Raw genomic sequence first — 72,089 nt, forward strand, 5'->3', positions numbered from 1 at the left:
CATTCAACAGTTCGAAAAAGATTGGACAAAAGTGTCAAAACTTGTCGCCAAGAAGTCGGTACGGAATTTAATTAGGAACGTTCGCAAGAAGGTGCGCCAGCTAGTCTACAATGGCTGAGTAGCAAATGTTGATAATGTTATTCTGTTGTTGTAGTCTAATATTATCAGTATATCGAATAAATTTGAATATCTAACACTAGTGAATTATTTACAGCGAAATCAAAGTGTGTCCATACTTTCTGTCAATGAACGAATCACAAGTTGATCTTAAAATTGTGTAGGTATTCAGCAATGAATTTTAACAATATTAATAGTTGAAACAACATAATAGTTTTAACATTCAAATAAAAAACTTCGATTTAACCAGATTTTCTATGAAAATATCTGCCATTTATGATTTTAATCAAAAGTTATGATATTTCGATAAATGGTTGAGGCCTAAGTTTAATTCTGTGTTGCACATATTTTTTTTATTTGATACTTTTGTTCAGCAAGAGATTTACAACTTCAGATAAAAAACTATCCGAACTTTGTAGATAAAACATACTTTCAAATCTTATTCCAAATTTATTTACACATGTGCCAACGGCTAACCCAATCTTACACATACTTTTCGTAGGTCCGTGCAGGTATGGTTTATAACTCCTTCAGAGAATTCTCTTTAACCGATTCAGTCCACTCAAAACGCTTACTACGAAGGAGCAATTTGAGTTTCGGGAACAGGATAAAGTCGCAAGGCGCCAGATCTGGCGAATATGGTGACTAACAACTAGCGTCGTGGGCGATGAAGCATTGTCGTGCTGAAGAATACAATTGTTGTCTTTTCATAAATCTGGTCTTTGCTTATGGATGGAATAACGCAAACGATATTTAAGTCACGAGAAATCTATCTTTCAGTCATACGACGATCTTCCAGCGAAAATTTTTTGATTTTTGTCACATTTCCCTCGGTGTTTGATGTTGATGGACGTCCAGAACGAGGTAAATCTTAGATCATTTCACGATTCTTTTTGAATGATTGCTATCACTTGTTTGATTCATAGAAGAGTCCCCTAAAACTTTTTCCAAAGATTTCAATGCCTCATCATATGAAAATTCAACTCAAAACACAAAATTTGAAACAAAATCGTTGCTCAACTGTAGTAGATAATTTCACTTTAATAACTGCCGTAAAAAACTGCGCTACCAATTTTTTCTACCATATGTCGAGGAAGGATATACCAACATAACAAAAACAAATTTTTTGAAAAAGGTCTATTACTACTCCTTAAGTTGAAAAAACCGGGTAAGTAGAAGGTACAAGACTATGAATTGGATTACATATTGAAAAACCTTTCCCTATCTCATATTATACTATGTTCACACCTGCAGAAAATAACATGTTTTAACGATAGTAATATAAAGTTAAAACCGCACTGTTCACACTAAGATTATGTTATACGCATGACATATTACTTGGTATTGAGTTTGTTTATAAACAAACTGCAAAAATTTCTACGTCGCAGGTAGGAAAGAAAGAAGTATTTTGACAACATCCGAAAAATAAGAAATAAGCCAGGGGTGGAATCATGTAAGGTGATAAGTGACTATCACCTCCTGGTGATAAAGAGGTGATCACCAGAATGTTTGGAATCACCGAAGGTGATCACTTTTACTATCACCATCACCGGTGATTGAGCTAACTTCACCCATATATCACCTGTCAAGAAACGTCAACCGTTCAGGAGTTAAATATGAAAATGGCGTATACCGTTGATATTAGAAAGAGTAATATATGAAAGTGGCGTATACCCACATAATTTTCAAAAATCTGAAAGTTTATTTTCAATTCTTTTCATTAATTTGTTTGGTAAACATTAAAAATCTTATTATACATATGTAATGTTTTTTTGTTAATTAAGTACAAATAAATAACAAAAAACATAAAATGTGTATTAGTAAATACACTCACAATGCATTCAAGAAAGGTATACAACATTAATTTCGAATACAATTATGTGTAATGCAAAAACTAAAATCGTTTTCGTATTCAACGGTGGCACTACACCGGTGTAGGGCAAAAAAGGATGAGTTGTAACGAGTATAGTCGGTACTACACTGCACCAGTGCAGCGCTAAAAATGAACGGTCTAAGAAGTTCGTTATCGTTCGAAGTAACATTACAATAAACAAGCAATTTCCTTTTTAAACCATAGTTGTAGCTTGAACTCATTTTCCTTGTGCGACAGTAAATAAATGAAATCATTGAGGATAATTTTTATTTACGGGAAATGCTTTTCATTCACGGATTCATCGAAACATCAATATTATAATATGAGCTGCACTTTGCTATACGATATTCAATTAAAGTTGTTATTGATCACAATTTCGTATACATCGCAGGAATTTCATTTATCGAACAATTTTAAAAGAATATGTGGATGCAATGCACGACAATGCAATCAAATTTACATGTCTGCACTTCATCTGGAGCGGTTAGATTCCGACTGTTTTCCTTTAGCAACACAAAATATCAAATCTCACTGTTATTAAACATAAACATCCTATCTATGTTAAGTAATAACGAATTTATATCACCTTTTAGCAGCATTCATTTTCTATATCTGTAAGAACGCAAAAATACAAAATGAATTATTCTGATAAGTGACAACAAAAAAGCTATCACCGGTGTTTTGACATAAAGGTGATGATTAAGTGGTGACAATAACCTTACGTGATTCCAAAAAATAAGCGCTAAGTGAGCCCTCTCGCAGTGTTGACAGAAGTGGGTGATTATCACCTTACATGATTCCAAATTTTAAAAAGTGATAGTCACCTGGTGATAATCACCTTACATGATTCCACCCCGGGTGGAATCATGTAAGGTGATAAGTGACTATCACCTCCTGGTGATAACGAGGTGATCACCAGAATGAAAGGAATCACCGAAGGTGATCACTTTTCCTATCACCATCACCGGTGATTGAGCCAACTTCACTCCATTTATCACCTGTCAAGAAACGTCAATTTTTCAGGAGTAAAATATGAATGTGGCGTATACCGTTGATATTAGGAGGAGTAACATATGAAAGTGGCGTATACCCATATAATATTTTAAAATCTAAAGTTTTATTCCTTTAGTTTTCAATTTTTTTCATCAATTCGAGTCATGTTTATCAATGATGATTTGTATGGATCGAAGAGTAACGTTGAAAAAAATTACCTGCGCACAAACAAATAAAAAAAATCACTTGTTGGTTTAATTTAGCGCCGATTTTTATTTTTCAATGGAAATCAATGTCACAGTCAATTCTTTGGGATAAATTTGCTAGCTTTGAAATGACACGATTTGTTAGATCTTCTTGATGTTTCACAACGGATGGCATTCCTCTCGAATGAGAAAGATCCGTTAAATAATTTCTTGTATAGTTTTCATTCACTTTACGATTATGGCATTTCACAGAGCTTTCAAATGCTACCTCCATTTTGGAAATTTTACCCACCGGTACTACGAATATCCACTATGATTAGCAGCAACTAATTGTCCAAAAATATTGCCTTATTTAGTTCAACTCACAAGAAGAAAATTAAGAACGCAGTTTAATCTTATTTACTCGTTCAGTTGAACGAGACTGATATGTCGCTTACTAAGTCACGGCCATCTAATTCTACTGAAAATGTTAGCATAGATTTTTTTTATGTTACGTTATGTGCAACAGGAGATGTCTACATTCATAAACTTATCACTTTTCCAGAAAGCAATTTATCTTTGACTTTACGAATACCCCAATGATATTCCTTCAAATAATAATTAGAACATAAATGAATTGATTTAATTGATAAATACTACCGTTCATTCTATGAATTCTTTAAACTATATAAACTAAGTTACTTTTCATTTTGGTATTTAATTTTGACACAATATGAGTACGAATTTCATTAAAAAAATTATCCTCTCCGACCAATATTGGTAAGTTATTTTTATATCAGTGGCTTAAAATTCACCTAACGGACAATAATTTATAAAGCCACTTCTCAAAAAATCAAATCACTACTGAAAGTGATAACTAAATTGCTATCACCTCTATTTTGACATGAAGGTGATTAAATCGTGGTGACTATCACCTTACGTAATGCCAACGTTTGATAGTGATGTTAGCCTCTCAGCAGTGGTGACAGAACTTGGTGATTATCACCTTACGTGATTCCAAATTTTCAAAAGTGATAATCACTTGGTGATAATCACCTTACATGATTCCACCCCAGGTACTTCTCCTAACTATGAAGGATATTATCGTTTCACGCTTATTGCCAACGTTTCGAATATTTTTGAGCAGCAAATAATCAAAAAGTCATCTTTTAGTTCAAAAACAAAAGTGGTTGTACCAGTCAGCGTTACCAGGTCGTTTTTCCAAAAATCTGTATTCAGCGCAAAACTCTATCTGTACCATATCGGTATCAGAGTCTCTTCTACATAAGTAGTAGAAAATGTCACCAAGAGGTGAGCAATAAAAAGGTCCCACGACAACCTTTTCTCATGTCTATTGAAGCTGAAAACCAAAATCGGTACTTATCTGTATGATTTGTGAGTTATCGGTATTTCGGGAGTACATATCTGTATTGCGGTATAGACGGCAAAAATCTGTATAAATACCGAGAAATCGGTATACCTGGCAACGTTGGTACCAGTTTCCAGTTTTGTTTTATTATTACATGGCTACTTTGGTGGAAGACTGCTGTTGTTGAACAGCTTGTCAATTGACATAGTCGTAAAGTGACGGAAAATGCTAGCAGGGTTGTGCTTTATACTATGTTCGCACTGGCCGAAAATAACATGTTTTAACGATAGTAATATAAAGTTAAAACCGCACTGATCACACTAAGAAAAATGGTTGTACCTATCTGCGTTGCCAGGTCATTTTTCCAAAAATATGTAGTCGGCGCAAAAATCTATCTGTATCATATCGGTATCAATATCTCTTCTACATAAGTAGTAGAAAAGGTGAGCGAAAGAAAAGGTCCCACGACAACCTTTTCTCATGTATATTCAAGCTAGAAACCAAAATCGGTTCTTATCTGTGTGATCCGTGAATTATCGGTATTTTGGAAGAACATATTTGTATTGTGATATAGAGGTCAAAAATTTGTATAAATACCGAGAAATCGGTATACCTGGCAACGTTGGTACCAGTTTTCAGTTTAGTTTTATTATGATTACATGGCTACTTTGATGGAAAACTGCTCTTGTTGAACAGCTTGTCAATTGAAATAGTCGAAAAGTGAAGGAAAATGCTAGCAGGGTTGTGCTTTACTGACATTATATCATGTTATTTCGGGAAAACATGTTTTAATGTGACGTTTATGAATATGAAATAACGCAAAAGTAAAACATGTTATTTCGCTTAAAACATGAAATCAGAGTTAAAACTTGTTTTAACTCATAGTGTGAACATAGTATTACCTTTTCCTTTCTCGTATTACCTATATTTTCAAAAATATCACTAGATAGTTCTGCCAAGACTTCAAATTTGAATTTATTTATTTTGTATTAAATTTCAACAGTTAATTTTTCAAGTGATTGCAAAAACTTTCCTAATGAAACAGATAAGACTTTTATAGAATAGAATCGTTATCATGACTTTGTGATAACGACTAACGAATAGGCACAAATTGAATATTGAACATATTTTTCACCTGAAAAATATAGATTCAAATGTGGCAACCAAGCATGCTATTCGAAATTGAAAAAGCACGCTGCCAACGGTGATGTTTTCTTTTTCTTGTACCGATTTTAAATCGTCATTTTGTATGACGGTTTTAATGTTTTGACACTTACCGCCCTTTAACTACGGAACCGGTAGTTGGATCTAGATAAAATTGCACACTATCTTTTAAGATAAACGGTTTAACCGATTCTGAGAAATCGAAGTGAACTCCGTTTTTGCAGTATTTCTCCACTATTATCGGTGCTTTCGGAACCGGAAACTGGAGACTAGTAATCCCAAAGTAGGTTTATATATCCTCCAACTAACAAGATCTGCACATTAGATGAATTTTCCAGTAAGTTTTATAAATACTTGCACCTCGTTTCACCATCACTTATAAAAAAATACTCATGAAATTAAACATTTTTCCCTTATCGCGGTGTTAAAGTGGAACCGGAAGTCGGATCCGGATCGACTTCCAAGGACTTTTTAAAGAATTTTAAGAACTTTTATTTGCTTCTTAGTTTGTGAACATCGGTTAGAAAAATTTCGAGAAAATTGAGTGCGCATTTTCATAAATTTAATTCCTTGTAATTACAGAATCAGAAGTCGCATCCAAATGAAATTCAAGAACTTCGTATGGGACCGTAAGACCTTTTATTTGAATTTAAGTCGAGTGCTTCATCTCTGAGAAAATTGAGTGACATTATTTGTTACATACACACATATGTACAAACACAGATATTTTGTGGTCTCGACGAGCCATGTCGAATGGTATGCGACACTCGCCCCTTCGGGCCTCGGTTATGCAGTCGGCTTTCACAGAGATTACATAGCCTTTCTATATGAGAACGGCAAAACTATTTTTATACACCTGGTGGAGTAACGATTCCTTTCTCTAATTATGTTACTGTGGGATTTAGTCCAACTTTGAATTTATTTTTTGCATAATGCCTCTGAATAAATACGAAATTCTTCTTATGTTCTCTGTATTGCAATTATTATATCACTTGGTATCATTTTATTTTCAGTGTTGAATAAAACCCAATAAATTTCCATCCGTCAAACTTTGAAATGGGCTAATGTTATAATTAAATTTAACTACTCGAGAAAAAATAACTACTTTACTGTCAAGTTTTACCCAAAAGTTAGAATAATTTGTGGTTCACGGCTTGAGTATCAGGAAATCGGGATTCAAGAAAAGAGCATATTTTTATTATATACACACAGAAATTTTCTGCACTCGCGAACTGAGTCGAATTCCGAGCCTCGATTCAAAAATGAACTTGAAATGAAGAATTTATCAACACCCATTTGCGTAAACTCAACGTGGCGGATAGTGCCATATTCTGCAAAATCGAAATACATGTTTTCTGTGCTAATGAGTCTAGTTAACACTTTGTTTTTTGGGGGAGAAGAATTGCAATTGTCAGTCATTTCAAACTATGTTATTAAAATTACAATTTTAAATAAGCTCAATAGAATCGGAAAATGTCTACTTGTGTATATGTGTTCGTTTAAAAGATTTTTCTCCTCGCTAAATTTTCTCGGAGATGGCTGAACCGATTTCTAAAAACTAAGGCCCGTTCGAACGCTACTTTTGGGTTATTAATCTAGGTCGAAGATCAATTGACAGGCACTTTCGGTTCCGGAAGTAGAATGAAGTGACCTATTCGACAAAACTCAATTTATTTCTCTCCGCTCATTTTTTTTCGCAGACAGCTTAACCGGTTTCCACAAGCTTAGGTTCATTTGAAAGTCACATTTAGGTTGTGAATCGATTTTGAAGATAAATTGGCTGTCACTTCTGGTTCCGATCATATAATGGTATAAGTGACGTAACCACCAAAAACGTTTTTTTTTTCTTCGCTCAATTTACTCACAGACGGCTTGAACGATTTCACAAGCTTAGGCTACTTTTAGGTTGTAAATCAAGTTCGAAAATGAAATGACTGCCATTTCAAGTTTCAGTGATATAATAGTATAAATGACGTAACCGACAATCCTATTCCCTCCTCTCAGTTTCTCAGAGATGGCTGATCTAAATTCAACCATCCTAGGTTCTAAGATCAAATTACAATCTTCAATATTCAGAATCTTGCGTGACATAACCGAAAAGTCGCGTTTTTTTAAATCCGCACATATTTTTCAGAAAAAGACCTATGATCATGTTCAAATGTATTATCATTGATACTTTTTCTTTGGTCCATATTTGGATTGCAATCGAAAGCCTAACTTCCTTAATTGAATTAAACCGCAAAGTTGTGGGAAATACACTTTTCTAGTTTCGTTTGGACGAGTTACATCACTTTTCGGAGTAAAAGGATAGGATATCTCATTTAAAATCACTTCTTAGAAGCTTCTGAAGCTAACAGCTGACCTCTTATGAGCAAATTCAGCAACTGCACGATTCATATGGGTGGTCTATAATATAACTGAAACTGAAACAAACGTACCCCTAGCAAGCCGTTTTAGTTTTATTTATTCGAACAGTTCTACTGTCAAATTGAAAACTGGTATACGCTGTCGTTCTATTTTTTTTTTTCTATATTTGACAACACAGATAAAACGCTGCTGGGGCTGCCAGTTTATTTTGTTATAATTTCTAGATTTAAATTTTTAAACTGGCATAAATTCTGCATCTTGAACTAGAACACTTCTGAACATGCCCTAAAAAACATATTCGATTTTCATAATCCTATTGGATTTTCTAGTACTTTTATTTCGACTCTCCTGAGAATCTTTACAGAGCATGTAGTTAGGTAGAATCAGGTGTTTAATTACGTGATTAACAATTTATGAGCAGTTGGTTCCAGTGATGCAGTTGAGTAAGAAAGCACAATGTCACAGGCGTCGCGGTACAATTCGGAAAAAAATTTTATGCTTCACTAATTTGCACCTAATTGTATGATTGGTTATCAATCTAATGAAAATTTCCATCGATAGTAATGTCATGACATACTAGTTCGGAACAACGGTATTACACTGTATCTTGAACTCATAATTGTTCCAACTCAATCGCACCGATCTTTTTGGTAATAAATTTGTTCAGATTGTTTAGTAAAGAATCTATTTTTGGATGTTTTTCTTAAACGCATCTGTATTCGACAAAATGATGTAACTTGTAAGGTTCATTTAAAACCATCATTTTACTGAGATGGTATGTTAATATGTAATAGCGTTTAACAATAATTTGATATTTTTGATTTTAGGACATTTTTAATATTAATTAAAATGAGTTACAAAAATAATACCCACTCAGGTTACTTCTCTGATGAGTATACCTATAAAATATTAATACATGGTCGATATATTAGTCAACCTACAGTGTTGCCAATTGTAGAAACAAAAGAATATGATTAAGCGAAATGAAAAAAGATTATACTTACTTACTTCCTTCTGGATAATCGTTGAGTACAGTCGTGTTTTTGATCGTCCGAAACCCTTGCGGAAAAGAATAAAAAGAAAATATTAATGAAGGATGGTATATTCTCAAACTTCTATCTAACTATTTTTATCGATCTGGCATCTATTGAATATTGATTTTTGAAGATTGACAAATTATTGATGAGAAAATCCATATATTTTCATTTGTTAGTTATATTATAAAGCTTCGTTTACATAATTATACATAGCAATTAATTTAACTTTTTCGTAAACAAAATTCTCGTAGAACAGCTCGCAAAAAAAAACTAAGAACAAAAAAGTACGAGTGTGTAATGTCAGATACATAACTGGATGTCGTGAATACGAATAAAACTGACATGATTTCTTTACACTTTCGAATTCGAATTGATAGTTGATCGATTGTGTGAATTGCGAAACTTTCCCCCTTTCCACTACTAAAATTTTCAACGATTTTTGACGTCGATTATCTTATTTCGGATCATTGAAAGAAACTATCAAGATGCTGCACAGGATTCATTTCTGCCTTTTAGAAGGACCAAATTGTGGAATTCTCTACGATATTTAGCACAGTTCGGAACATTTTTCTCGAACGATTTTCGCACAACGAAAAGTGCACGAAGCAAATCAAATTATTTTGGATTTTCACTAAACTGATGATTTTTACCTTCGATTTGCAAAGAAGTAATCATAATAGTTCTTTAGATAACATTTAGAGCCATTAGAACGGGTGATTTTATATAATGTTGTCCACTTTTCGTTTCTTGTTTTCTTTCTTTCCAATGCAAAGCACCAGCAGCTAATGCAATCGTACTTGCTTGAATTAAAACTAGCTTTGCGTACGAACCGCAAGACATCCGCTCGCATTGCCAAATGATGCGAAACTAGTTTAATGCGTCTTCTCGCCTTGACGACCGGAAGGCAAATGAGAACTACGACCTGAGTGTTTGAGGTTTTTAACCACGCAGAAGGTGCGCCCTCCGATGCCGCTGTTTGAATGCGTCTTCTCGCCCCGCCATCTGCTTCCATCCAACGCATTTTCGATTTTCGACCACGGTTCCTGATCATATTTTTGATGAAATAGTAAAAGAATTATGTTGCTGCCATTAATACAAGTCTAGATATTCACGATTAAGTACTGCCCATTCTTCCATATGGTTAATTTTGAAAAGGCGCCCCATAGTAAAGTAAGTCGTATTCACGACAAAATAGATTTTTAATGAGACACCCTACTTTAACTATGAAAAATTGACTCAACCAAGTGAGAAGCTAGGAAAGTTGCTATTTCAGAAAAGTTGCGGAAAATAAAAATTCCTAGAACTTTGCAGTAGAGTGCAATCAATTTTAAAATCAATTAAGAAAGTTAGACTCCAGATTTCAATTCAAACATGGTTACTAACAACTTATTTGATGACACCAATCCCCAACAATAATATTCAATAGAGTAAATATTTTTAGAATATTTACTCGCTTATTTACCATTTTAGCCACTGTGCAATCTTCAATTTTAAATACAGGGTCCGGCACTCGAAGTGTAACCAATTAAAAAGACCATAAATTCAGTTTGGAAAATTACTTTTACTTAATTCAAAGTACAAAATGTGTAAAAATTCAGAATCAATTCACTTTTGCCCGATATGACCACCTTTTGCCTTGACTATGGCCTTGAGATGGTCAAAAAACGAATCGCAAGTTGCCGAATGTGACTTGCAGGTATTTTGACCCACTCGCGAACAATAACTTTTTTCAGCACCTCGAGACTGGTGTATCTTTCAGTTCGGACTTTGCTCTTCAAAATGGCCCAAAGAAAATAATCCATTGGATTCGCATCTGGTGAATTCGAGAGCCATTGTGTGGACGTGATGAAGTTCGGAACGTTGTTTTTCAGCCATTCTTGGTTCACTCGAGCTTTGTGAGACGGTGCCGAGTCCTGCTGAAACGTCCATGGTCTGCCACCGAAATGTTTGTCTGCCCACGGCTTCAAAGCAACCTACAGAATACTTTCCCGATAATATGTCGCATTTACCTTGACGCCAGGCTCGATGAAAACGATTGGAGAGCGCCCATCTGCGGTTACAGCGGCCCAAACCATTATCTGTTGCGGGTGCTGCCTCCTGGTGGCCAATCGATGACTCAAATTCTCGTATTAACGGTCGGTCAAGTAAACCCTATCGTTTTGAAAGTTTACGAATTGCTCAATTGGAAAAATTTTCTTGTCAGAAAATACAATGATCGGAAATTGACCGCTTTCGGCCAAACGAAGCAACTCCTTTGCTCTCTCAAGTCAAGATTTTTTTTTCGCGTTCACTTTTGGCAAAATGCTTTCTTGCGCTTGTAAACAATACAACTCCGAACTGTCATTTAGCAAATTTCCAGAGAGCTGGTGCCCGTGCGTCAGCTGCGCGAGCGGTCTGAAGTTGGTTACACTTCGAGTGCCGGACCCTGTATTAATAAATACTGGTGGCTGTCTTCAATGCTATATAGAAAATCTTGTATTAAATCTTCAAACTCCACGAAAGCCTAATGAAAACCTCGGTAAGAGTATATTCCTGCCAAATGGACCATTCTTCAAAAGGTTCATAAAGCATAGTGAAGAATCAGCAGAAACCTGCGTTACATCTTTTCCGAAATGATTCCAAATTCAAGAAAGTTGCGAAACAAGCCTTACGATCAACATTAAATTTATTCGGATGGAATTAATTCCACTATGAATAAACTGGCATTGCGATCATATTTTTCTTGAACATGTGTGAGTCATGTAGGTTTTGAATGCAATCAGTAAGAATATCCTAAATACCAGTTTTAGATTTTTTATGAATATAAAAACTTCATTCGCTTTGATTTTTATCGTGAATGTATTGTCTAGAAAAAGGAAAAGTTTGACTTTCTAAATAATCGATTAAAAGTTAAAATGATGTGATAAACTTTTTATATAAGTATAATTTAAAGATAATCCTACAGATATTCGTACGTTCTACTAGAAAAGAGGATTGTGAAAGTAGACTTATTTCAATTACATACCTTAAACGTATGTTCAAACACGGGTTAATAGTAAGGTCAATTATCTTGGTTTCTCGGAAATCGTTGATTTTATGGAATAAGCTATACAGTAAATATTTTTTTTTTCGTTTAGTTTTGGTAAATTGAGATTGTGGATGTAGATTTTTGCATGGCGTATTTCCAGGTACTTGATGCAGGTATTTACTAGAGAAAAAAGTAAAACCTATTCAATTACTTTTCCAAATCATCTGGACGACTAGCTCTCTGCTTCTAAATAACGGCTCAGTCAATTTGCAATTGAAAATAACACCCGTAAAGTACAGACACATACTTCTCATTCCTTATTTTTTTCTTCTTTTCCGAAAAAAGCAACATTACAATCGAAACCATCCAAACGAATAAAGTTCATCCGATTTCCCAAATTGATTTTTTCGCTCGCATATGGAACTGAGCAGAATGGAGTAGTGCAAAAACAGTTAATCGTCGTTTTTTGCGAACCGAAGAAAAGTGCTGGTTCCTATGTTGCAACATTCGTACGCAAAGAAAAAATAAAAACGTTGCGATTTGCAATTTTCCGCTTGAAACTGCTTCTCCCGTCGGCTTTTCATTGGCTATTTCCGCTGCCGCCGATACACGGAACCGGGTGCTACCGAGTTTAATCATCATCCCACGGGAATCAGCAAACTTTTTCGGAGCTATCCCGTCATCCGACGACCGATTTGCCCCGGTTGTTGCTCGGATCTGATGACGCGTAAGCTGAAGCTAGGATGGTGCGAATCCTTCAGCCCTTCAGTGTTACAATGGCGAATATGCCAACCCTACTGGGCAGATTGAATGATGCTTTTGTTGGTCGTTTTGGGATTATTTGGTGGTTATTCGATGTACGATATTGGCATATCAATGTAATCCGCTCAACGATGGCACACTCCACCATTCGATCGGTCATCCCACAATGTGCTTGTGGAGGATTTTCAACCTCTTCACTGTTACGTGGGTTGGTCAGCTGATTGGATGTGGGTATTTATGAGGAACAACATATTTTTTTTCAATGAGGGGAGTTACTTCTAATTGTGACTCACAATTCTATAAAATCAGATTAACACTTCTGTCACATCTCAGTTAATTTGAAAACATTGCAGATCTTGTTTTGATTATTAGTGAATATTAAGAAAAAAGGGCAGAGGTGTTCATATGTTAAGTTTCATGATAGTGATATTATTATAAGATATTTTCAGGTTAGTTAAAAGCCAAATCTTCTCTCATCTTTTTTTCTTCCGAAATGGAACAAGCATAAGTAATTTTTTTATTTTTCTGAGTCGGATTCTATTAAAACTGACATGGAATACGATATATCATTACGATTCTGTTTCAATTTCTTATCTTTATAGAGACAATGGTCTATAACCAAATGCTCGCAGCTCATCTAAGATACTTTATTCGTTTTATTTTAAGTACAAATTAATAAATAATATAATTCAGGGGTTTTTGCTGAATAAACCATTTTTGTGTCATACCGTTTTAGATTAGTCAGCGCATTTCCCGTTTTCAACACTCGTCACCCTATAATTCCGGAACAGGAAGTTGGATTCGAATGAAAGTTCATGGAAACGTAAAGCCAAAACCATTTCGTTTGGCCATCAACTAACAAGATATACATGTTTTCAATACAATTTTACACTTTTTACATAGTCATTCAAATGACGGTTGAAATTATACGGATCGTAGATCTTTCATTTTAGCATTAGCATTAGCATTAGAGACCGCCCGTGTGTTGCTACTCCGTTATTGATCTGGACCAATTGAGATTGCAAAATTATTTTTTGAAGTAACATGTTTGGGAATAACACATTGTTTCACACTGTGCAAACTGTATTGAACCATGCATGCTGATCAATACCGACGCCGGCCACGTCCGAATGCAGATCTACTTGGGAGGGAAAGGATTGTTAGTTCGATGCATGTTGCTACTAGGAACCGAGGAATCCTCTGCATTCCCACATGCATCACAGGAGAGGATACTTTGTTAGTAAATGTTTTAATAATGTTATCATGTGTTTATTGCTCTGGGTAGCCGGCTACCAAGAATGTTTTAAAGTATTATCGTTTTATGTGTTACTTTGTGCTGGCAATATAATGCACGAAAGTCAATCTCCGAAATTGACAAAACTCCGGACAGCCGGCTGTCGAGTATGCAGTCACTCGTTTATGCATCTACCTTTCGCGTTTTTTTTAGTCATGCAAAAAAAAACACATTCGGATTGATAAAAAAAAGGTATCATCTCACTGCTAGGTGGATTAAGCACGTTTTTATAAATGAAACTACGTGATACAAAATAAACGAGCGAATAGGATTTAGACAAAAAAGTTGATTCATTGCATTGAAATATTCTAAACAGTTATTATAAAATCATTTTGAATCACCAAACAAAGGTCAACAGATTTCACACGCGTCTTGATTCTTTATTATTTTCGCTTTATTATTTTAATTATTTATTAAAATTATTAATTGGTTATATTAGTTGATCTGGGCAGTCGGCTACCGAGAAAAATATTAATTTACTGTTTGAAATATTAATATCAAGTGTTTTTACCTTTTTTTATATATATAAAAAATAGGTATAGAATTCGTTCAAACTTTCGAAAAATTTTCCGAGGCCCGGAGGGCCGAACGTCATATACCAATCGATTCAGCTCGACGAACTGAGCAAATGTCTGTGTGTATGTGTGTGTGTCTGTATGTGTGTTGTCAACTAAGAGGTCGAGATCTCAGAGATGGCTGAACCGATTTTGATCAAACTAGTCGCAAGTGAAAGTTCTCCCCGTCACCCAGAACGCTATTGAATGGTTTTGAGATCGGATGTTTACTTTTTGAGTTATACGAAGTTTTATGTCAAAATTTTCAGTTTTTTGACAGTATCTGTCACAATTGACCTTGAAAACAGAATATGTTTTCAGACTTAGATTCCGCACGGTAAAAGCTATCCAACAAGCCATAGATTGTTAAAATCCGTCCATTTTTAACGGAGATATCGAATTTTTTGTGTAAGCGACTTTTCTCCCATATTCCAGCAGTAGAAGTTCTGAGCGCTGTATGGCAAAGAAAGGCTTGGGAGCAACGTAAAACACGATTTTTTATACTGTTACATACAATAGTTTCTAAGTACCAAAAAGACTGTGAACAGCATTATTTTTCATGACATTTTGCCTCGGACCAATTTTAGCACGGTTCGTTTTTGGCAACATAATCGTTCGAATATGACATATTGGAAAGATGGCAGTACTTCCGAATTCAGAACAATTTCATAATTATATTGATTTAAACTGCTTACAGCAATAAATGCTGGAAGAACAAAACACCCATATACCATTTGAATCAGTTCGTCGAGATCAGCAAATGCGTATGTGACAAATAATTTCACTCAATTTTTTACCTTATTGTCGAAGATGACTCAACCGTTTTCTACAAACTCAGATTCATATGAAAATTCGTATGCTCCTAAACAAGGTTCCTGAATTATGTTTGGATCCGACTTCTGGTTCCGGAACTACAGGATGATATGTGAAACGAAATTAAAATTGTGTAACTTATTTTCCTCGTAGATGGCTGAACCGATCTAAGATTCAAATGATATCTAAGAATCATCTAAGATTTGCTGATTTGAATAGTCGACAACCAAATAAACTTATTTCAGTTTTAGTGGTATTCAGTTTTCGATTCGGAAGGCACCCAACAATTTAACTCGTACTACGATTTCTCAAAGATGTCTATACTGATTTTTAAACATATTGAAACAAGTGTAAACTAATCAGGTGAATTTGTCTGACTTCGGCTACACCGATTTTCGAATTCCGGCTCCAGTATCGAATCGTTTCTCAAAGCTCAATCGTTTTCTCAAATAAAGCCAAATCGAATTTCAGAAAAAAATTCAAATTAAAATAAACTTATAGTCCCACACAAAATTAATTAATTTTATTCAATGCTGACTTTCGATTCTGGAATCACAGGAGGATGAATTTTTAAAATTCAAAGCGATATAGAAGATGATAATCCCGAAAAGCTTGAAAGTTGGACTCAAAACTATTGCAATTTATTCGTCATATGGCCATACGAATCGGTTTGGTTTATGCTGGTTCCTGAATACCGGCTCTGGAAGTACCTTAAATTACCGTAAATTCTAAAGTGGAACTCACTTCGACATATCATGAAAAGTTTAATCGATTGTAACCTTTTTAGATAGAGTAATGAGTGATTAAAATGTCAAATTGCAGCTTAAAACGACGGTCATTAAAATAATGTCATGAAAACCGAAGAATATTCATGAAAAAATCACATGCGGATTGATAAAAAAAGGTATCATCTCACTGATAGGTGGATTAAGCACGTTTTTACTATGTATTCAATATACCGATATATGTTAACTCTGTTATTAACTTTGTAATATAAACGGATTTGCGCAATGGTTGATTTTTATCATTCATTTTATAATCCTGAAAGACAATCAATAACATGGAAGAAGAAATCATTCCTAATAAAACTTTTCTCCGAAGCTAGACGGAAATTGATAGGTTGAATAAAGAGATGATTTAGTAAAGTAGAGTAATCAGAAGTAAAACATTGAAAATATCTGATAACTGAAAGGAAAAAGAAACTCCTGCAATTGTCGCCTTTTACGACATGGAAGCAGGAACCCAGTGGATCTATTCTTGATTCATTTTTTTCCGCCGGATTCCACACGGCATCTAGGCTGGTACAGTCCGGAGAGAGCTAATAGGTACTATCAATCTCCTAGTGGACCCCAGCCCCTATACGGATCGTAGATCTTTCATTTGAAGCTAAACTTGTTAAAAATGTGTCGAAACCGGGAACCTATAGTGTCGAAATGAACCAACAGGATCTGCAAATTGGAAGTCGCTAATAAAAAAAGATTTTAATATTTTTCACTTATCACCCTGTAACCCGGGAATCGGTAGTCGGATCATAATGAATTTCAAAATTTTTCTGCAGGATCTTAATTCCAGTTCCATTTGATACTTAGTTTTGGAAAATTGGTCTAGCATTATTCGTGGAAAGTTAGAGCATATATTCTCTTTTTTTCGCAATATATCTTGTAGTTCCGAAACCGGAAGCCAGATCCGGATAAAATTCAATAGATGTGTCCAGTTTGATATGGTAATATTCATGGAAAATTCTCTAAACGAAAAATTGCTACGTTTTGTTGAAACTGAAAATGAAAATTTTAAAATTATTATACTCAAGGAAAAGCAAAGAGTCGAACGGTTCACATTGATGAGTTGCTTATGTTCTACTCCACTGTCATAAGATAAAAGTTTAGTTACATATAGTTTTTCGCTAGTATAATTGCCTCTTGTCACGTCTCACTTTTCCGTTTTATATTTTCACATCTTTGCTCTTCATTAAATACTGCCATTATATAAGATTTTTTTTTAAATAGTCTCTTATTAGGTTAATGTCGCAAACAGAAAATTTGAAATATATACTACTATATCTAGTCGTTAAAAAAAGTAGTATACAATAATTAATATATTAATCTTAACACTAGAGCTACACAAAAATTGAATGAAAATCGACGATATTGGATATTGAAAACCAAAGTGACCAATCGCACGTCATCAACGAAACGAGAGCTACGCATATTTTCATATTTTTCTCTTTTTGTGTTGTGTGAAGGAAATTTTCTAAGCAATAGTACTTTAGAATCTTGAATTTTGGAATCAAATCCAAATAAAGTAAGTTGATAGATTAAGGAGTGTATCGAAAAGTAGTTAGCAACATTGATTATTGAATAAAAAAGCGAAATATGTTTATATTTTGACATCAGTTTTCGATATATTGTAGAAAAATTACATTTTTATGCATTTCACTGATTATATTGAACGAAATCCTAGTTTCTGTGAAACGCTCGCACTTTGGACTTGACATTCTTCATTAAATTCTGCACAGTAACTTTTGTGACTTTCCTGGTGGCAGCTGTCCAGATTTTTTGAACTGCTGCATGTTTTGGGACACTGTAACTTCCTTCCGAAAGTGCCGCTTGACAATTGCCCAATACCTTTCAATTGGCCGAAGATCCGGGCAGTTCGGTGGGTTGATGTCCTTTTCCACGAATTGTACATTATTTTTTGACAACCACTGTAGAACGGAGTTGGTGTAGTGGGCTGATGCCAAATCCGGCCAGAAGAGAAGAGGAGCCTTATGCTTTCTGTACAATGGCAGCATTCTCTTCTTCAGAAATTCAGAAATTCAGAAATTCACACCTTGGCGTTGTGCCCTTCGTGAAGATAATCGACGACCGCAAACTACAGGTACAAATTGCTTGCCAGACTAACACCTTCTGCCCAAACTTTTCCATCGCCACCGTGGTGCCAGCGTCGTCCATGTCCTGGTACACCGATTTCGTATAATATTGCGGTCCGGGCAGCGAGAGTCTTCCTTGGCGTAGGTTTCGTCGTCGATCAGGATGCATCCGTCTTTATTCTGTAGAACCCGGTTATACAGTTTTCGCGCTCTTGTTTTGGCATGAACTTGCTGTACCAGGGGCTTTTTCGGCACTTTCTGTTTCTTATACGTTTTCAGAGAGTTCCGAACTTTGATCCGATGGATCATCCCGATGCTGGTGTTGAACTGCTTGGCCAAATCCAGCGTCGACGCCGATGGGTTTTTCCTGATGTACTCAACCACTTTTAAGTCCTGGGACCCGTTTTCCTACCGGATCGGGGCAAACCCTTTATGGAATGGGTCTTAACGAGCTTCTCGATAATATTTTTGACACTGGTGTGGTGCACTTTCACCCGTTTTGCAATTTCGTTGTACGTGACACCACTTTCTGAGCACCAAGTGTGCAGAATTTTCTTTCGCGTTTCCGGATCAGTTCGACTCATCATTGAAACGATATACCGTACCGAAACCGATAGATTGCGCAGCTGTTATTGACATATAAACAAACATGTCACCGCAAAACACGCTGCAAAAAATTAAACCATTTCAGAGTAATAACTGTTTGAATGTTATCGATACACTTCTTAGAAGAGTTTGTGTGTCATGTTAGTTGGTGGCCGTACGAACCGACTTTGATTATACCGGTTCTCGGATTCCGGTGCCGGAAGTGCATATAATAGTGAACCCATTTCTTTTTGTTAAGGATGACTTAGGCAATCAAAGCACTATTTTATTCTGTATGTTATGCATAAACAATCTCATGGTTTCTTTCAAGAATCGAAGAATCGAATTTTGAATAGAATACCACAATATTATACGTACATGAGAAAGGCATAATTACACCACTAGGTGGATTAAAACATTTTTTTATATTTCCATGAATTGTTTATTTGCTTGCTCTATCTACAATTATTACATGTACATGTATAATTCTTAATTACATTTAAGGTTTTTAGTTTTTAAAAATTGTATGAGTACTACGTGCATCGTAATTCGAATACAGGCTTGTGGCGATTGTGGTTTCTGAAATCGGAATGAAAGAATGGTATTTTTGTGTGCCTGGAATCATTTTGGTATCTTTATAAACACTACTCCACACGGTCACACCCCGTTCATATTTTTCTTGTGACACGTAACAAAAAGACATGGTCGTGAATGCATCTCGACTTCTCTGCTCTGCCCATTCATATAATTGTTTTGCAGTTGTAATTGGGTGTTCATGTAGTTTAGCCAAGCTTTCACGTCGTGCCATTCGCTTTAAATTACCCCCGAGTGCATCACATGGTTCTTTACCATGAGAAGTTGCAAAAAAATGCCACTCAGCATCAATGTTATACATTGATTTCAATTTACAGAGACTTGCAATTTTTTTTCTGTTTTTGTATTGCGAGGCAGCTCCGTCAGACATAAATAAAACCTTAAATATAATTAAGAATTATTCATGTACATGTAATAATTGTAGATATAGCAAGCAAATAAACAATTCATAGAAATATAATAAATGGAGTTATAATTAAATATTCATGTATCTTAAGAACAGCTACTTTTCGAAGAAAGGATATCATGAACAAATTTATTGCCTTCAACCTGTAGAATAATATTCTACTGTTTAAATGATTATCTTTCAACGAGAACTTGAAATTTCGAATATATCTGTAAATTGTTTTAGCTGTAACTTCTTCATTTTTCAAAAAGCACGGATGGGATAGCCATCAATCTGTAGGTTTTAATAAGAGCTGTAAAATAAAAACTATCAAAAAAAATCGAAACCCTGATTTTTTTTAATTTAATTTTTTTGGTTCATTTTGAAGTTATTGAGAAAAAAAACAAAATTTTTTTTCAGTGTATATTTTTTTAAAGTGCCCTATTGATTCCCTACAACTTCTTCCTGGACTCCTTTTTTGTACAATTAACGGATTCCGAGTTACAACGATTTGAAAAAGGCAATTTTGGTGAAATGCAAAAATACATACGCCCTTTTTAAAAATCAGTCGTGAATCGTATTGACCTCTCCATCGGTTCAAAACTTATGGTTTGCCATACTGAAGCCGTGTGCAAAGTTTCATCCAAATCGGAGAAGGTCGAGTCTGATGATCTAGTAAGCATTTCTGTAATTGCTCATATGTCACTACGATGAATCAACTATTTTTCTAAATCCTATTCACTCGTTTATTTCGCAGCAGGTAATTCAATAATAGGCAAGTTTTTACAATAGTATTTCAAATTTTCCTTCAGTATTTCACGAATAATAATCAAGACCTCCCGGGACTTCAGTTCGGATATTGTTGAAACGTGAACTTGGTAAGTCCGTGAGTTTAGTGATGCATCCGAGCATCTTAAAACCGGAACATACATGCTCGCGCGCGAATACTGACATTTATACTAACAAATATCCAGTGACACTTATGGAGTGCACAGTAGTATATACGGACTCTAGTAACAATAAGTGTTGGACTAACGTCCCTTTCCATTTCTTAGACCATCTACGTTCGGGCCTGGCCGGCGCCGGCACTGATCAATGAATTCTGGAATTACCAGAAGATGTACATTGAAGGATGATTTACCCAGGTCGGATCATCTTGGAATTCCCTGTACAATTTCAGCTAATCCCGATCAGTAACGGAGTAGCAACCAGGGGTGGTCGCTTAAGCTCAAAATATGCAGTCTTTGACAAAAATGCGTATTTTGATAATTAAAATATAATTGTAGAACATCCGAAAATTCTAAAAAATCATTGAAAAAAGTTAAGATGGAAATACTTGATTTTGGGGGTCCTCAATAAACAGTGCGCCATATCCCGACACCAATGCATTTTAAATTGTTTATGTCTTTGGCATGTTTTCTTGTTTGAACATGATCTACAATTTTTCTAAAGACGTAAATGCTCTATCTCGTATTGTAAGCAAAATATTTTTTTTAACTCACTTGTAGGTGGATTAATGTCAACTTTGATTATATTAAAAGAAGCGGACTATTTCAAACAGAAATTCTTCTGAAGACATAAAAGCTTCAGGGTTAAAAAGCACAAATAAAAAATCGCGTGTTTTGACATGATTGGGACCACTGTGCAACGGTTTTCTGCCGCAACAAAAGTTTTTATCCAGTCATTCGAAGTTTTGCTGCCGTCTGTCTTTGTGGAACGCAGCATGGATCTGACCACCCGTAACTAAAAAGCAAACCACGCTTCGTCCGCAGCGGCTGTATCGAATGCACCCTGGATGAACAAGTTAGTTGAAAATTGGTATTGCCCAAATTAAAATACGTTTTCGTCTGTATTTGAAGACGTCTATTTTACGCATATTTGATTAACTCTTACATAGGACGGAAGCATAACCTGTATCCCAGACGGTTACCTGTACTGTTTCTGTGGCGGCTGCCATAGCTAGAATGACATTCAATATTCATTTCGCAGCCCATGCTGATAATTATAGCATATCTTACCGTCGGTGAGAAGCAGGTAAGTTGGTTGTTACACAAATTTATACTTAATCGTAAAATAAATTTATGATTCTGAATTTCCGATCTGTGCAAAAAAAAGGTTCATGGCAAAATTAAAAGATGCACTTTCTTTTCAAATGCTGGCCACCTTAGAATGACTGGCAGCCATGCTTCTCCAGGGCGAAGTCCTGGTGGACACGCATGTCTCAAACGATACGAATGTCGGCACTCAAAAACTAAATCACGATACTCCGATCAGATGGTAATAACAGAATTCTAACAACTGGGGTAATTTATTTCAGAAACAGTTTGTAACTAAATTTGAAATATTTTTGGCTGGTAAGCTGTTAAAATAACCAAAATAATAACAAAAAAAGACTCTAGCGGGAACAGATTTTGAAACGTTTGTATCATAATTAATATTGAATTTGATATAACTACAGAAGTCCGAAAGAATAAATTTATAACAGTACTTGAAATAAATTAGATAACAAAAAAAAAATCTTTATCACAGTCAACTTTTAGCATCATTCTAATCCAAAATTGTTGAAGAATTTTTTTTATTAAATGAATAATTTATTTAGTGATCTGGTTTCTTCTTTTAGTTCTTTGATGTTCTGATCATTATATTTCGATATAAAGCAAACGGAAGAACTCATTTTTTCAATTAATGAACATTATCACGAGTCTTGCAAATGAAAATAAAACATCATAACTTATTTTATTATTATATTGTTATCATAAGCTTTAACTTTCAACTGTTTTCATTTGTTAAATATCCCAAAATAACACAAATTGTTATAACAGATCGGCTGAAAAGTTCGTATCGTTTCTATGAGAGGGCGCCACTAGAATTAAATCCATACCGTTTTCAGTTAGTAACAATCTTCAAAAGATACGTGTACAAATTTGACAGCTGTCTGATTATTAGTTTGTGAGATATTGCATTTTGAGTGAAGCTACTTTTGTTATTGTGAAAAAAATGGAAAAAAAAGAATTTCGTGTGTTGATGAAACACTACTTTTTAATGAAAAAAAGTGTCGCCGATACCAAAAACTGGCTTGATGAGTGTTATCCAGACTCTGCACCATGCGAAGCAACAATTCGTAAGTGGTTTGCAAAATTTCGTACTGGTCATATGAGCACCGAAGACGATGAACGCAGTGGACGTCCAAAAGAGGCTGTTACCGATGAAAACGTGAAAAAAATCCACAAAATGATTTTCAATGACCGTAAAGTGAAGTTGATCGAGATAGCTGACACCCTAAAGATATCAAAGGAACGTGTTGGACATATTGTTCACGAATATTTAGATATGAGAAAGCTTTGTGCAAAATGGGTGCCGCGTGAGCTCACAATTATTAGAGCGTTTGAAGGACGAAATTTCCAAAAAACGGCCTCATTTGAAGAAGAAAAAAGTTTTGTTTCATCAAGACAATGCACCGTGTCACAAGTCGATGAAAACCATGCTGAAATTGAACGAATTGGGCTTCGAATTGCTCCCTCATCCACCGTATTCTCCAGATTTGGCCCCCAGTGACTTTTTCCTGTTCTCAGATCTCAAGAGAATGCTCGCTGGTAAAAAAAAATTAGAAGCAATGAAGAGGTAATCGCTGAAACTGAGGCCTATTTTGAGGCAAAGGACAAATCGTACTACAAAAATGGTATCGAAAAGCTGGAAGATCGCTATAATCGCTGTATCGCCTCTGATGGCAATTATGTTGAATAATAAAAACGAATTTTGGCAAAAAAATGTGTGTTTCTATTAAACGATACGAACTTTTCAGCCGAACTGTTGATATACTTGTGTTATGATTTTGTTATGTGCATCTGATCGGGATTCTACCTGAAAACATATGTGAATCTCATCCACCCAACTACCCATGGGTTGTTCATACACCATGCGTCCTATTAAATAGGTAAACAATGTATTGTTTTTTAGACAGAATCAACGTGAATTTTATATATTTTGTTTACCTGAAGTTTACGTAATGGCTACATGACGTGAACGTCCATTTTTTGCATAGGTAAATCTCATAACAGTTACATAGATAATGCATGAGTTCATGTTATATGGAATTCACTAAAACCAACACGGACTGAAATAGACATTGTTAATTTATTATTAATATTATTTTAATTAATTATGACCTTTTTCGATGGTCGAGTCGGAATTTGTGTTCTCTGAACCAAAATCTTGTTTTTTTGGAGTGTGCTTCATTAACTGTTGTTCCAAGACTGGTTGTAGCAGTAAATTCCAGGACTGTTGGCCGTAGTATCTCAGATTTATGATTGGTTTTGAGTCCGGTCGATAACGAATCATTTAATCAAAAACTTTACTATAACTCCTTGAATGTATTACGTTTTCTCTAGAAAGCTAGAAGATCGGAAATAATATCATCGATCTTTGGTGGTCTCCAATCGCAAAAAGCTGAAACCAGTCAATTTCGAGTCCTGGTGCTTAAAATGAAGATATGCATGTTTTATACTACACGAATTTTGGAATTGTAGTAAGTACAGCTTAGTAAGCTTCCTACAAAGAATGCGGAATGTTTCAATCTGTCACTAACATTTAAATCAGTTTTGTTGTTTAAATTTTTCATACAAGAAGTGCACTTATGCTTCGGACATGGGACATTTTAAAATTCAATATGAATCAGATAACGTGTATTTAGTTCCCTGATGATAATAATAGACATCCCGTAGAATACAAAAAAGTACATTTACGTGAAAAATCCCATAAAACTAATGTGATTTATTTTTTGAGTGTGACAAAGGTGAGGCAACTGGACACCAGAATGGCTGACAACCACTTTTTTACCAAATAGCAGCCCACATACACTCAGAAAAATAATCGCATGAAAGTTATATAAAAAGTTATGAGAATATTTTCCACCTTACTTTTCACGTAGATTTTAATGGACTGAGCTATTCAATGCCTAATTCCTAGAAACTTAAAATCAACACATGAAAGTTAATGTTTTTTTAGTAATCAACTAGCAAGATCCAAATAAAATTTGATTCCTGATAAAATTTAATTGCTATCGAAAAGACCGAAAGTTGTATGGCTATCAACTGACAAAATCTGCAAAATTGAAAAATTTAGTTGAAAGAAAATCATAATTCTTTTTGCTTTGTAACCTTTGAATAGAATTCTTTGATAATTTCCAAACTACGGACAATTGAAAGTTTCACTGCTTGCCATTTTTAGGATCGTATTTTTCACACTGTAAATCCACGTGGATTGGCTAATTCATGCAAGTTTTAGGGGATGTTCGCCTAGCATTCATTTTCGTCATGGAAAATATTCAGTTTGGCGTTGTAAACCATTTCACATACCATTTTTACCACCAGCCGCTCTAACCAGAACCGGACGGTACTTCCAAGGTAATCGAAAATCCGAGCGTGCGGCTCCCAATAGGTAATGTTTTCAAATTAAGAAGTCAATAATAGTATATTTTAACGAAGTGAATACAAGAAAATTCAACAACACAATTATGTTTTAAGCTAATCATTGTTTTGTCAATGGTAAAATAATTAATTTTTTTTCTTTTCTTGCTGCTAAGTTTGGAATGGATGAAAAAAATTTTGCCAAAAAACTTAATTTCGACTTCGTGACATAAGCTAACTGTGTAGAAACAGTGCTTTCAGCTGTTTCATGGGGCACAGAGTGGCACACTTAGGCTCACAGTATATCACGTGTTTTTTTTTTAAGGAACAATATAGTTTGTGTTAAGCGACTCTCCCCTTGAATTCTATGCATTCATTTGCGTTAATTCTTCATAATCTTTACATCTTTACGTCATTCTCGAAAGTAGTGGTTTTACATTTCAATATAGGATTTCATTTTAACTTAGTCTGATTTGAATGTTCATCCAATGTAAAAACTAATGAATTGTAGTGAACATTCATACAAGTAACTTAATGCAATAAATTATTTTCTGACTCCAAAAGTAAATCTAAGTAAAAACAATCCATTAAATTGTATTCGTATAAAATTGGTCGAAGTGCAGTAAAACCTGTTCCAATGGCAACTCTGCAAGTGAGCTACACGCAGGCTGTCAAAAATGTCAAATAGCAAGCCGCGCTTCGTTCCACTTCTTCGTCGAGTCTTCTGTTGCAAACAGTCATCATCATCATTCCGTCTGTTCGAGTTCCAAGTAGCAGGTCGTGATTTTGTTTAGTGCTATTTCCACTAAAATAAACAGAAACATTTCGATAGCTGCTGGGAAACATTAGTAAATATGCAGGATAATAACGGAGGAAAAAAGGAAATCTCGGAAGTGCCACCGATGAGCCGATTGTTTGTAATCTGTGGCCGGCAGATTAACAAGGAGCAACTGATACGCCACTTTGAAGAGGATGGTGAAATTGAGGAGTGCATTGTCATCGTGGATAAGAAAACCGGCCAGGGCAAGGGTGTTGCCTATGTCAAGTTTACTAAAACGTCCTCGGCAGCGCGTGGTCTTCGAAAGAACGGCTCCTATATAGAGGGAGAAGCTCGGCCGATAAAAGTAATGATATCCGCTAGGTAAGCAGATAAAATGAAAAACAAAATGGCGTCATCAGAGAGATTTTTTCCTCTGCCGGTCCGTATTCGTGTTTTGTTTGTTTATGTTTTGTTGTTTTCAGCTATCAGAAAAAGAGAGAAGAAGGTGGACCAGAGGAGGTAAACGAGTACAAGTTTCGTCGTTTGTTTGCAGTCGTTCCTCATTCGAAGACTGAAGAGTCGATCAAGGATGAGTTTACAAAGTTTGGCAATGTCACGCAGGTTCGGCTGGTACCGGATAAAAAAAATCCAACCCAGTGTGCTGCGTACATTACGTTCACATCTTTTCTGGAAACAGCCCTGGCCATTGAAGGATGCTGTCCCAGCTACAGAGCCAAGTTTTGTCTTCCACGTGAAATGGTAAAAAAACCCGACGGTGGAGATGGCGGTAGCAAGTTTTCGTCCAGCAACGGATCCACTCGGAAAAGGACTCATTCTCCGGATTCCGGTCGGTCTGGAACAGATATTAAACTAGTGGTCATATGCAGCAGTTGCTTGAATCAAGATCGGCTGTGGAGAATTTTTGACATCGCTCCCGGTATGAAGTACTGCAACATTGTGACGCAAAGTAAGTCAAATAAGCAAAAGCTTATCGGTTGTGGTATTTTATTATTCTTGGTGCATATTTCAGATGATATTAATACAACTGCTTGTGTGGTTTACTCGAGCCACGATGAGGCAAAGCGGGCAATCGATAAGATCCACGGTCTAGAATATCCTTTTGGAGAGCGAATAATTGTCCGATTCGAGAATGAATTCCGTGAAGAAGTCTGTTCGAATGACATGCTTTCTCAACTTGGTCCACCAAAAACAATATTGAACTCTCAGACCTACTGCGCCAAGAAAGCTTTTTTCATATGCATGCCAGAGGCCGTTTCGGTGAAACTATTGCAGGATGCTTTCTGTCGGTTTGGTGATTTAATCAACGTCTATGTAGTTCCGGGAAAACGACATGGGTATGCTGCGTTTGCTAGTGAAGTCGCTGCCGATCGGGCTATTCAACAATTGCATGGAATGCAACTCGGAGATTGTCGACTTAAGGTGCTGGAGTGTATGGAACAGAATGATAACAAAAGGCAGCGACCAATGGAGCACTAGTTTAGGATGTACGATTTGGTGAGTTTCGGGTAATCGATGAATCTATTTTCTCTCGGTGGAAGTTTTCTTGTTTCATTACAGACTCACTGCCCGGATGATTGTTACGCTGAGGGATATTTGTTTGCTTTTGTTTCCATTTAATTTCAGAGACACCGAATATTTGTACCCTAACTTGTTTTTAATTTCTATCATTCGCAGATATTTAAACTGAAAAAAAGTAAATGATGGAACAACAGAAGAGAAAGATGGAAACATTTCTTGAATAACATTTTCCCCGAACTACAGGACAAATTGAAAAAAAAAACATTTTCATCAACACAGTAAATGTTGAAATAATGGATTGGACGATAATTCTAATTATCATAGTCAGAAAGAAGAACTACAACATTAATAGGAATACAGACAACATGAAATATATTATAAGCACTCGTAGTCACGTTACGAAACGAAACTGAAACGTAATAACTGTAAAGATTAAGTAAGTATTGAAAAACAAGTACTCCGCATGAAAAATCTACTGAATATTTGAAGGCATTTGAACCATTGCCAATTGAGATCAATAGGTAAACTTATCCGTAATTGTTTCGTCGTTTGAGTAAAAAAAAATAACCTGAATTATGGTAACTGAAATATAAGGAGGAAAATAAAATGGGAATACAACCGCGAGCATTGTTTGATTTTACGACTGAACTCCCTGAATATGCACAAATGGATGGTGATTAACCTTATTAACTTTCAGGTAGATTTGAAAAGAAAAATCAGAAAATTACGATTGATAAAATTCGGATTCCATATCATTTTGCTGATGTTATGCGGAGGTGGAGGAAATTCAATTCAAAACACAGTCCACCAACACAAATTACAGCTATTCTACGTACAGTTATGCTACGCTATGCGCATTTAATTTAAAATCATTCCATCCATCTTTTGGAAACTGTGAAACCAAGAATATTATTTAATTTAGTTTAAATATCCTTGAGCTTATCTTGAATGAATTCTTCTAAAAGGAATTATGAAATAAAATTCGAATACTGTACAAATAAAAAAATTAATTCCTCCCCGACGGGGAATTGAACCCCGGTCTCCCGCGTGACAGGCGGGGATACTTACCACTATACTATCGAGGACATGCTCCAACAGTCTACAATACGAGTATACTCTGAAGATAGCAATAGAAGATTTGAATCGTAAATTTATTGCCTCGTTGCAGTGCATTGATATACATGGTCTGTTGGGATGTGTGCTGCCGAATTATATCTGTAGCTCGCCTGCCACTCGGGTGGCCCGGGTTCGATTCCCGACCGATGCAATTCCTTTTCTTCGTAGGATAGCACATTTTCAACAGACTACTCTATATAATGTCACTTCCAGTCTTTTTCTCAGCTTCAGGAGTAATTCTCTATAAGAATTAAATCCATTTTTATGCCTTTTTATTTTTTTTGAAGAATAAAACGAACTTCAATCAGAGCCACCCTAAATAATGTCCGATGACATCCCTCTTTATTCCTTTTCCATTCCAGCAAACTGTCCGTGTTCGTTGGGAAAGGATGCGCATGTGCATACTGGAAAGCAAAACCATCACTGCCGTAACAAGGTTTCAGGTTTTTTAGAACGTAGAAACAATTTCACTCGGCATTAGCTCCTAAGTGAGTTTTAACAAAAATCAAATTTTTGTCTAACCATTATCTTCATAGCAGCTCTTTTTGCTCGCTTCTCCGATATGGTTTAATGCTTAAGTACCCATATTTGATTTTATAAATGCAGGTGATCATTATCGAAGTTTCATTTTTCACTCTACCTTTTAGAGAGGTAAAATAGTTTTAAACAAATGCTATTTTCGCTACGCGGAAGTGAATCTCAACGCAGACTGTCTTAGTTCTTCATGGAACAGAATAAAATGGTTCATTTTCCAAATTGTTTTAATATTATTTTTACGTTTCGTCTTCGACACATCAGCGTATAAGCAGTTTATATATGTAAATTACTAGGTTAATAATCTATTTTGAGTACTGTAGTATATATATATATATATATATATATATATATATATATATATATATATATATATATATATATATATATATATATATATATATATATATATATATATATATATATATATATATATATAATATAGAACGCAGTGTAGATTCGAATTTTTTTCTAATACGTTGATGAAGATATTGCGTCAGGGTGCAATTATAGTGTTGCTGAGGAGAAATTGAATTTCAACTCTTTATAGGGTACCAGGTTTTGTCAGTCTTAATTTTCGAAATATACAGATTTTTATTTTTAACACTTTACATCCCTGTCCCGGCTCCATAGGAAGATAGTTTCAAAGATTTTATAGTTGATTCGAAACTACATTCATACTAACGTAAAGATGTTAGTATGAATGTAGTTTCGAACAATACTTTCATTTTCGCATTGTGTGTGAGCGTTACTCGTCGTAAATTAATGTGTTAGTGACGGTGCAAACATTTTGAAATTTTCATTTTTAAGAATCCGATGCTTTTGGTTAGAAATGAAGAGAATTCAAATAATTTTTCATGATGATCTATGGGACTGAAAAGTGCCTTGAAATGCATGACCTTTGGGATCTGCATTTATTTTCAACTCTGCAATGATTTCCAATTGAAATCCAAATAAGGTGAAACAATCGATTCCAGGTGGAATCAGTAGGTGCATTATGAACTCACAATGAAATCCGATTAAAATTTCGGGCAACTGTGTTTTCAAACACATCGCTTTTATGACGACTGACGACTTTCGCTGCATACTGGAAACGCAAATCGCTGTTAAAAAGCATTCTGCCTATGAAGTTCCTTTATACCATTCTGCTGCTCGCTTCATTCCAACAGGATTAGCAGGCCTTCCGTGTGGTTTTACTGTATGTCTGGCTGCGACAGTTGCTTCTACAACCTTTGCGAAATAATGGAAAACTTAAATGTTCATCTTTTATACCGATACAGTTGTACAACATCAGATGTTTTGTTCTCTTCCTCAGAACGCGTTCTGATTGGCTTGTGCTGATATGGGTCAAACCAGACAGGTTTTCCAATAGTGAACTTTTGAAACACTTCAATGCTGTTGCAATACTTGTTACAGTTAAACAATTTCGAATCTAAATCTAGCGCGTCATGAGTTTTTCTCTTTCATATTCGTTGATACCAAACATTTCATAGAACTTTGATTTTGAATTATTTGTCATGCAACTGAAAATGTTATCATAAATTGATTGATTTTCGTCCAAGACGTCAGTTTTGATATTACACTTTGGTGTAACTTTACTTCTTCCTAGCGGTTTATGTAGCATTTACTTTCACAGAGGGTAATTTTTGAAAAGGCGTCCCATAGTAAAGTAAGTCGTATTCACGAAAAAATCAACAGATGTGTTAGTTAAATCAATAATATTTTAGTTGGAAAAATCAGAGCGTGAAACAACAAGTGTAATATTGTGATTCTGTGATCTGAGGATTCTCTGTGTGAGTTAGAATATGTTTGATGTTTATAAGCTACTAGCTGAATTACCCGGCGTTGCTCGGAAATCTTTCGTGAAGGCAAGGCCGCGAAAAGATTCTAGAAATTGTCCTGCCAAACGAAATACTCTGAATGGAGTAAATCACAGCAACCCAATTGAACAATACTCCGTACATGTCCAGATTGCGCACGGCCAGTGAGCCATCTCAGATCTCACAATAATTATAATTTTTCCCAGCATCCTCGTCAAATCGTTTCAGTTATCAGTAAAATATCTGTGCTCGTCAAAAAGTATCGATTCACACCTTTGGTACACACCTTAGAATATCGTATGAATCATAAGACCGAATTATATAGTCACGAAAATTGGAAATCCAATAAAAAGCCGTAATAAACTCATACGAAACTTTTAGGAATATTATGTGAAATATTATGACAAACATAACTTCTCTCATATACTGCGGAATTCATAAGTTGTTCGTATGAGAACAATTATAGTGATAGATGAGATGTATATTGCAGAGTAATAAACATTATAATTGAGGTATATTTTCATATTAATCTTTTGAAATTGTGATTTTTGTGAGTTTTGATTTACCATAAGATTTGCCTTATATCGTTTATCGTTAAGAATACTTACTACACACTCTCTTCCTTGAAAATATCCCAATGATCATCACCAATTATAGATGCATATTGCATCGCACTGTACGACAAGATCCAAAATCTCGCAACTTTTCGCTTTTAATTATCAGACCTAGGTACCGGGGACTCAATGTAACAAAAAGATTCATATCATATTCTGTGATTTAGCGATATCAAGATTAATGATGACTTCTTCAGTATTCAAAAATCTTTCGTCTTGATTCGAATTATTATTATTCGGTACAAAAAGTTTGAAAATGCTCAGAAAAATTCCTAAGTAGATGACTGTATTTCCTAACATAAGAATCTGAGGCATTAGCCTTTCTTTATAGAAAAGTAATGGAATTAATGGAAAACGGAGCCTCGGAAACCTATAGTCTGCTATACCATTCGACTCAGCTCAACGAGATAGGGAAATATATGTGTGGGTACCTTTAAACGATATTTTTTCACGATGATTGCTAAACCGACTTCAACCATCTCGGGCTTGTTTGAAAGCTACTTGTGGATAGCTTATTGACTATTAATAAAAATTGCCTATTAATAAAAATGGTAATGGTAATAATATGTCTGTGAATGTACATGTATTTATGTGTTCACATTAATCTGATGTATATATGTTACATGTTATGTACTCGAACAAATTTCCATCATTACTAACAACTCATACAAATCACTACTTTTTCTTAAAGGTCGTTGTTATTCCAAACAAACGTTCCAACAATACTATAACAAAATGATTGGATTTCAACATAAAAACTTTGAACTACAACGACAAGTAATCTCAACTAGAAGAGGAATTGCTTATCTGCAGAACAATACAAAATGTTATTATTACACTGGTATATCTAGCTTACCAGTTCTCATCAAATTGTTCGAATATCTCGAAAAATCATTGGATGATCCGATGTGTGATCTTTCAAAAGACGAAATTTTTGTAATGACTCTCACGAAACTTCGATTGAACACACAGCTTCGCAGCTTGTCATATGATTATAATGTATGCGTTGACACTATTTCAAAATATTTTCACCGTACAGTGTACGTGATATATGAATGCTGTAAGTGGACCCTCGAACCAACAGAAAGATCAATAGCTGTTGAGCACATGCCGGCAGAATTTTATAAATATTTTGAATCCAGACGGGTGAACATTATAGACTGTTTTGAAGTTCTATGCCAGACACCTAGTAATTTAAAGGCTACTGCGTCACACTACAGTCAACACAAGAAACACGAAACTCTAAAATTTTTGATTGCTGTGCATCCCGACGGTACTATAGCTTTTGTGTCATTAGGGTTTGCTGGAAGGTGTTCGGACCGAGAAATTTGCATGAAAAGTGGATTCTTGGATATAATTGAAGAAGGAGATGTAGTTCTTGCCGACAAAGGATTTGAAATTTTCGATTTGCTCGAGAAAAACATACAGAATTTTGATGTCGATTATTTCATTCTGGATTTGAATATTACAGTAAAAGAAACTATCAAAGGACAGTATGGGATTAATTTCTGGCATTCAGAAAGGCCAACTTTTGTAATCCTCTAAGATATTAAACACTGTTGTGAATTCTGCACTGCAAAAGTTGCACAAAGTAGATCAATTTGAGGTTTTGTACCACACGGTCGTGCTCCAAATGAGAGCACGACCTGAGCCTTCGAAGTTTTGTACCACAAAAAGGTCTGCTCTCATTACTGACTACTGTTGCTCCCTACGATCGAAGCGTAAATGAAATCACGACCTAAGCGTTCCACGCTTTATACTTGGTTTGTTCTTACTGATGGTGGGAGATCTTCACTTCGACATCCAGTTTCGTCTGAAGCACTAGAAGTAATGAACGATTTTCAATCAAAGTTTACCTTTTATACTCGTAAGTAGATAATCGGAATTGATATGTGCTTGACTACCTCAAAACCGTCGTCCAAGTGCGAAAAAGGCAAGCAAGCGTGATGCATTTTCCTCAAAGTTTCCAAAAGATTTAGAAAACGTTGTTTTTCAATTATTTATGGTTATCTCACACTGTTGAAAATTTAATCACAAATTCCTGATGATATTTTTGATAGCTTGTCGAAAAAATTATGTTGTTGGGTTAAGTACATCAAGAGATATTCGCGATAAAGTTCTGCCCATTGTTGTACATGGTAAATTTTTAAAAGGCGCCCCATAGTAAAGTAAGTCGTATTCACGACAAAAGGAAGCCACTCTCAACATACCTACGTTTTTTCGTAAGAAAGGTCAATTTTCTAGAGAAGAGATACTTAAAAACAAGCAAGTCACAGCTCTACGGATTCACGTGGTACGTATGATAGGAGTAACAAGATAAAAATACTCGATGTTGTCGAGTACCATTTCAGTGAACACATTGGCACGATTTCAAAACGGCCACAACATCATAGACCTAATAGTCAAAGTCTCATGTATTCTCGTAAGCCTGAATAAATCTATAATTTATCAGGTGTACAACTTTGCTTCCGCCGTTTTCCGATAGGTGACTGTACCGACTGAGGCTGGTTAAAGTACATAGATGATAATGCCTTTAAAGTGAGTGTGTACAGTGCCCAACGAATTGTCATCTCCGTTTCAATGACAGTTGTTCTTGTTTTCGTATCATTCATGCTCGAAAATGTCTGTTTATGTGCTCAATTTTCGCCATTTGCGGGAAGTTTGAATTTTCTGTTACAATTCGAAAAAAAATGCAACTGTAGCGCATCGAATGCTTTCAGAAACTTACGGTGATGCTGCTCTGAGTAAAAGAACGTGTCGGGAGTGGTTTCAACGTTTTAAAAATGGTGATTTCGATGTCGAAGAAAAACATAATGGTGGAAGAGAAAAAACCTTCAAAGATGAATAACAATTTACTACGAGCTCTTAAAACCGGGTGAAACCATCACAAAAGATCGCTACCGAACGCAACTGAAACGCGTTAGTCGTGCGTTAAAAGAAAGGCGATCACAGTATCAAGAGCGACATGGCAAAGTCATCCTCCAACACGACAATGCTCGGCCTCACGTCGCAAAAGTAGTCAAAAAGTACCTGAAAACGCTGAAATGCGAAGTCTTGCCCCACCCGCCGTATTTTCCAGATGTCGCCCCTTCTGACTTCCACCTATTCTGTTCGATTGCACACGGCCTGGCAGATCAACATTTTCAATCCTTCGCAAAGTTAGAAAAATGGATTGTTTCATGGATAGCGTCAAAAAAGGACTCCTTTTTTCGAGCCGGGATCCGAAAATTTCCGGAAAGATGGGAGAAAGTTGTCGCAAGGGACGGACTATACTTTGAATAATACATCTGTAAGCACTTTTTCGCAATAAAGCTTTAAATTTTGGAAAAATCGGCGGAAGCAATGTTGTACACCTAATAATATATTAAACTATGTTGTCTCTCTATATAACTTGCATACAATACTGAAATTCGAAAGAAATAGATCTGTACATTAGGGTAGAGTGGTACCATTGTGACCGTTGCTCCCGCCTTGAACCTCGAATGTTTCTCACTTCACGTGCTTCCACAAAACCTAAACCCTATCATCGGCCTGAGAAAATTACCGAAAATCAAAAACCAGACATGTGCACGAGTTTTCAATCGTATTGAAAAAAAAAACAGAATCACACTTCCGGTGCGAAAGTCTGTTATCAGTGTTTGGCTTTGATTGCACTTGACACAGCGATTGGAAAAAATTATAGTCATTTTACTAAAAGTATGTCAGAAAGAATGAAAGAATTTCTAAAAGTTTATTTGGTCGGTCGCATCAGAATTCTATGCTTCGTGATGTATTTGAAATCTATGCAATACCGTATTCGCGGATTAATGTCAACGAATCCTGATAACATTAACATAAATGCTGTGATTAATGATAATTATAATAAGAAAACATGTTCAATCACAAAGCATGTTATGCAGCTGATAAATTGAATATTATACAGAGCAGTAACAGGAGTGCATAATTTTGCAACGCCAATTCAAACGACGCGCCTTCTGTGTGTTTGGAATAGCTAAACTTTGCTCTCCTGTTACTTTTACAGATGAATTCATATCAACGTTTTGTTGGATTTAATTTATTGATGTACATGCTCCTTTGATATTCTTCATCAACCATAACTAGATTCCCCAAAGATATAAAATTGAAAGCCTCTTTGACACACGTTATCCTTAGTTATAAAGTCGTTTAAACTCGCAATGTAGGGATCAATTAAACTTATGTCTCTTATTTTTTCCACGTACCTCGCTCTGTCAGCGGGGGACAATCCGTGTGCGTATGCGGATAGTTTGTGATTTTGCTTACTTTCAATTGCATCCATATCGCTAAATTTTATGATCCTTCGTTTCATGTGAGGCAGCGTGCAAAATTCGAAATCAAACGATGAACTTCCGATGAACTTATCCACTGTAAACAAACCACTGATAACTGTCAAAATTAATTCATTTTGTTCATTTTTGTGAGGTTATGTCATGTTCGTGCAAAACCTAATTCTCGTCAAATTAAATAAATTTTGTCATCACTCCCCCTGTTAAGTAGATTTGCTAGGCTTCCTCCCCTATAAAAATACTCTTATGACCATCTCTGAAGAGCAAGAAGTACCTGTGCCAAGTTTGGTGGCAACCCGTTCAGTAGTTTCGGAATTATGCCGTTTCAAACATTACACCCCCTTTTTAAAGGCACTTGCTACATCCACCCCCCGTAAAGTCATGCAAAATGTTTCTATGGTCTTCAAAACGTAGCGATTCTCTTCAAGTTATATGAATTTTGTCATGATCCTCTCCTGTTAATTACACTTGCTACGCTTGCTTCCCTATTATAATACTCCCTAAACCATCTTTGAGATGCAATAAGTACCTGTGCCAAGTTTAGTAGTTCCGAAGTTATGGCGTTACAAACATACAAACCTACACCCATTTTTATATATATATATACACACACACATATATATATATATATATATATATATATATATATATATATATATATATATATATATATATATATATATATATATATATATATATATATATATATATATATATATATATATATATATATATATATATATATATATATATATATATATATATATATATATATATATATATATATATATATATATATATATATATATATGTATATATATATATACGTTACGTCCCTGTGGTAGTTAAAATATCTAGTTTCGAGCCTAATCATGATCCGAAATTCTGAATAATATCGAAACTACTAAGTATTTGTTATCTAATCTACGCTGTAAATCAGGTATATCTTTAAAATGACAACTTCTGCAATAAGTAACCAAGATAAAGTAAAATTACTATGAATGGCCTGTTAGTAGTTTTATACTAACCATAATTCACGAGAAACAAGCACACTAAATTACGAATTTATGTTGCGCTTTTATTTATATTTTATTTATGAATGCAGCGCAATAGTCATTCAAAAGCTACTCCCCGGTGCGTAGTGAGCCGAAATTGAATACTTATTTTCACAATAGATAAGCAGAACTGAGAGTAACATTATTTTGTCTCCACCTTGACATCTGTTTAGAACAATAGTGTTCTGGGTGAAACACCCATACATTCTCAACATTAACGGTAGTAAAATCACCTTTCCCTATCCTACGCTGGTAGGAAACGAAAATGCTACAAGATTCCTACTGAAAATCTGTGAAACATAAACACCCTAAACATATTGCAATAACTACCCATACCAAGCTATGTTTTTACTACCTGGACGCTGCGCATGTGTAGATTGAAGAGCAAATACATCGCTGTCGTAACAAGTCGTTTGTTGTGAAGAACCGTCGTCGTTCTTACTCGTTCCGTAAAGTTTATTACATAAGCTCTTCATGGAGTTTGACAAAAAATGAAATTTTTGTTAACCATCATCCCTGTAGCAGCAGCATCCTTCGCTTGCGACAAAGATGTGGTTTTATGTGTCAGTAAAAATATTTTTTATCGAATCGTTTTTTTTATTCTGACATTGATAGACAATTCTAGACTGTGGCAAACTTTCGAAGCACACTACAGAAACCGTTCATTAAACACAATTTAGTCCTTTTCTGTTGATTTATTTTGATTATTTTGAATACAATGTATTTCGTACTGCTTTTAATTGCATGAATTACTATTTATACCTACCAAACAATGACATATTGCGGCTATGAAAGCGAACATTCAACGTTAAACTAGTTTTATTAGCGATTCAGCTGCTGCTTCTATAGATATTTTTTAAATGTGCCCATTTATCGTATGTGTATGTGTGTGTGATCGACGGTTCTGTAGTGCAAACTTGATCAAAATTGATCTTGTGCCGCTAAATCTGATTGAAGAGAAGAAAGTTTGGAAATTTACACCAATTATGACATCAGCCGCATTTTGCATGTGTTTTGCCGCCCCGCCTAGAAGTTTTACAGCCGATCCGAGCTGTCATCTGGCGGTCGCTTGCAGAAGCAATCCGGTGGACAAACCGTTGGGCCACTTTCAGTCGGACAGTACGTACATCGCTGTTCGTACTCGTCACTGTCGAAAGAAAGAAGCGTTAGCATTCGATAAATCTCTAGTTATCAAACCGACGTGAATAATAAAAAATTAGTATTAAAATCTATTTTTTGCATAACCATCTCCCCTTGTTTGCCGCTTTCTGCTGGCAACAAGAACATGAAATGGTTTGTTCTTGATTTGAAGGCTGGTATGTAAACAATGGAGCTTTGAATCCTTGCGGATTTTGTCGATCTGAAAATAAGATTGTTAGCTAGTAGAAAACACCTTGAATGATGTTTCATTCATTATTAAACATGTTAATTAAAACAAGATCTTGACTCAATTAAAGCAATCAAGTTCGCAACTGAATAAAAAATATCACCTGCTTTGAACAGCAGTTCAAGCTTCTTATCCGGTCCTGGTTGAAGTGGTTTGATGCTTCGTTGTTGAGCGAACGATTTGTTTCTTCTGGTGCCGCGAACCAACAATCTGGAAAACAAACGAGGGAAGCCTGTAAGGGGTTTATCTTTTTCGCCGGAGAAAGAACCGTTCGACTGAATCAACTACTGGAGGTACTGAAGGAAACTGCTCTAGTAGAACACTTCTCTCTGTTTCTCTTCTCGTCGTTCTTGAGGAAATGGCTATGAAATGGGTTCTTAAAAATCACCGTTGGGATGGGCGAATCCCTTTTTTTGGTAGGCGAACGAACTACATAGTTTCGGTAATGAAGACCGTTTTATATGAAGGGTGTAATTGAATTGCTCGGATTATGTTGTCTCTTGAGAGAGATTTGTTTTCGTGTTTTTGCAGTTTATTGCTCCATTCTATCTGTTATTGTTGAACTTTCAATAACTACGTGTTAAGCTTCAACAAGCTGATCAAGTTTTCGTATCTCTCATACAATCGGATCGTCTTTGGCTCATTGAACGCTAAATGAGGGGTGTCTAAATGTTGATTGAATGTTGTTAATTATGATATAATTTGCATTTGAAACTGGATCCCTTGTCGGTTAGCATAGCCTACTTCTACGAAAATGACAAACATTTAGCGTTATTTAATCTATGATTGATTTCAAGGACCGCTCTATTTTGAATCAGCTTTTGTTACAACATTGTATCGTTATTCTTGAACGATTCCAATTGAACTCAAAGCTCGACTTATGATTTGTTTCAAATTTTGCATAAGCATTCTTCATGACCGAAAAGGACAATTAGCATCATCAGCTTATCATTTTTACTTTACTTTTGAGGTTGACATAAGCAAAAACTCCTCGAAAACAATATACATATTCATCAGAAACAGTGAGTCTGATTGATTCAATGTTTTTGGGTATTTGTTAATAAATACTCCTAATACCAAGGGGCTAAACAAGGGAACGATAATTTTGACTAATTATTGTCCTTATTACCGGTATCACTTCACGGTGGAACTCGAGTGAAGTGAATGTAGATCCTTATTACGGAAGTCGCTTCAGATAAAAAAGTAAAGCATCAACAACATTTTGAGATTTTTTCACTACAGTGATCGCTACACTGTGAGTATTACTGGTAATAGGTAAACTCAAGTGAAGTGATATGTGAGTGAGGTGAACGTGAAAGTGTAAATGAAAATGGTAACAAGGGCCTATATCTCCGCTAGCTTTTGACCAATTCCAAAAGTTTTATCATCATTAGAAAGGTGAATTCATTTAAAACAGGAATCTACTTAAGCTACGATCAGACTAGCCAGTTTATCTGCCACATACAAGTAATTTTTCGGCAGTTTATATTTGGTCTGGCAATGTGATCACTCTATTCACAGTTAAATGACTGCAACAGTCAAGTTCGACTGCCGACAGTCAATATTTTGACAGTTGTTATGTTTGACTATGACAGACTTTTTGAGCATGTCTGTATTGTGATTACATTGATCAGACAAATAAAACGGGTTACTGGCTTAAATATAGGGCTGTTTATTATTAGGTGTAATATCAAAGAAGTGTTTTGCAAATAGCATTAACTTTACGTCTGCCTAGCGGTTTATGTTGAACCGTCAGGTCGGAGGTAGCAGTTCAACATAAACTGCTACGCACTGATGAGTCTAAGACGAAACGTAAAATCAAATGAAATTGGTTCTGTGCACCTAGCATAAATTAGGGGGTAAAAGCTCTTTACCTCTCAAACTTACCAAAATCTGTACGGCTAGTAAGCCGAAACTTGTTTCGTTCGGGACGTCGGTTTTGATATTACACTTAGGTGTAATATCAAAGAAGTGTTTTGCAAATAGCATTAACTTTACGTCTGCCTAGCGGTTTATGTTGAACCGTCAGGTCGGAGGTAGCAGTTCAACATAAACTGCTACGCACTGATGAGTCTAAGACGAAACGTAAAATCAAATAAAATCAAATGTTTATTACAGTTTTTCTGCACACAGTGATCACATTGGAAAAAAGTTCGTGGGGCAGAGAACTTCTCACGGAATATCGCATTATGATAAAATATCGATCTGGTCTCACAAACGGAAGTTCGTTGCGTTGCTACTTGGTGTGTTGTGTTTGGAAGCAATTTAAGAAGGAATATAAATGTGCTCCGGTTTTTTTTAACTTTTTTTATAAATATCAAAAATAGGTATAGAAATCGTTCAAACGTTAGAAAAATTTTCCGAGGCCAGGAGACGCATGGTGGATTGGTTATTATTTTAGAAAATTTTAAATACTGAACTTTTCCACAGTTTTAAAAAATATGGAACCGAAGCTCTTCGATGTATCATTGTATGTATTCATTAACCAAGTATGAAGTGAGCGTGTTTTTGTTAAAATGAAACGTTTATTTTGAATGAGAAAAAAATAGTCGAAATAATGACCATCTTTCTGATTAGTCTGCGCTGAGATACAGTGGACACCGCAAATAATGATTTTCAAGAAGTATTCTCAAACATATCTCTTCACCGACTCATTTCTCAATATTTTTCCACGAAAAAATTACAAAATGTTGTTTGAATGATGCTTTTTATCATGCAAAACATTTGAATTTATTTTGTTAAACGATAATTCTGGAAAAAAAATCGCAAAAACGATGATTTTTCGAAGATATTTTTACCGCTCAATTTTCTCAGAGATGGCTGAACCGATTTTAACAAACTTAGGCTCGTTTGAAAGCTACTGTCGGACCATTGATCAAGTTCGAAGATCGAATGGCTGTGTTTTTTAGTTCCGGAGATATAATGGAATAAGTGAGGTATCCGACAAAATGTGTTGTTTTTATATCGCGCATGTTTCTCGGAGATGGCAGTACCGATTTCAATAAACCTAGGCCCGTTTGAAAGCTATTATTAGGCCATTGATCGAGTTCGAAGACCAAATGGCTGTGACTTTTGGTTCCGAAGATATAATGGTATAAGTGACGTAACCGACAAAACACGTTGATTTTTACCGCTCTTATATATGAAAGGGTGCCAATATTTTGGGATCACCTCTAATTTCGTAAAGCGCTACTGCTCAAAAGTTTAAGCTCCTTGAAATATGTCCTCATGCAAAATTTGAGCTAAATCGGACATGCGTAAGGGGTGCTGTCCGGCGGTTAAGGTTTGAAAATTTTCGATCTTGAAAAAGCACCATAGCGGGGAGTACATGAAATTTCCAAATTCGAGAATTTTTTTGATGCCAAAAGCCTCAAAACTGCATGAAACGTCGAGATTTAGTGTCATATGAAAAAAAATTTTTTTTTTGAAAATATCAACTTTCTGCGACTTCCAAAAAGTCGAATTTAAAAAAAAAATTTTTTTTTCAAGATGACACTAAATCTCGATTTTTATGCATTTCTAAGTCTTTTGGCATCAAAATTTATTTTTCGGTTTCGAAAGTTTCATGTATTCCCCCCTATGGTGATTTTTCAAGATACATGAAAATTCCACTAAGTGGACTAAGAAGGGTTTTTTAGATCAGCATCACTGTTCTCATACAAATGGGCAACGCAAATGTCAAGCACTAGTTTGAAAAAATGATGCTGACTGTGTGACATAAACATTGAAGCATGCTTTTGTGAAACATTCGAATCAATCTGAATTAATAGGTGTCAAGAATGAGCCAAAATTAGTGTCAGAAAGTATCTCATAAAATGACGCAAAAAATCATGAGATTGCTTTGAAGAAAGAGAAAGGTATTAGCACACCACTAGGTGGATTAAGAAGGGTTTTTTGATATACATATGATTGAAAATAAATCAATAAGGAACAACAATCCCAAAAAATGGACGCTTGTTACTATGAAAAAATAACAACAATCTTTGCCTGCAATTTCAAAGCATTTTGTACAAAGCTTTCGTTGTTCTTTCCGGAAGTGAAAGTGGAAATCTCAGTTCGGCGGGAAAATTATAAACGGCATGATGGTAAAGCAAACCTAACACAAAATTGTCATTGCTAGGGCGTCGGTCATGGTACAACAAATGTTCATATGGGCATTCGCTGTTCAAATTGTACTAATTTGCTTGCAAGCACGTCTGTTCAATGAACGATACCCTCAGATGAATCGTTATGCTCTGATTGCGATGGAAACCATGAAACCAATTATTAACGAAGGCCTATCTGTCAAAAAAATTAAATTCTCTTGTAATAAAATTCAATTTGAAATCATTAGATGTACATATACCTAAGATTTAGCAAAACTGTTCGGCTGCCACTGCTTGCTCTTCTAAAACAACAATTTTTTTTCTAATGTATCTGTTAGTCAATAAACAATACGTACATCCGTCATGTCATCCCATTTTTTGAAATACAGCAAGTTTACGATTTTAATGCGTTGATGAGCAAATAATTCAAATGATAGCTATAAAATGCACAAGATATCGATCTATTATTTTCCTAATAGGATTCTGAATGCTGTGGAGTGATCTTCATAATGAACTCTCCGCTGGTTTTACCCCGTTTTATTTACAACAGCTCAACAAATTTATCTTCTATGAGAAACCTTTATACAATTGATCTAGCAGATTAATGTAACATTTGTAGTAACCTGGCTTTGATTCAGATTATCTATCAATAAAATTCAGGGTTTCAAATTAAGCAATGATTAGTTCAATTAGTTATATATTCTACCACCTTAGAACTAATTGGCTAGAATACAGAATGTAAACCTTGAAATTGTTTTGAGAAATATCGATACAGCCATACATAATTTAAATCATTATTGAAGTTAGGAGTCTATCAGTTCCAAAAGTTCAAACTAAATTCAATTATCATTCATCTACATCAATATCAATGTTTTTGTGATCCTGCTATGGAATAGTTGAGGTTCTTTAAAAGAAAATTAAACATAGATTCACTGAACAAATCATTCCATATTCTAAATCTTTCTTAGATTCTATACAGGTCCTCAGAAACCAGTTTCAACACTCAAAGAAGGAACTCAAATACTCCCTGAAAACGGTGGATAAGATCGAAGTCGACAACTATTCCATTTTTATTTTGTGAGTCCTATTGACATCTCATAGAAATATAAGCATATCACAAGTATTGTCTCAAGATGACATTACTGAGGCAAATTATGATGAAATAAGGGCAATCATTAGTAAACTTGAAAACAAGAAAACTAATAAGAATTTTTGAAAATTAAAAAAAATAAATTCTAAAAAAAGAATTAAATCCTCGATGTTACCTTGAGACATTGCCATTCATTTTGCAAGTGTGTTGAATACTTATTTTTATGTCTTCTAATTGGAGTGCACCATTGCACCAAACCTACACCAATGATTCCAATTTTTGCACATTTTCTACAAAACTCCGTTTGATAAACCGAAGATAGTCGTTTTAGTAAATGTTTTTGCTAAGAAAATGGTCAAAAAAGTATTTTATATTCCGTTGTCTTATTTACACAATTTAAAAGGGCCACGTTATGCACTTCGTAACTTTATATTACATGATTTAAGCTTTCCAAAAAGTATAGTAGTTAATGTTGATGTATATAAAAGTTTAAATGTAAAAATAACTTTTTAAGGCAAAGGCCAAACCGTGCACAGTCTTCAACGAAAATGTGTAATTTTACGTTTTTAGTAATTGTCTCGAACATAGTAGACATAGAAAATAATTGCAAAAAAAGTTATGCACCAAAACTTGATTTTAAGTGGTTTTAAACAAAAATGATTCATATATCCGAAACTTTTTGCGTTACACCTATAGCTTCTTCGGCATAGTTAGAAGTTCTAAAACTTTGTAGAAGACATCGTTTTTCTATCTCTTAAGGGAAAAAAGTGGTTGAAATGAACTTTTATCATAGTTGGTTTTGCACTTTTTTTATTGTGATCAAATCACGAGGTATATTTTTGTAAATGAGTCCTCCAAAGAAACTATGTATCGGATTTACGGTTTAGCAGTTAGAGAATTAAGTTCACGTTTTTGTCGATACAAACCACTGCACAGTGATGCCAATGTGGCAGAAATTCAAAAAAAACTATTTTTTTCCTGCACTGCATTATTTTTTTTGAATTTTCAGATACGTGAAAGATTACAGATTAAAGTATATAAATTTTTGAATAAGAAATAATCTCTCCATATCATCTCCTTCCATACAACATATATGGCGCAATGATGATGTTTTGCGATTACAGTTCTATATAGGTAGGAAAGGGCTGCCACTGTAATTGTATTTGTTTGTTTGAATAGTATTTGTTTTCATAACATTGTTTCTCTACTTTTCAAAAACCACTATGCGATCCTGCACATCTCGGCACCTTAAAGGTTATTTTCAATTGTTTGCGAGATCGACAATAAAAATCACAAAGACAAGGGCTATACTTTTGTAAATGAAGTCGGTGCGAGTAAAATTTAAATAAACGGCTATATGATAAATAAAATCAGAATATTTATAACATGCAAAATATAAAACACCTATGTAAATGTCGTTATATAAATCTATTTATAAATAATAAAAGTTGGTAGCGTTTTGCGTTCTCATATAGAAAGGTTACGCAATCACTGTGAAAAATGACTTTTGAACCGAGGCACGCAGGGCCGAGTGTCATATACCATTCGACTCAGTTCGTCGAGTACGCAAAATGTCTGTGTGTATGTGGGTATATGTGCTTATGTGTGTATGTAACGTTTTTTTGCACTAACTTTCTGGAGCTGGCTGAACCGATTTTCATAAACTTAGATTCAAATGAAAGGTCTTGTGGTTCCATACAAAATTCCTGAATTTTATTTGGATCCGACTTCCGGTTCCGGAATTATAGGGTTAACTGTGCAAAACATAGTGAAAATAAGTTCACCATCTTTTTTTGGAGATGGCTGAATCGATTTTTGCAAACTAAGATTAAAATATAAGCTCTTCAGGTTCCATACTAAATTCCTGAATTTCATTTGGATCTGACTTCCGGTTCTAGAGTTATGGGATAAAATGTGCAAAAAAATGAAAATATGTTTTCTAGCTTTTCTCATAGATGGCGCGACCGTTTTCCACAAACTTGAGTTCAAATGGAAGGTCCTGTGGTCCCATATGGAATTCCTTAATTTCATCCGAATCCGACATCCGGGTCCGGAAATACAGGGTAAAGTGTGTTAAAAATATTATACCATCACTGAAAACGACGAAAAACCACAAGAAAATTTCTAAATCGACTTCAAATCTTCTGCAATTGATAATTTCTATCAATAGACGGTCAAACAAACCGATTTCGGTTATTCTTTCAAGAATCGAATAATTATTTATTTATGATAGTATAATTGATATGAGAAAGGCATCTTTACACCACTAGGTAGATTAAAACAGGTATTTTCTGCTAAGTTTCATGATTTTTTGTGGGTGTATAAATACAGTACAGTTGGTACCGACTCGGATATCACGTTTGTACAATTCCTTTTCCTCAGATTCGACGAATGAATCGATCCAATTTTTGGTGGTGTAGTTTTTGAAACTGACCTGACAAGTTATGCGCAATGGATTGGAGCAAATGGCAACCATATGGAGCAATGTCTGATAAAAATGTCGGCTGGGGCAGAACTTTTCATTGCAGCGATTACAAAAAAAGCTTTTACAACCTTCGGAACATGGGACCTTGTATTGTCATGAAGCAAAAATACTATATCATGAAGATCTTTATATTGCGTCCGCTTTTCATGCAATACTCTGTTCAAACGCAGCAAGTGTAATATGTATATGGTACCAGTGATGGTGTCACCTAATTTAAGCAGCTCTTAACTTAGTATTCAACCACATTTTGTTTCGTACTTCTCTTATTGTAAAGTTTTCGATCTTTCATAAAATCGAGTCGAAAAACTTAAGAAATGAAAAATGATCAACATTTCCCAAAAATCAATATTTTTGTAAAAAAACCTTTTCGTTTGTCACTCTCCCATCTTTACTAATAGTGCAATAAACTTCAACAGTTGTAAGTTACAACATTTCAGAAAATAAAAATATTAAGATTAGCACTTTTGGAGAAAATTGATGTTTTCAAGTTTGAAAGGAAAAAGTTTTTTTTCTCAGTGTATACATTTTCCACGCAGGTTTAATCATAATCTGAAATATTAGTGAAAGCTCCAAATCAATCACGAATTAAAAAAAAAAAATACACAAGTGAATTTATTCAAAAAATCGTCATTTTCCGGTCCGTAGCGAACGGTGCATCATGTCTTTTTTAGGTGGATCGAATATTTTTTCATACAATATCAAGATGGAAATATATTCTGAGACCTCAAATTTTTAATAAAAAATCATCCAGCTGACGTTTACCGACACATTTATGGTTTCTGCCAACTTTTGTAATGAAAGAAATCACTGTGCACTGTGGGGTGTAGGCCTAATTTCCAGTGGAATGTTCAACCTAGAACCTGTATGGGACAAGCAGTTGGTTCAACACTTTTACTGAACATCTCGCTCAAACGCAAAATTTGGCATTGTCTACTATTTTTCCCCTTGTTGAAAAAAAAAAAATCATTACGCTAACAAACTCAAACATGAGCTCAAATGTGAGCTAGTAATATTTTTCCCGGTTTTCCACTTAAATTTGCGACTTTTTCCCGGTTTTTCCCGGTGAAACAAAATTTTCGATTTTTTCTCGGTTTTCCCGGATTTTCCCGGTCACTTGCCACCCTGTATTTAATATATAATATTTGGGACAATTTCACCATGACAGTTTTAAATATGGGTAACATAACATGGATTCCAAGACCTCCTGCACGTCCAAGTGCATTAGATTTTTCTCTTTGTTCGACTTCAATTCGACTAGATTGCACCTGGAAAATATTTTTTGAATTACACGGTAGCGATCATTTACCAATCATCATCACAATCAGTAGTAGCAAATGCATTGCTACATCAGTTAATCGACCTTATTCTAAATAACGTCGTATCGTTTTTTTCCCTCGTATTTCGTTTGTATTCCCCATAACGCTACCAAAATCAAAGGTAGCTATGATTCGATCGAACCACATTCGATCGAAAAATCAATACGTCGTTATTCAGAATAAGGGCGAATATTCCATATGATATGACAAATATATTGAATGGATGGAATACCAAAGTAGATTCTCAAGTATCTTGAATTCAATGGAAGAGCTCCCCCCCCCCCGTTGGCTTGCTTGTTTGTTCGATTCTGGAGGCCGCAGAACAATCCCAAATCAGAGTTTTGAAAAATGTTTGACCTTAGAAACCAGATACAAGAGCATATTTCGGGCCAAGAAATGTAGCTATTGGAGACATTTTGTAGAAGGTTTGTCAAGAGAAACCTCAATGAAACACGGCCAGACGAATGTGGAATCGTAACGTGGGAAATGAGAGTGAGGAATACTCGAACCGATGGGTATTTGACTTTGCTAGGAAAGTTTGTCCAGATTCTGTTCCTACACAGAGCAATTTTCAGTGATGGATTTTTCTATAGCACTCTTGTCTTATCACAATAACGCTCCCGGGTTGAACAACATTTAATGAAACTTAAGAATCTGTCCGATATTGCAAAAAGAAGTTTGTTGGAATTGTTCAACAAGTTTCTTCATCAAAACATTATTCCATCTGCGGGAGGCAAGTAAAAATTATCGCCATTCAAAAGCCGGGGAAATCAGCTTCCAATCACAACTCACATAGATCCATTATAATGTTGTCATGCATCAGAAAATTTTTCGAAAAAAATCGAAAACCTAACAATTACGTACATTAAAACTCAGATTACCTACTTCAATAACCAACTGTTCCAAAGCACACACTACTGCGTTGCCGTTCAATGTCATCCTAACATCGCAGGTAAACACTTTTGCTGTCAAGGCCAACTAGATCGCACTGTTCTTCTTCTGGCAACAAACAATTCAATCGGCTGACAATCGATCTGCAAGCACCAAAACAATCATCTATCGAAAACAATCACTGCTCAAATTTACACTTAACCTAGAAAGGTCGACCTTTCGATCCACTATCAACGGGTTCCGAGCAGAGTTTCCCCGTCGTCGTCGTCGTCGTTGTCACAGCGCTCAAACGAAAACAATGAACCATCCTGTGTAGCCGGAACAAGAGAATCTGCTCAATATTTCACCTCAACAATCTGTCATCTGTCCAACGGAGGACACTTTCAGCGGGTAAGGCAGAGACCGTCTGGGTAATTCAACCTAGCCAGGTGAGACCGCATGACGGGAGCTTGCGCATCGAAACAGTTGAACCACGTGCTAACCGTCGGAACAGAAAGTGGCGCCAGTTGGTGTCGGTGCGGTCGGTTGAGAAAGTACGAATCGGTGCTGTGATGTTTTACTTCCTCCGGCGCCACAACGTTTCGCCAGCCATGAAGGTGCTTCCTGCTTCCGATGTTTCCCTTTCCAATGCTTTCTTCTGATTGGTTCGCATTGCTCCACTGGGGGGGCGTGTTTTTGCTAAACCAATTCAATTAAGTGTGTGAATAATACGACGCTTCGTTATTATTACCTCAGCCCGTGGGCTACTTTTTCCACCAGACTGTGTCCAAACAGAAAACGGGATTGCTATCCTAAGATGGCAAACAAAACAGCTGATAATTTTTTAGCAGAATATGCTGTTATTTCATTGTATTTTATATTGATAGATTTTCACATGATTCATTCAAATGTCAAACAGGGGAAGATTGTTCTCTCAATTTCGATTATAAAATTACATCCGTATCACACCGCACCGAAAAACCAGAACCGAGTGATTTGTTTGCCTAACTCACACCGGCTCATATTCCTCTTGTTAGCACTTTTCGAATAGACACATCGTTACTTGTTTTATAATTGTTTTATAAGCTTCATTCAGTGCCGGAGCCCGCTATCCCATTTATTGTCTGCGCCGTAATAGAATTTAAACAAGGCCATTGATTTTCCCCTGGGATTGTGCCCCTCAACGTCAGTCAGTCGATGGAACAGGTAACGAAGACCGACTACCAACTAGAGCGGCTTAAATAAATGATACAAAATGATTATCACAATAGCAAATCCTGATGATGAAGGCGTTTCATGGGTGGAGGTGGTAGCTTCCAGCCGTTTGAGCAGGAGACCTGCTGGATTAGATACGAGGACCGATTATTTTCCCTTCCCGACAGTTTTCTAATTGAATGCTATTTGTGGTGTGAAAATTAATTAAATGACAAATTGCATTGATTATGTTATTCAACTTGTTCATTTTTAAATGACGAAGAGGTTTAGTTGTATGGTAATTGAGTTAATGAATGTTGCGGGCGAAAGTTTGAGGATTTGGTCTTAGTTTTTAGTTTTCATACTTTTTTTTACGCGTCGTCTTAGGCTCGACAGTGCAGAGAAGTTTTAATTGAACTGGTTAGTGCAAACTTAAATAGTTCAACTTGAACCACTAAGTAGACGTAAAGTTAATGCTATTTGCAAAACACTTTTTCAATTGGCACCGAAGGGTCATGACGTTTGAACTTTGAATTTGAACTGCTTTGCATTGACGAGTCTTAAACGAAAGGTAAAGAAAAGCAAAAACGGTTATGTGACCTAAGCACAAACTTAGGATAACCCCTAAAGGATAGTTTTCATAATTTTTTGTAATCACATAAAAGACGTCACGCCGCCAGGGGAAGTGAAGTGTTTCACAAAACGTGACCTTTTGTGACAGGGGGAAGGGGGGAGGGTTTTTGGAATGTGACGTCCATTATTTTCAATGAGCGTATTTTTGCAATACCCAATTATGTTACTGCTTTGCCCTATTTCCTGAAAAAATCTCCACAATAAACATTTACATTCTATAGGAAAACGTGTATTTGTTGATGTAAAAGAAATTCAAAAAGTTCATTTGGTCGGTCACATCGAAATTATATGCTCCTTGATGTATTTAAAATTCATTCAGCAATACCATGTTGGCGGAGTAATATCAATAAAACCAGCAAATAACATTAACATATATGTTGTGATTATCAATAATTATAATGATAAGAAAAGCATGTTCAATCATAAAGCATGACATGCAGCTGATTAATTTACCCTGTTTAGCTTGAATATCATACACAGAAGTAACAGCCCGGGTAGAAGTGATTTGCAAACCAATTATTAAAACCAAACATCTCAATGGTAGAAAATAACATTCTTTAGTTTGAAATAAGAGTTAAAATATCCAAAATCATTTCAAAGTCTGCATGAGAAAATAGCAATAAAATAGAAAATTCTACCATTGTAACTTCAAAGCAAGAACATAGGAAAACATTAATAGAAGACGAATTTTCCAGTAATTTGATTTTTTAGCTTTGAGAATAGTATATCATGAGAATTTCTCTTATCTTATTCTGATGCAGTATATTCAACTGTATTCCATTTGAAAAAGCAACCACTGGATCAATTGTACTTAATGAAATTGGTATGCCTCATCAATAACGAAATAAGATATAATAACAAATCTTGATGCTAAATAGATTTTGTCTAATCTATCAAGAAGATTCCTTCGATTAAATATCAAGAAAATATGAAGTATTGCTATGACAGCACATGAACCTCAAGACAAGATATGATGGTAATATTTGTTATTATTTTGATTTTCGTTTACTATTCACATCTATCCGAGAGCAGCGCAAGTTTTGCTAGGGCAATTCAAACGCAGCGCCTGCCGTGTGCTCAAACCCTGTACTCCTGTTACTTTCATAAATTAAATTAATGTCAAAAAGTGTTTTATTGAGTTTAATCGAAACCGCAACGAAGCGAAACCGGTATTTTCCCCAACTCTGTTGATAAGGAGTGTTAAAAGAAGGAGAATTGAAACAGATGATTTAAATGTTTCATCAATTCCAATCAAATACTTTTGTTAAATTATATAATAACATAATTTCGATGGTTTTGTAGTTTTAGAAGAATTTTTTAATCTAATGACAGCATGTAATAAATTGATTTTTACCTCATATTTGTATGGTTTGTCATACATAGGGGGGGGGGGGGTCTTTGGTGCTGTGACAATTTGTGACAAAGGGATTTCGATTTTGGAAAATTTCATGTACTCCGCCCTATGGTGCTTCTCCAAGATCGATCCAAGCATTTAGCTCAAATTTTGCATGAGGGCTCTTTTCGAGGTGCTTAAACTTTTGAGCACTAGAGCTTTACGAAAGTAGAGGTGATCTCAAAATTCTGGCCCCCCTATATATAAAAGCGGTAAAAATCAACGTGTTTTGCCGGTTACGTCACTTATACCATCATATCTCCGGAACCAAAAGTCACAGCCATTTGATCTTCGAACTTGATCAATGACCCGACAGTAGCTTTCAAACGAGCCTAAGCTTGGTAAAATCGGTTCAGCCATCTCTGAGAAAATTGAGCGGTAAAAATAGCTTCGAAAAGTGCACACACATACACACACAGACATTTTCCGATCTCGTCGAACTGAGTCGAATAGTATATAACACTATGAGTCTCCGAGGCTCCGTTCGAAAGTCGGTTTTTTCAGCAATTCTAATACCTTTCTATAGAGAAAGGCAAAAATTGTAAAGGAAGCAAGCAGGATTTAGTACGGCAGTTCTTTGATAAATTTAGAATCCATGATAAATTTAGGGGTCTTGGTACCACGTAGGTTAGTGCACATGTCAATTTGATCTTTTGTGTTAAGTTTTGTCAGTAGATGTGTCGACGAAACGACTAAACTTCTTTTGAAGAAGGCCATCGAATAATATATAAGACTGAGAAAGCCACAAACAGGAACTATTAACTCTACTTCCAGTCGTTCAATACATAACGTAACTCTCTTCATTTTCTAAGAAACATCAAGATCAATTTATACAATCTTAGACATAAATAAAATGGTCAACGTCTATAAAGATAGACTGCTTTTGACTTTTGTTCGGATCTCACTACAGCGTGAGATGTGTTCAACATTTTAAACCATCATTAAGAGAGAAAGTTTAAAAAACGAGTGATTCTTATCGATTTGGATCAAAACAGTTAAAAAAAAGGTAATGTAAGCCCAAAAAAACTTGTTTGTTCTTATTGAATATTCAAAGAAAACTTTTTTTGAGAATCCCTTAGTAATATTATTGCAAACAGTTATATGAGAAAGGCATCATACAGCACTAGGTGGACTAAAACAAGTTTTTTTTCGTTAAAAAGCAATGATAAAGCGATTCACGAAATTGTTTCTTATCCATTGTTTTACAAATATCAATCCTAGTGCAGCTTAATTCACTTTAACTAGTTGATAGAATGTCATCAGAATGTTATGAAAGTTTTACAGGTATCTTTTGGAGATTGGATCTGGACAAATTAAACTTGGAATAGAACAAATTTGGTGTTACTTCAATCTAAGATGATTTTTTGGTTCATTCAATTGTGTATTATTAGTCATCCTCAAACTAATTACAGTTGATTAATATGGCTGCATGATTAAACTACGAAATTTTGTGTTTCCTCCAGCTATTAAGGTCAGCAACCGATTTAGCTGCTTTTATCCCAAATTTTTGAAATTTTTCCTATGGTGGTGGTATCTTGTTGTTTATATTGAGAGAGTTCCCTCTTCGCGAGAGCTTAATACAGCTCGATAGGTCGCAATTCCGGAAAGTTAGGTGGATTCGGCACAACATGGACTCCAGTCGCTTTATACCATTTCAAAGCATTTTCGGCGGAATAACAAGATGCCAAATCAGGCCAGAAGAACGAGGGAGCATCATGGCTACGTAGGAATTATGACAATCGCTTCTTTAGGCATTATTCACGGTATATTTCTTTGTGTACCGTTCCGGTAGTGATGAACCTTTGGCTTGTTCACTACATATTGACTGCCGAACCGAGTATTATTTGGGAAACCTGGCCTCTTTCTACGTCCTGAAATGCTTTCGTTCCATTTATGGCAGTAGAAAACGACATTCCGGGAAGCTGCTTAAGCTTAAAATTACGTTTCGTCTTAGATTCATCAGTGCACAGCAGTTTATGTTGAACTGCTACCTCCGGCCTGACGGTTCAACATAAACCGCTAGGCAGACGTAAAGTTAATGCGGTTCGCAAAACACTTTTGCGCATAACCATTTTTACTTAAATTTACGTTTCGACTTAGACTCAGTGCGTAGTGCGTTTCGTCCGACACGTCAGTTTTGAAACTACAATAAGGAGGAATTTCAAAAAAGTGTTTTGCAAATGCGGTAAAAAACCTTTTGCTCCTTAAACTTAGCAGCTGCTTAAAGTCTTCTAGCACATAAGTTTTGTTATCCATTATGACACAGAAAATCTTCGTCTAATATTCGCGATTCAACTTGCGAGCCCGAGTTCATTACGGTTCGGTACAGATTTCGCCTTGAACGATTTTATACCTTGCCAGTGCTTGAAAGAATGCACGAACAATTCAGGAGTTCCTCAAGGTAGTAATTTGCAAAATGGCTGCAAATTGGTCTATGCAGACGATTTAAAATTGTACCTCGTAGTTCGTACCGTAGAGGATTGCCAGCGGTTCAATATCTACTAGAATTGTTCGTAGATTGGTGTCACAGAAACAAGTTAATCATTAACGTAGAAAAATGTCAGGTCATTACGTTCTACCGTACTTTGAATTATGTGAAATTTAATTACAGTATTGGTGGCTCTGTTCTGACTAGAGTTAACCAGGTGAGCGATTTAGGAGTATTGTTGGATGAAAAACTGACCTTTGATTCAAAAGCTTCACTTCAGTTGGGATTTTTTTCAAAAATCGCGAAGGATAAAGATCCTCATTGCTTGAAGGCATTATATTGCTCACTCGTTAGACCTATTCTTGAGAACGCTTCATCAGTTTGGTTACCGTATCAGCTCTCGTGGTGCATACGAATTGAACGAGTTCAAAAGCGGTTTGTTCGTTGAGCATTACGGAATTTACCGCGGAGAGATCCCTCGAATCTTCCACCATATCCAAATAGATGTCAACTAATCGGAATCGAATCGCTGTTACGCCGCCGTGGAATACAACAGGCAGTAGTTATTGCAAAACTGATCAACGGAGAAATCGATGCACCGGAATTGCGATCCGAAATTATTTTCCAGCACCGAATAGAACCCTGCGGAATGGCACTCTACTTCAGCAAAGATTTAATAGAACTAGTTTTGGATGTAATGAACCGATAACCGCTGCCATTCGATCATTCACTGCTGTAGAAGATCTTTTTGAGTTTGGTGCATCATCCAGCCGCTTCGCTATTAAAGTCACACACTCTTCTGTGTTTTGATATTTTTTCTATTCTTTGGTTTTTGTTTTTAATTAAATTATGTGTATTTTGTTTTTAATAATGTTATGTAACTATTAGTTTTAGATGTATTGTGATAATTATTATGTGTTGTTTTTTTTTAAGATGGTGGTTTTTGCGCCCGTTTGAGAATGTTCAACTCAAATAGGTTATTTTATGTTCAACTCAAATAGGTTTTTCTCCACATATCCATGTAGATTTCGTATCCGATGGATATTACAATAATAAATAAAACAAAAAAAAGTTGAAGACATTTTTATTTTTCTAGCCACAGTACATACCGAAACATCTGATATCTTCTGTAAAACTTATTTCACCTTCGCATTCTTCTGGTGATTCCTCCCAGCCTTTCTGGCTGTTATCGAACGTATATCGAATGATTTAGGAATGTTATGGACAGAGCTTGCAAGAAAACAAGTTTTCTAATTACAGATCCGAATTTTTATTGCGGCCGCATATAATTGCTTTTCGCACTTGACGCCATCTTCGATCTAAAAGCTTGTTGTATCACCTAAACTTTATTTTACGCGTTTTATGTTTCATGCATTGAGGAAGTATTTCCAGAAGTATACGTATTTGGGAGTGTCCAGATTTTGTCGCAAACAAGCCTTACCTCTGTTCAAATATAATATCATTGGTTCAATAGAATTGAAAAACTGTTACCCTTGAAATTAGTAACTAGTCGTTCAAATGTGGCCCAAAATTACCAGGAACAAAATTAGTTATTTTTTCCTATTCCGATTGAATCCTCTAAGATCATCCCTAGCGATAAGATGCAACATACTTTTTCTGAACTATTCGCGAACTAATTGTCCATTTCCAATCTCGAATCTTGTTGATAATATTTCCCAAAGAGTTGATTTTTAACAGAAAAATTTATTAAAATGCGTTTCTTAGATATCTGACATTGAAAAAAAATGGCGCGAAAATCTTGAAAACCGCGCAACCTTTATGAATCTTAACTTGAACTTGATGAATCTCACCCAAAACAATTCAAAGATATTTGTTTCAATTTGGAAAATCGGCTGGTATCGAATATGTCAACTTTAAAGTGATACAAGATTGTTTTCATGTTCTCGGTGCTGAATTCGGCAAACGAAACAACGAATTTCGAAGGTTAAAATTTGAGCAACTGAAACTGAATGTTGTGAAAACTAAATATGACTCGTGAAATCGACCAGACTATTAAAATTTTTGGTGCAACTATTGATAAATTGGTTCTATTCGATCATTAAGACTTACCAAAAGAACAAATGAATAATTAACCCTGGATAGACTCTTGTCAGTCTTTCTTTTGACGAAGAATTTACACCTGCTTACCTAGATCGATTTGCCTTTCTATATATAAAGGTTATGGAATTGTTAGATAAACTGAACAAGCTCGAAGATCAATTGGCCATCACTTCCGGTTCCGGAGGTATAAGTGACTTAATCGACAAGATGCAATTTTATTCCCTTCGTTCAATTTTCTCGGAGACAGCTTAGGGGCTGTCCATAAAAGACGTCACGCTTTTTTGACGATTTTTGACTCCCCATCCCACTTTTGTCACAAATTGTCACAGAAGCTAAGATCTTCACCCCTATGTCACATGTCACGAATTCAAAATAAATAAAATTCATCTCAATGCATTCTCATTCATATGTATAACAAACCATACAAATATGAGGGAAAAATTGATTTATTACATGCTGTCATTAGATTAAAAAATATCCCTAAAACTACAAAATCATCGGAATTATTTTATTAATATCAATTATATAAATTAACAAAAGTATTAGGTGTACAACTTTGCTACCGCCGTTTCTTTCCAAAATTTAAAGCTTTATTGCGAAAAAGTGCTTACAGATGTATTATTCAAAGTATTGTCCGTCGCTAGCGACAACTTTCTCCCATCTTTTCGGATCCCGGCTTGAAAAAAGGAGTCCTTTTTTGACGCTATCCATGAAGCAATCCATTTTTTCAACTCTTCGAAGGATTGAAAATGTTGATCTGCCAGGCCGTGTGCCATCGAACGGAATAGGTGGAAGTCAGAAGGGGCGACATCTGGGGAATACGGCGGGTGGGGTAAGACTTCCCATTTCAGCGTTTCCAGGTACTTTTTGACCACTTTTGCGACGTGAGGCCGCTCATTGTCGTGTTGGAGGATGACTTTGCCATGCCGCTCTTGATACTGTGGCCGCTTTTCTTTTAGCGCGCGACTGAGGCGCATCAGTTACGTTCGGTAGCGATCTCCTGTGATGGTTTCACCCGGTTTTAAGAGCTAGTAAATTGTTATTCATCTTTGAAGGTTTTTTCTCTTCCACCATCATGTTTGTCTTCGACATCGAAATCACCATTTTTAAAACGTTGAAACCACTACGTTCTTTTACTCAGAGCAGCATCACCGTAAGTTTCTGAAAGCATTCGATGCGCTTCAGTTGCAATTTTTTTCGAATTGTAACATAAAAGTAAAACAAAAAGTAAACGCAAAAGGCGAGAATTGGGCACATAAACAGACATTTTCGAGCGTGAATAATACGAAAACAAGAACAACTGTCACTGAAACGGCGATGACAATTCGTTAGGCACTGTACACATTCACTTTAAAGGCATTATCATCTATGTATTTTGACCAGCCTCAGCCGGTACAGCCACCTATCGGAAAACTGCGAAAGCAAAGTTGTACACCGATATTTGGTTGGAATTGATGGAACATTTGAATCATCTGTTTCATTCCTCCTAGGGGTACACAGATATATTATTGTTTTAGGTAAAGAATAATATTTCTATAGTGTAGCATACCGGGCTGAGAAAATAAAGACCAAAACCTCATCAAAATAAGATCACTGCCGGAGAATCTTTTCATGATCAGTTGATCAGTGAATTTTAAATCACATCGATCAATATCGGTACTGATCTTCCGTCACACAATAGGTAGTGATTTTGAGCTAAAATGATTCTTGATTTATGTAAGTTTAATCATTGGATGATTCGATAAGCTTTGATGTTGGTGGAGGAAAATCACATATGATCAAGATAAGACATGACATGATCTACGTCTGAAATCGTTGATCTCCCGCCCTTTTTCAAATGGAGTACAATTGAATAAACTGCATCAGAATCAGATAAGAGAAATTCTTATGATATACTATTATCAATGCTAGAACATCAAATTACTGAAAAAAATGTCAGTGCATAATTTAAGCTAAATTCCGCTAATTTACTCGCTCCTCCGTGCACTTTTGCTAATAACAACAGAAATGATTTCCTGCATCATTCATTTCCGAATTTACAAGAAGAAGCTTTTACATCAACAAATACACGTTTTCCTATAGAATGTAAACGTTTATTGTGGAGATTTTTTCAGGAAATAGGGCAAAGCAGTAATATAATTAGGTATTTCAAAAATGCGCTCATTGAAAATATTGGACGTCACATTCCAAAAATCTCCCCTCCCCCCTTCCGCCTGTCTCATAAGGTCACGTTCTATGAAACAACCTCCTCCCCCTTGCGGCGTGACGTCTTTTATGGACAGCCTCTTAACCGATTTCCACAAGCTTAGGGTCGTTTCAAAGCTACTTTTAGGTTATGGATCTAGTTCAAAGATAAACTGACCGTCATTGTTTGTGTATATGCCAAATAATCTCACTAAGTTTTTACGGAGATAGCTGAACTAATATTGTTTTCGTTCTTAAATTGTACTACACCAGTTCAGCGAAAGCTGCACTGAAACCGTTCGTTTTTACCGATTGCACTACACTTTTTCTGCACCAGAAGAGTGGTCCAGGAAGAAAAAATAGGAGGAAACTATTATTCACGCTTTTATTATTGGCCTTAGTGATTTAAAGTCTTCGGCACATTAGTTGCACTTAACAAACTGCGTTTTTCGGCCATAGTGGTTTTAGGGTGGCCCTAAAACAAACTATGAATTAAAAAAATATTTCCAAATCTGGATGAGATAGAACAATGCATCCTTCCACAATAATTTAGAAAAAATCAATTTAAGGCAACTTTGTCGACCGTCGGCGTGTATCTTTAACCGTTTTTATATTAGAACGGTTTACATATCCTAAGTTAGGGTGTTTCTTAAAAAAACAGTTTTTATTCAAAACTTTTTCATTTGAATTTTCTCAATGAAGTAATGTTCTAAGCAACTCAGGAGCCCAAAAAGGCGTAACTTTTATTGGAAGAATAATTCAATAGTTATAGTTATGAAAGATTTTAACAAAAAATACGCCTTGTTTAAATAACGGTTTCTAAAAATGGGGCAATCCGAAAAAAAATTTCGATTGCATTTGATAACTTGTACTTTTTTTATATAATATGAGAAAAAAATGGAAAACAGTTATTTTTCTATCTCATTTAAATCAACATTTCGTGCAAGTATTTTTGTATGTTATCATATAGCATGACAGCGAAGAATATTTTATTTGAACAATTTTAACAAGGTTATCAACCCTACTTTCATACAATGGGCTCAACTACGAAAAAGTCGTTAAAAGTTCCGCTTTACGCGAGAAAAACACGTGATAGTACTACTGAATTGTTAAAACGTGTTCATTGCGGAGAAAAAAAAAACAAATTAGGTTTTACAACATCACATCACAAACGATGATGAAACAAGTTTTTGTTTAACATAGGTATACCGATGGTTTGCTTAAATTTTACAATAACACCGTTATCTGTCAAATGATGTTCATTTAGCGTAGTTTGTGTGATTATGTTATGTTTGTGTGAAACCTAAAGCGGCCCATACACGTACAGTTTTCCGGACAGTTTAGATGAACCTTACTCTGAATAAAAAACTGAACGATTACTTGAGCTGAGCGAGTGTGGCCAGTAGGGATGGTACTCGGAAGGTAAAGTATCGATACCTAGGGTATCGGGATACCAAAATTTTGGGTATCGATACAAGGTATCAAAAGGCAATAAAGTATCGATACCTGTAAGTATCAATTGATACTTGAGTAGCAGCGGGTTTTCCCATAAATTTGTTGTGAAACTAGTATACGCACTTCGCCTTTGGTGACTTTTGGTCCACGTCAAAGAATTTCACATTTCACTTATTTTCTCAAAAAAAAAAACCATATCATAACCTTTATGTCCATACACGGATATTACACTAAAAGCCAATTCCTATTGAATATTTAGGAGATTCGTTGGTTTGTTCAAAAGCACATATTCTTTTTCTTCGGCTCGTCAGTGCTAATTTTGCGGTTTAAATTGAACTACTATTACTATTACCACGGGACCAGGGACGGACAGAACGGAAGCACCAGGCTTGCGCATGTATTGGTATGACGGGGAAAAATTCGTACTCGACAATCTCGCGTCGTTGAAATTCGTACTCGACAATCTCGCGTCGTCCCACAGGCGCACTGAGAGAGAGTGCAATGAGTGTGAAGTATTGAAATGTTTGAATACTCTGAGAGTATGGCCTTTATGTGCCTGTATTGCTGATGGTTTTCGCTCATTTCACTTTCTTTCAGTGCACTTGTGGGACGAAGCGAGATTGTCGAGAACAAATTTCAACAACGGCCAGTCCACGTCATACCAATCCATGTACGAGCCTGGCGCTTCGTCAAATCCGAAGAAAAAAAAGTTCAATTGGGGACGGGTATAGCGGGATGGGTTAGTCGATGCCTTTCACGCAGCCCACCTGGGTTCGATTCCCAACCCTGAACATAGTCTTAGAAAGTTTTTCTGGCCCGAAGAGGCGAATTACCTTAAGGTTGAAGCCTCTGTAATTGAAACAAAAATCTTTCCATCGTAATGGGAATTGACTTTAATCCGTTGCGATACTGTAAGTATCGAGACCAAAAGTATCGATACTAACAGTATCGCTCTGATGCTATATCGATACCAAAAATACCCGATTCTTGAAAAAAAGTATCGATACCTCAAAGTATCGACTCGGTATCGGACATCCCTAGTGGCCAGGTTAGTTTAGCGTTTTGTCTTCATGTCAGTATCATCATCTTTTTCAATAGAGGCACATTATTCTGATCAAAAGAAAACTAACGGACTTTTCCGAAAGCTGCCGAAGAACGAGACTGAATCGTGTACGGAAAATTCAGGAGAATTTCTTGACAGAGGAACTCATGCTGGCAGCTTCATCAAGTGCGAAAAATTCAGGTCAACGACTTGCAGGGAAAATACTAGAAAATCCCCAACCCAAAAGCGTAGAAGTGGTCAAATACAGAAATGTCACGCCGCTGACACCTGAAGAGGCGACAGAGTTTATTTGTAGAAACAATTTCAGCAAGTCGGAATATCAAGATGTACGATCTACCTAGCTCCTAGCCTCAAGCAAGGAGCAGATTTGTATCCTTGTTACAATAAAATCGTGAAGGCGAAAAAACTCTGTTACTCTTCTGGTATATAGACATATAGATAAATGTCATACAACACATTCAATAATATTTATATTTCATATATAATAGGAGTTTCTGTCAAACCCTCAGAGGCTCGTGACGTTCTTCAGGATTTATAAGACCACACTGCAAAACGACTTTTTGAATATATAAACTGCACAATTGAATTGAATCAAGAGCAAAAATTGATTTTAATTATCAAATGGGAAGCTGATGCAAGTTCGACTCATAGCAGGTACGACTTTAATACAAATTTATAGCAATATCTGTCATTTTAAGTAGACAAATGTTATGACGAATTTCATCTCACTAAAATTCATTCTTTGTCTCTGAAACTAAATGCATTTTACATGCTTTCAATTACATTATGAAGGACATTTCCGCCAATGAAAACTCAGTTTCTTCTATGTAATAGCAATCTTTTTCGAGTATATATTATTATGCAATCTCAAATTTGTTTTTATTGTACTATACGAATTATTTGCTTTTCTATTCACAGCAAAACTATCTACTATCATACCAAATTCGTATTTGTTAAAAATTGTTCAAAATTTTCCGTTTTCAATAAGTATCATCAGTTATTCATCGATGAAGACGGGAAATTACGCGAATACAGCGATTCGAACATATTTACTGTATCGATGGTGCCATTATTAGGGGAAATAAATGGTGTCAAACCCGTAATTTGGAAAAACGACTGTCCTTCATCAGTATCTTTGTGTCGACCAATTATACTAGTTTTCGAGAATGTACAACTTACAAATCGAGTAGTATCAGATATTACCGCTGAGATCAATGAACTTGTGTCTACCAAAATTGATTCTGTTTTTATTTCAACAAAGATGTGTTTCACAATGGTAGACACGAAAGTTATTAACGATTTGACGGGAACTTCTTCACAAGCTTGCTTCATTTGTCGGCGATCTGGTATGAAACTTAATCATCCAAAAGAAGCAGTAGACTCGGATGATGATCCTTCCAAATACCAATTCGGACTCTCTCCGCTTCATGCGTATATTCGCACTATGGAGTTGCTTCTCAAGATTTCTTCTCGTTTGTGCTTGGAGAAACCAACGTGTAAAGTTTCAAAGAAAAATAAAGCAGTGAGCCATAATGAAAAATCTATCCGTTCGGCTCTTCGAGAGCAAATGGGTCTACGAATCAGTGAACCTCGGCTAGGGGGAGGAAATTCAAACAGCGGTAATGATGCGAGGCGGTTTTTTGAAGGACGAGAGATAGTTGCTAAAATTACAGGACTGGATCATGGTTTATTGGAAAGATTTTATGTTATACTGTCACTAATTAACAGCAAAATGAAGATCGATGTAGTGTCTTTCGGAATATATACGAACAGTACACATGAGCTATATATACAACAAGTTGTATGGTTGGTACGCTTTGTCACCAACTATACACAAATTACTCGTGCTATTGTACAATATGCAGTTCTTCCAATTGGAATGTTCTCAGAAGAAGCCGCAGAAACGAGAAACAAATGCATTCGAAAATTTAGGGAAAATAATAGAAGAAAATTTAACAGGCAGGTCAATTTAGAAGATCTGTTCTTAAGACTTCTAATTTCCATCATTTCTCTGACCAACAAAACAAACAAAAATACTAATAAAGTTTTCCTTCCAGAAAATACGCGGCATCTAATATTGTAATATGATACTCGTTAATATACATATTGTTCCAATTAAATTTACAAAGTAGTTTTGGAAAATCGCCTTCCTTTGCATGGCCACTTATAAGAACCACTAGGAAATTGATTTGTTGGCGCTTTTCATCATGTAATTGCTATAAATGAAATGAAATTTAGGAGATTTCTCAAAGTTCCGCATTGAAACTGAGTGTGACAAACACAAACACTTTTGATTGGTATATGATATTCGGCTCTATGGACCTCTGTTCAGAAATCAGTTTTCACAGTGATTGTAAAACCTTTCTTTATTAATAATAATAATAACCTTTCTTTATGAGAAAGTTGAAAAGTTTAAAAGGTACATCTTATTATACGTACAACAAATGCCCAAAGAATAGATTGTAGATATTTGTCATGAAAATACACTCTCAATTCCTTTTTCTAACACTTCTTAGTATATTACTAAGCTAGATGTTATATGATAACGTACAAAAATACTTGCACGAAATTTTGATTTAAATGAGATAGAAAAATAACTGTTTTCCAAATTTCCAACCTAAACCGGTGTAGTGCAGTTTAAAAACGAAAACGACATAATTTTATTAAACTTAGATTTAAATGAAAGGTCTTATGGTCCCTATACTGAAATCCTGAATTTCATCCATATCCGAATTCCAGTCCCGGAATTATAGGTTAAAGTTCAATGCTCAAACCTCGAGTAATGAGCATTATATCTGGCAACTTTCAAAGGTCCTTTCATACTATACACCCATTTCACATATTTGTACCGAAATGTTCCGGTTTCGTCATTGCGCACTATTATACAATTTTGAAACCATTAAAGAAAACAGTCAAAACTCGGAAAATCCACATTTTAATTGATTTTTTACACACTTGTGTACTTTATCATAAAAGGAAACAACGAATTCTCAGCACATGTCGTCGCCCGATAATGACGACTGATCGCGTCGGTGTCACGGCATGAAATAACACTTTTGTGCCGAGCATTAGACGACACGAGACCGAAACGCGCCAAATTTCCCAACGGTGGTTGTTTAGGGAACTAGAACTTGCGCACGCAGGTGCATTCCATTCGGACCTCACCAGCGGATATGGTCGGGATGTGTGCGTTTCGGTGCAATAATGTTATTTACAGACCAACCTCCTCGCCTTTGATTAACGGTTGCGCAGTCACACTTCTCCTGGGAGTTCATTCTGCCAAAGGATTGTGATTGGTTTATTTACCTTTCAAAAGGCGGTTTTGGATCTTTATTTAAGACTATGTTTGCCATTATTTACTGTTTCGATAAAGTTTAATTATGTTTTACTCCTCCCTCTGAGTGAAGGAATTCGTTTATTTTTGTTTCGGTGCTGAAACACATGTATGTAAGGTGTTTATTTTTTTTAGTTTGTTTACTGCAAAAGGTCTTCCCGGAATACCCAGCGATCGCTAGTGGAACAGCCTGGAAAGTTTTGAACCTATAGCAACCTACGCCGTAAGTACTCATTCTTGATTTGAATCCTGGTGACCGGTAGGTTCGTCTGGCAGCAGGCTAGCTTACGGCGACGAGACCCGGCCCCGGGAGACAATTCGCTTCTCGGCAAGAATGACTTACTAAGGATCTATAGACCAAGTATTGACGTTCGTGATTGTATCGAAAAGATACTTCTTTTTTGACCGTTCGTTTGCAGTAGAGAATTCAATTTCCTAGCAAACGACATTTGAATTGACAAAGGTCTGATTCGTGTGCACTACAGGTAGTTTCAGTGCAGATTTTATAACAGTAAATCCATTTGGCGACGAGTAATTTAATCATTCCTAAGGATTTTTTGTCGATTTCTCTATTTTTCATATTTGGTGCTAGAAGTCTCGAAGGACTTTTCCAGTATAAAAATATTAAAAATAAAATCAGCAAGGTTCGAATTCAAAGAAGATTACAAAAACATTCTCTTCTTACAAACAATACTAAATCAAACAATCAACTAAGAGTCTCCATTGAAAAACATCAGCACGAAGCCACCAAAATTACATTAACCCATAAATATATGTCGTTTTCGCTTAATGCCAAACCTAACCCAGTTTACACCCTAACTGCTGTCAAACCGTTTGTTTGAAACTAGTTTCGAACCTAGTTTTAACGTTGTTGAACTGAAAATCGAGTCAGTTTCGAACCTGATTTTTATATCAGGTTTGCTCAAACCCCTGTTGCTAATTGCGAAACCAACACAGTTTCGTGAAAATTGTTAGTTTGATGAAACTGCCCTGGGTCAGTTTCAGTTTTCTCAAGCGAAAACGACAATAGATTTACCTCTGTACGGCTACTGTGGTTGTGTTAAATGCGCAGGGAACTTTTTCTTAATAAACCTGTTTCATCAATTCTTGGGGCATATGCAGTAGTGTTCTAGTTCTAGATGCATAATTTATGTCAGTTTTAAAATTTAAATCTGGATTTTATAACAAGAAAAACTGGCAACCCCAGTAGTGTTTTACTCGTGTTTCAAATATAGAGAAAATAGATCGGCATCGTATGCCAGTTTTAAAACGGCTCGGTGGAGATACGTTTGTTCTAGTTTTTATTCTGTTATAGATCGCCCACATAAAACTTCCAGCTGCTGAATTTGCTCTTGCATAACTTTGCATCCAAGTTATCCAAAAAAACTCCTATCTGCACGTCCTGCTCATCATGTGGCTCGATCCAATGTGGCACACTGAATCATAGAAGCCGTTGCTTTGATTACCACTTCGAGCACGTGTGGGCGCTGCATCGCCGCGTAGATGGATCTCGTGTGCAACGAATGAAGAATGCTTTCGAAATCCTAGCACGCGGTGGAAACTAGAAATTGTGCACTGTAAATAAAACGCGCGCAGAATGATTCTGTAATTGTTGGAGGGGGAAATGACTCACTTTGAAGGGTAGTTCATCCATGTTCGGTACAATGTTGAATACTGTTAGCAAACGCATGTTAGCAATATTATCGAGTTGCAAAAGATTGTTTCGGGCTTGATGGGAATTATGCTACCATAAAACAACAGTATCCTCTGAAAAGCATTGAAACGAACCATTAGATGTGTGACTATACTTGCATTCAACATGTAGGGGAAGTGGTCCGGTTTTAGGTGCAGTTTATAGTTACATATTTTGATATAATCATACTCAGACAAAGACTTTTACAGGAATTCTGGTAGAATGTTGACAAAAAATCAGGCAGTTATAGCGCAAAGAACAAACATCCAAGCTAGTACAAACTTTTTCAAAAAAGCTGTGCTACAAGCTGAGCATTAGGGTAGAACAAAATTTTGATTTCCTTTTGGGTCCCATAAGCACCATGCAAAATTTTAGTTCGATCGGAGAAACTATATTTTCGCGCCCGAGGTTTAAAGTCATATGGGATTTAGTATGGAGAAATTCACTTTTGCTAAAAAATCGGCTGAAGGTCAACCTATGAACTCAAAAAATCAGTGCATGTGTTATTTTCGTACACGCAGAGAAATAGAACACATTAGATTCAAATATATTGAGTCTTTAAGTCAACTTCAAACAATTGTTTGAATCAAATAAAATTATTTTTGAATTAAAATTTGAATCAAATATAACTCTTTTTGAATCAAATTCAGTATGGCACTGTATATTAGATTCAAATATATTGAGATATGGATTCAAATTTCAAAATTTTATTGAAACAAATCGAAAGTTTATTTGATTCAAATGCGTGTTACAGTACATTGAATGTATTTGAATCAAATATGTTGTTGGATAGATTCAAATAAAAAAATATGTTGACTCTTGAGTTAAACTGAAATAAATATACTGAGTCTTAGCTTCAAATTCATGGGTGTTGATTAAAATTTTTCGTCCCTGAATCAAATGCCAGGGATTATTGATTCTAAAACATTTTTATTGAATCAAACATTTGTATTAGTTGATTTTGCGAGATTGAACACAACTTTTGCTGAGATTTCATTTTGTTACATCATTTAAATGGAAAATGTACGGAAATAAGTTTCGAAGCAATTGACGAATTTTGACGAAAATGCACTATTGAAATCGTTTGAGTTGTGCGATACTATAGTGAGTGCTTTCTTAAAATAGGTAGGTCATAGAATATGTATGTAAAGCTAAATTACATTTGTATTCATTCCAGAGAACGATTTCACAGTAGAGTTTTTGGAAATTATTGAACGAAAGGAAGTAGAGGAATCAAAAACGCAACCGTACTCAGCTGAGCGCACAAAATGCATTCAACAATAAATAAAAATTTAATTTACAATAATTAGTCAAAAAAAATTTTTTTTTGTTTCAATTATAGAGGCTTTAACATCTTAGGTCATTCGCCTCTTCGGACCAGAAAAACTTTCTGACCCTATGTGCGGGGTTGGGAATCGAACCCAGGCGGGCTGCGTGAAAGGCATCGACTATCCCATTACGCTATACCCGTCCCCTAGTCAAAAATTCTTTTCAAATAACAATTCATAGAATTTTAAAAAATCCATCATTGAATCTACAGTCGCACGAAATCCTGATTTTAGAAACAAAACTGATTTGCTTTGAATCAAATAAAAATTGTATTTGATTAAAAGTGAAATGAAATTCATATGGAAATGAAATATATTCGAAATCAAAGCACAATATATTTGAATTAAATGTTTCTTTTATCCACTTTCAATAATAATTTGCTTTGATGTAAATATCAAATGTATTTGAATTAAAGGAAAATGAAAATAAGCACTGATTCAAAATAAAATATCTTTGAATTCAAAGTGTATTACATTAAAATTTAAAATAAATTTTTCTGCGTGTAGGAAATTTAACGAGGAAGAAAACTTTAGAATTGCGGTCTCTCTACAATCCGACGTTTGTAGAAAAAGTTATTAAAGGAACTTCTTTTTCTACACTCCAAATACCAAGCCTGAAAAAAAGTTGGAACGGTAACTTCGAGCTGTCATAGCTCAGCTGTTTTTCAACGGATCTCAATAAATTTTACACCCTCGAATTTTGTGAAGCTCGTAGATTGCTTCAAAAACTTTGTAGCAGACGATTGGCAAAGAAAAACTAATGAAAATTTGATTTTTCCCGTTCCAGGTTTTTTTCACGCGCCCAATATGCCCTATCTGCTTTCCAATTTTCTTTCCTTTGGCATAAACGTCGCATAGAAAATATTGAACACTTCAACTTCACCGAGTCACAACTTTGTTGTTAGTCAACCGATTTTCGAAATTTATTCACCATTGGAAAGGTACTACTTCCAGAAATAAAATGCACTGAAAAAAAAACGAAAAATAGGGTTGTCTACCCAAAACTATAATGATAACTATAGATAGATGACCTCAGAAAAGGTGAGACTTTTTACAATGATCGTAAATATCTCGAAATTCAAAGCGTTGGCCTATATATTTTTACACATCATTCGATTGCTAGTGACAATTTTTGTCCAACTACCATTCTTGCACTATCAAAAGAAAATCTTAAAAAATCGATGAATTTATAAATATATATGCATTTTTCATTTTTTTCACATGTTTGTATATAAATCAAAAATTAAAGCGATGACATGTAAATTTTTATACTCCAAAATATTTGAATCATTATTAGAAACAATGTATTGAATCTCAAGAAATTTGGTACAAATACAGAGAATTTCTATTATTGGGAAAATTTTGCCAAACAAAATCAAAACAAAACTTTTAAATTATATGACATGTATTTTTTTATTATTTTAGTTGGAAGTTTATTATAAACAAAATTTACAAAAAAAAATTTAAACTTGGATTTCACTGACAATCTTAAAATTTTTGGTAAATATATCTAAACTCTGAGAATAATTATATTTTTTTATTGGATAACAGATTCAAACAATGTTTATGCACAACCCAAACGCAATTGATAACAACTAAAATTCCGTAGAATCTCAAAAAAATCGGTAGAAGATCGGAGATTTCAAAATTACAAAAATGCCATCCGTGTTGATTACATCTATTTCATAGAGAATTTGAATTTTTCTAATAAAAAAGGTTTTGTGATAATACAAAAATATTAAATAATTTCAATGGCTTTATACAATGAGATATAGAACGTAAAAATATACTAACCCATAGCAAAAAAAAACAACTACAATTTAAAAAAAAATACATTGCTTGATTTTTGTTTTACAAGCAATTAAGAACAAAACCTTATATCTTAAATTTTCCGCTATCCTAAATGGCATCAATTAATTTATATTTCACAAAGAATTATTTCGGAATGCATAGAATGTGAAAATTATTTGATAACCAATAACCAATTTCATGTTTACGTTTCGGTTTAGCGTTGGCGGTTTATGTTGAACTGCAGGCGGCATAACAGTTCAACATAAACTGCTATGCACTGACGAGTCTAAGACGAAACGTAAAGATAATGGTTAAAGTTTAATAATTTTCCATTGTCCGAAATCGACAAATTTTTTCAATTCCAAAAATCTTAAAATTGGCTAAAACGATAAGAACTAGTGCCATCAAAGAAAAAAATTTTTTTCACATTTCACCGAAGTCGGAGATTAATTTTGTATGTCAAATATCTTAAAATTGCCTGAAACGTCGAGATAACACCAGATTCGGTGAGGAAGCACAAGAAAGTCGAAATTAATCAATACACAAGTATAGTGAAATTCAATCGTTTAGTGAATCTGGAGGAGGTATTCATACGATTGCTTTTAAAGTCAGATAATCTCTGTAATAGCATTATCAAATAGAGTAACAACCAACGTGAGTGAACTTCATCTTCCCGAAAATGCACCTGAATTAGTTTTAACACTCTCTCCCTCTCTCTTTAAACAAAAATACCTTATTTCCATATGCAGCTAATAAATGCCTTAGAGTACAGTTACTAGAGTATTTTTCAATGAAAAAACCCAATGTTTGAACACAATTTAAAAAATTTTTAAAAAATATATCCTCCGCCTTTTTTTTATAAACATGCTCGAACGTATTTTCTGTCACATGCAAGAAACCGATTTTTTTTCGTTTTCTTCAATATTAGATATATCAGTTTAAAAATAATCCATTTTTGAACTAGTTTTGCTCGTAGCTTCGGTTCAGAAAACGCTACCTGAATGCGACAGTCATCAAAAAATTGGTTTTAGCAATGTTCAAAAATGCCTAATACGAAAAGTGAAAAATAAAAATGCTTTAGTAAAAAATCTGATTTTTTTAGGAACACCCTAAGTTGCTCTTTAAAAATAGCTATAACACTAAAACCATTGGAGACAATGGTGTCTTCAACAAAGCTGCTCGATATAAATTTGTCTACAATTTTACCGAAGGATGCAGTTCTCTATCTCAACACATCCGCAAAATAATTTTTGGAACAGCTTTATAATAAGAGCCGCCCTAATACCATGTACATCAAAATATGGCATATCTAGTTATTTTATAAATTTTGTTCATAATAAATTTCCATCTAAAATAATGAAAAAATATATGTCACAAAATTTTAAAGAAATTCTCCGTATTTGTACCAAATTTTTTGAGTTTCTTAATTTTGTTCATCGACACATTGTTGTGTAAATATTTTGGAGCGGAAAAATGTACATGTCATCGCTTTAATTTTTGAGTTATATACAAATATGTGAAAAAAATATGAAAAATTCATATAAATTTATAAATTCATCGATTTTTAAAGATTTTCTTTTGATAGTGCAAGAATGGTAGTTGGACAAAAATTGTAGCTGGTATCACTAGCAATCGAAAGATGTGTAAAAATATATAGGTCATCGCTTTGAAATTCGGGATATTTACGATCATTGTAAAACGTTTCACCTTTTCTGAGCTCATCTCTCTACAGTTTTAATTATAACTTTGGGTAGACAACCCTATTTTTCGTTTTTTTAGTGCATTTTATTTCTGGAAGTAGTACCTTTCCAATGGTGAACAAATTTCGAAAATCGGTTGACTAACATGACAGTTATCACCCGGTAAATTTGAAGTTCACAATATCCTATTCGCGATGCAGGTGCCGCATTAATGCAGATAGGGCATATTTTGAGTTTGAAAAAAAAACTTGGAACGGGAAAAATCAGATTTTCATTAGTTTTTCCTAAACGATCGTCAATAATGATGTACTTAAAAGAATCTACAAACTTCACAAAATTCGAGTGTGTAAAATTTATCGAAATTGGTCAAGTAACAACTGAGCTATGATAGCTCAAAGTTACCGTTCCAGTCGGTGTTGAACAGTCGTTCGCACCGCACGCGTATAGCTCTTGGCTCCTGGAATTTTTTTCTGGCTACCTAGAGTTTCATTGATTCAAGGCTTCAGTCTTTTTCAAGGCTACCTGAATCACTAACTAAGTGACTAAGTGATACAAAGAGTGATATTAGAGTGACTAAGTGATACAAAGAGTGATATTAGAGTGACTAAGAAATTAATCAGCCTTTTTTAAGGCTAGCTAGGAGTCTAATCGAAGACTAATTTAGCCTAGTTAATTTAATTTAAAATTTCATTAATTTCAAAAATGCCTGCGTCCAACCGGAAAGGCAACAAGCCTAAGGCTAAAAATAATTCAATACGGAATAAATCACAATCCGTTATTCAACATTTTTCTAATAACATTCACGATCTTATAGAATCTGAATGTAAAAATAAAAGACAACGGACGGATTTCCCTTCCGTTGATCCTATGCCGTCTAACAATATTTACGAGATTCTTCCTGAATCCGATTGTAGCGACATAGAAGAAAATTCTTCAAAAATTCCCAAAATGGACGCATGTCGTTCTGGGAAGAAACATCAATCTATGCCACCAGTGACGGTGATGATTTCAGACTTCAAAGCATTCCGTACTGAGCTTTCTACTTTTCTCCCGGAAGTAAAAGTCTCATTTCAAATCGGACGAAGAGGAGAATGTCGAGTCTTGGTGGATGGATTGGAAGATTACGAACGTCTTATTCGATATTTGTCCGAAAAACTTCATAAATTTTATTCATATGATATAAAATCAGACAGACCCTTCAAGGCTGTCTTGAAAGGATTATCAAATGATCAAAGTATTGATGAAATTAAAAATGAACTAAAAGAATTGCTTGGTTTTGCCCCTTCCCAAGTAATACTTATGAAAAAAAGAGCGAATGGTACTTCTAAACCACGCTCTGGAATTTCCCATGAACTTTACCTAATACACTTCAATCGAAGTGATGTAAACAATTTGAAAACTTTAGAAAAAGTACGTTTCATTTCCCACATTAAAATTCATTGGGAACATTATAAACGGCATAATCGTATTGCAAACTTAACGCA

General features: G+C 35.3%; 1 protein-coding gene, 1 long non-coding RNA gene and 1 other non-coding gene across 9 annotated transcripts; 1 reads left to right on the top strand and 2 right to left on the bottom strand.

Moving 5' to 3' along the window:
* The first annotated feature begins 26,090 nt into the window (after window positions 1–26,090).
* On the top strand, window positions 26,091–28,296 carry LOC131436465 (RNA-binding protein 45-like). Of its 2 annotated transcripts, XM_058605192.1 has the most exons (4): window positions 26,091–26,514; window positions 26,616–27,100; window positions 27,164–27,648; window positions 27,829–28,296. In XM_058605192.1, the coding sequence occupies exons 1-3, from the start codon at window positions 26,228–26,230 to the stop codon at window positions 27,628–27,630; spliced, it is 1,239 nt and encodes a 412-aa protein (XP_058461175.1). In that variant the 5' UTR covers window positions 26,091–26,227; the 3' UTR covers window positions 27,631–27,648; window positions 27,829–28,296. The 2 variants fall into 2 exon arrangements, with proteins under 2 accessions (XP_058461175.1, XP_058461174.1); XM_058605191.1 differs by having other exon boundaries at window positions 27,164–28,296.
* A 389-nt stretch (window positions 28,297–28,685) lies between these two features.
* Window positions 28,686–28,757, bottom strand: Trnad-guc (transfer RNA aspartic acid (anticodon GUC)). Its single transcript has one exon. It is a non-coding gene; the product is annotated as a tRNA-Asp (tRNA).
* A 9,024-nt stretch (window positions 28,758–37,781) lies between these two features.
* Window positions 37,782–49,345, bottom strand: LOC131438530 (uncharacterized). 6 transcript variants are annotated; one of them, XR_009230949.1, is made up of 5 exons: window positions 49,100–49,345; window positions 48,572–49,047; window positions 48,360–48,512; window positions 38,606–38,712; window positions 37,782–38,475 (listed from the first exon to the last, which is right to left on the bottom strand). It is a non-coding gene; the product is annotated as an uncharacterized LOC131438530 (long non-coding RNA). The 6 variants fall into 6 exon arrangements; XR_009230950.1 differs by having other exon boundaries at window positions 48,364–48,512; window positions 49,100–49,343; XR_009230948.1 differs by having other exon boundaries at window positions 37,782–38,262; window positions 49,100–49,340.
* Between the last annotated feature and the right edge of the window lie 22,744 nt (window positions 49,346–72,089).

Source organism: Malaya genurostris, chromosome 3 (genome assembly GCF_030247185.1).
Source record: "Malaya genurostris strain Urasoe2022 chromosome 3, Malgen_1.1, whole genome shotgun sequence".
Lineage (NCBI taxonomy): Eukaryota > Metazoa > Arthropoda > Insecta > Diptera > Culicidae > Malaya > Malaya genurostris.

Bases quoted from the DNA above. Each gene is read 5' to 3' on its own strand.
- LOC131436465 (XM_058605191.1), top strand. From the start codon at position 26,228: ATGCAGGATAATAACGGAGGAAAAAAGGAAATCTCGGAAGTGCCACCG. The intron at 26,515-26,615 runs GTAAGCAGATAA...TGTTGTTTTCAG, and splicing joins AAAGTAATGATATCCGCTAG to CTATCAGAAAAAGAGAGAAG. The intron at 27,101-27,163 runs GTAAGTCAAATA...TGCATATTTCAG, and splicing joins CTGCAACATTGTGACGCAAA to ATGATATTAATACAACTGCT.